Source organism: Capricornis sumatraensis, chromosome 1 (assembly GCF_032405125.1).
Source record: "Capricornis sumatraensis isolate serow.1 chromosome 1, serow.2, whole genome shotgun sequence".
Classification (NCBI taxonomy): Eukaryota; Metazoa; Chordata; class Mammalia; order Artiodactyla; family Bovidae; genus Capricornis; species Capricornis sumatraensis.
In genome coordinates, this window is record NC_091069.1 from 170,981,234 (window position 1) to 171,042,181 (window position 60,948).

Here is a 60,948-nt window from a genome sequence, read left to right on the forward strand (position 1 = left end):
GAGAATGAGAAGAGACTTCAATCAAGAGGGTGAAGTAAGAGGATGTAGAACTCACCTTCCCCCACAAACACACCAAAAATGTGGGAAAATTCTCACTGAATACTAACTGGAGATAGCAGAAAGACTCTTGTACAACCAAGGGGGAAAGAAAGATGCCAGCAGAATCAGGTAGAAAGGGAAGACAAGGGGTCAGGCCAGGATCTGTGCCCATAGGAGCAGAACCAGAGGAAAGGAAGATTATATGGGGGGGACTCTTCCCTAGGGAGTGAGCAGTCTGAGCCACTTATTGAGTTGCCCAGCCCTGGGGTCTGACAAAAGGAAGAGGAATTCTGCTGGCTGATCAGAGGGCCAGTGGGACTAACAGGAGGGTTGTGGAAAACCCAGACTCTGCCCATGAGAAGTGAGGGAATGGCTGTTTGCTTGCAAAGCGGGGCACAAATGGCAGATTGAAACCACGAGGTTGGCTGACTGGTTTTGCATGATAGCACCAGCACAATCCCAGCCTGACTGAGTGGATATTGCAGCGCTGATCTGCCTCACATTGCAGCTCACACTGGAGGGATGGCTGCGATAACCATGGATCACTATAGTGGCTCAAGCTCCAAGCAGCATCTGAGCTGAGGGAGGAAGCCAGGCAATGGCACAGGCAGTGCATCAGAAGCAGACACATCTCTGATACTGGCCTGATCACAACACCCTCTGAACTGTCAAATACCCAGTCAGCCCCTCCTGCTCCAGCACTGGTCCCCTTGGAGAGGAGGGCGCTACTGTCTTGAGCAGGAAGAGCACACACTTAAAGGGAACTGAACCTGCTTGGGCCTGAACCTCGGGGCTCGGTTTCCAAAACTTGGGTCCAGACCCTGCCCCCAACAGGTGCGTGACAGTCACTGAGCAGAGAGAAAGTCCCATCTCACATCCCGTTACTGTCTTCAGTTCAGTTCAGTTGCTCAGTTGTGTCCATCTCTTTGAGATCCCATGGACTGCAGCATGCCAGGCTTCCCTGTCCATCACCAACTCCCGGAGCTTACTCAAATTCATGTCCATTGAGTCAGTGATGCCAACCAACCATCTCATCCTCTGTCTTCCCTTTCTCCTCCCACTTTCAAATCTTTCCTAGCATAGGGTCTTTTCCAATGAAAAAAGGTTACTGTCTCAGCCCCTCCTTCTCCAGACCCACCTCCAACCAAGGTGATAACTGCCAGCACAGCCCGAAGACAGGCATGACTTGTGTTCACATCAAATCCAGCTCTCCCACCAAAGCCACTGAAAACACACAGGCAGTATAGGGATGCTCCCACATAAGGACACCCCTTCAGGACCACAATAGGTAACTGTCTCAGCAATTTCATGGAGAAAGAGAAACGATCATAAGCAAAATGAAGAAAGACGAATATATCTCAACTGAAAGAGCAAGAGAAAACCCCTGAAAAACAACGAATGAAACAGAAATAATTTACTAGATAAAGAATTCAAAGCATTAGTAGTAAGAATGCTAACTGAATTAGGGAAAAGAATAGATGAGCACAGTGAGAATTTTGATGAGGAATTAGAAGATACAGAAAAAGAACCAGTCAGAACTGAATTATACAATAACTGAAGTGAAAAACACACCAGAAGGAATGAATAGCAGACTCGGTATGACAGACCTTGTAAGTGATTTGGAAGACAGAATAATGGAAATCACTCAATCAGAATGGCAAAAAGAAAAACAAATTTTTAAAAATGAGACCAGTTTAAGAGATTTCTGGATAATATCAAGTATACCAATATTCACAGTAAAGGGGTCCAGAAAGAGAAAAGGGGGTGAAGAATGTATATAATGAAATTATGGCTAAAAAATTTCCCATGCCTGAAGAAGGAAATGGATTATGTAGGTACGTGGAGCACAGAAGTTCCCAAATAGATGATCCCAAACAGATCCACACAGGTATGTCTATACCATAACTAAAATGGCAGAAGTTAAAGAAAGAATTCTAAAAGCAGCAGAAGAAAAACAAAGAATCATATACAAGGGAATCCCCATAAAGCTATTAGCTGATTTTTTCTGGTGAACTGTTGTAGGCCCAAAAGAAGTGGCATGATATACTTAAAATGCTGAAAAAGAAAACCTGCAAAATAGGATACTCTATCCAGAAAACTCTCATTTAGAACTGAAGGAGAGATAGAGAACTTTTGAGTCCATCAATATCAGGCTAACTGTAAAAGAAATGTTAGAGGAGCTTCTCTAGGGGAAAGGAAAAGTCTATAATAAGAAGGAAATATCTACAGGAAAGGAAAAATCCCACTAGTAAAGGCAAATATAAAAGGAAGTCTGATCATCAACCACTCAAACTGGCAAGAATAGTGAAACACCAAAAAAAATTATAAAATTAAGTAATGGGATAAACATGAAGATGTGAAATATGACATCAAAAACACTAAGTATGGGGGAAGGGAACAAAAAGCTGGATTTTTAGAATGTTTGAACTTAAAGGACTACCTGTTTCAAAAAACAGATATATATAAACCCCATGGTAACCACAAATCAAAAATCTACAACAGATACACAAAAACAGAGAGGAAAGGAACACAAGCACACCATTAAAAGAATTGTCACAAACTACAAGGGAGGAAACTAAATGAAGAAGAACAGAGAACTACAAAAACAAACAGAAAACAAGAAACTGGTGCTAAGTACAAACTGACAACTACTTTAAATGTCAATGGACTAAATGCCCCCATCAAAAGACACAGGGTGGGTTGGTTAGATAGGAACACACGGCCCATCGACACTCTGTTTACAAAAGACTCACTGCACAACTAAAGACACACACACACTGAAAATGAAGGCATAGAAAAATATTTCATGCAAATTAAAATGACCAAAAAATTGGGGGTAACAATATTTTTTATTAGATAAAATACACAGTAACAGAAAACTAACCAAACTGATCACATGGGTCACAGCCTTATCTGACTCAATGAAACTACAAGCCATGCGTGTAGGGCCCCCCAAGATGGACAGGTCACGGTGAAGAGTTTTGACAAAACGTGAGCCACTGGAGAAGGGAATGGCAAATTGCTTCAGCATTCTTGCCTTGAGAACCCCATTAATAGTATGAAAAGGCAAAAAGATAGGACACTGGAAGGGGAAGGGTTAGGGTTAGGGTTAGATGGAAGATGTACCATATGGGGTACCACCTGGTGACTGACCTAGTGAGTACCCAATATGCTATGGAAGAAGAGCTGAGAAATAGCTCCAGAAGGAATGAAGAGGCTAAGCCAAAGTGGAAACAATGCCCAGTTATGGATGTGTCTGGTAGTGAAAGTAAAGTCCAATGCTATAAAGAACAATAGTGCATAGGAACCTGGAAAGCTAGGTTCACGAATCAAGGCAAATTGGACGTGGTCAAACAGGAGGTGGCAAGAGTAAACATCGACATTTTTGGAATCAGTTTACCAAAATGGATTGGGTTGGGAGAATTTAATTCAGATGACCATTGTATCTACTAAGGTGGGCAAGAATCCCTTAGAAGAAATGGAGTAGCCCTCACAGTCAACAAAAGAGTCCAAAATGCAATCTCGAAAATGACAATGATCTCAATTTATTTCCAAGGCAAATCATTCAGTACCACAGTAATCCAAGTCTATGCCCCAGCCACTAATGCCGAAGAAGCTGAAGTTGAATGGTTCTATGAAGACCTACAAGACCTCCTAGAACTAACACCAAAGAAAGATGTCCCTTTCATCATAGGGGACTGGAATGCAAAGAAGTCAAGAGATACTTGGAGTAACGGGCAAATTTGGCCTGGGAGTACAAAACAAAGCAGGGCAAAGGGTAACAGAGTTTTGCCAAGAGAATGCACTGGTCATAGCAAACACAGGAACACAAGAGACGACTGTACACATGGACATCGCCAGATGGTCAAAATCAAAATCAGACTGATGATATTCTTTACAGCTGAAGATGGAGAAGCTCTATACAGTCAGATCATGAACTTCTTATTGCAAAATTCAGACTTGAAGAAACTAGGGAAACCCACTAAACCATTCAGGTATTACCTAAATCAAATCCCTTAGAATTAAACAGTGGAAGTGACAAATAAATTCAAGGGATTAGATCTGGTAGACAGAGTGCCTGAAGAAATGTGAACAGAGGTTCATAACACTGTACAGGAGGCGATCAAAACCATCTCCAAGAAAAGAATTGCAAAAAGGCAAAATGGTTGTCTGAGGAGGACTTACAAATAGCTGAGAAAAGAAGTGAAACAAAAAACAAAGGAGAAAGGAAATATACACCCATCTGAATGCAGAGTACCAAAGCATAGCTAGGAAAGATATAAAGCATTCCTAAGTGAACAATGCAAAGAAATATGGGGAAACTAGAAAATAGAATGGGAAAGACTAGAGATCTCTTCAAGAAAATTAGGGATACTAAGGGAAACTTTCATGTGAAGATGGGAATAATAAAGGACAGAAATGGTATGGAAATATCAGAAGCAGAAGATATTAAGAAGAGGTGGCAAGCATACATGGAACTGTACAAAAACCTCTTAGTGACCTGGATAACCACTATGATGTGATCACTCACCTAGGGTCAGACATCCTGGAATGTGAAATCAAGTGGGCCTTAGGAAACATCACTATGAACAAAGCTGGTGGAGGTGACGGAATTCCAGTTGAGCTATTTCAAATCCTAAAAGATGATGCTGTGAAAGTGCTGCACTCAATATGCCAGCAAATTTGGAAAACTCAGCAGTGGCCTCAGGACTGGAAAAGGTCAGTTTCTATTCTGGTCCCGAGAAAGGCAATGCCAAAGAATGTTCAAACTACCACACAATTGCACTTATTTCACATGCTAGTAAGGTAATGCTCGAAATTCTTCAAGCTAGTATTCAACAGTATGTGAACCAAGAACTTCCGGATGTACAAGCTGGATTTAGAAAAGGTAGAGGAACCAGAGATCAAATTGCTGACATCTCTTGGGTCATAGAAAAAGCAAGAGAACTCCATTGCCTTATTGACTGTGTGGATCACAACAAACTGTGGAAAATTCTTCAAGAGATGGGAATATCAAACCACCTGACATGCCTCCTGAGAAAACTGTATGCAGGTCAAGAAGCAACAGTTAGAACCGGATATGCAGCAATGGACTGGTTCCAAACTGGGAAAATAGCACGTCAAGGCTGTATACTGTCACCCTGCCTATTTAACATATATGCAGAGTACATCATGCAAAATACTGGGCTGGAAGAAGCACAAGCTGGAATCAAGATTGCCGGGAAAAATATCAATAACCTCAGATATGCAGATGACACCATCCTTATGGCACCTAAAGACCCTCTTGATGAAGGTGAAAGAGGAAAGTGAAAAAGCTGGACTAAAATTCAACAGTCAAAAATTAACATCATGGCATCCAGTTCCATCACTTTATGGCAAATTGTTGTTGTTGTTCAGTCACTCAAGTCGTGTCCAACTCTTTGTGACCACATGGACTGCAGAATGCTAGGCCTCCGTGTCCCTCACCATCTCCCAGAGTTTGCCCAAGTTCGTGTGCATTGCATCAGTGATGCCATCCAGCTGTCTCATCCTCTGACTCCCTCTTCTCCTGCCCTCAATTTTTCCCAGCATCAGGGACTTTTCCAGTGAGTCATCTGTTTGGATCAGATGACCAAAACACTGGAGCTTCAGCTTTAGCATCAGTCCTCCCAGTGAATATTCAGGGTTGATCTCCCTTAAGATTGACTGGTTTGATCTCTTTGGGGATGCAGCAAAAGCACTTCTCAGAGTTAAGTTTATAGCAATATTTGAAACAAAAGAAAAATCTCAAATAAACAACCTAACTTTCCATCTAAAGAAATCAGAAAAAGAACACATGAAGCCCAAAGTCAGCAGAAAGAAGGAAATAACAAAGATCAGAGAAGAAATATATAACACAGAGATCAAAACTAAAGAAAAACAAGATCAATGAAACCAAGAGGTTGTTCTTTGAAAAGATAAACAAAATTGATAAACCTTTAGTCAGTCTTAGCCAATCTCATCAAGAAGGAAAGAGAGTGGGCCCAAATCAACAAAACAAGAAATGACAGAGGTATCAAAACAGGAAATAACAAATGGTATCAGAGAGATTTTTTTAAAAATTGTAAAAGAATACCATGAACAGTTTAATACCAACAAATTTTACAACCTAGAAGAAATGGACACATTTCTAAAATCATACAAACTTCCAAGACTGAAGCAAGAAGAAATTGAATCAGGAAGAAATTGACAATCTGAACATACCAATCACTTGTAGTAAATAGAATTGATAATAAAAAATATCAAAGCAAACAAAAGTCCTGAACCAGATGGCTTCACAGGGGAATCCTACCAAACATATAAAGAAGAGTTAATATCTATACTTTTCAAAATATTCCAAAATGTTGAAAAGGGACAGAACATTTCCACATTGATTCTGTAGTGCTACCATTACCCTGATATCCAACACCAGACCAAAATAAAAAAGAAAATTATAGGCCAATTTTTTAATGAATATAGATGCAAACACCCTGAACAATATATTAGCAAACTGAATCCAACAATATAAAAAAAGGATTACACACCATAATCAAGTGGGATTTATTCTAAGGATGGTTCACAAATCAACCACTGTTACACCACATTAACAAGTGAAAGGATAAAAGTCACACTGTTATCTCAACAGAGTAAAGCATTTGACAAAACTCAACATCCTTTCATGATTAAAAACTCTCAAAGTGCCAACATAATAAAGGCCATCTATGACAAACCCACAACTAACATTATATTCAATGGTAAAAAACTGAAAGCATTTCCTCTAAAATCAGAAACAAGACAAAAATGTCCACTCTTGCCACATGTATTTAGCAAATTATTGGAAATTCTAGCAAGAGCAATTAGACAAGAAAAACAGGGAAAGGGCATCCAAACTGGAAGGGAAGAAGTAAAATTGTCACTATTTGCAGATGACATAAGACTATATATAAAAAACCCTAACATCTCCACCAAAAGCTATTGAAACTAATAAATTAACTCAGTAAAGCTGCCAGACACAAGATTATTATATAGAAATCTGTTGCTTTTGTACACACAAATACTATCAGAAAGAGAAATTAAGGGAACAATCCCATTTACAATCACACCAAAAAGAATAAAATACCTAGAAATAAACTTCACCAAAGAAGCGAAACAACTATACTTTGAAACTATAATATATACTTATGAAAGAATTTGAAAATTGATAAAGAAATGGAAAGACATCCTGTGTTTTTGGGTTGGAAGAATTAATATTGTTTAAATGAAGATACTACCCAAAGCAATCTACAGATTTAATATAACCACTATCAAAATAGCCAGGATATTTTTCACATAACTAGAACAAAAAATTTATATGGAGCCACAGAAGATCCCAAATTATCAAAGCAATCCTGAAAAAAGAAAGAACAAAGCTGAGGTATAACTCATCCAGACTTCCAGACTATAGTACAAAGCTACAGTAATCAAAACTGCATGCTGCTGGCACAGAAACAGATACACAGACCAATGGAACAGAATAGAGAGCTCAGAAATAAAGCCACACATCTACGGCCAATTAATCCAGAACAAAGGAGGCAAGAATATATAATGAAGAAAAGACAGTTTCTTCAAGAAATTGGGCTGGGAAAACTGGACAGCTACATATAAAACAAAGTAATTAGAACATTCCTTCACACTATATACAAAAACAAAATGGCTCAAAGACCTAAATTTAAGACATGAAATAATAACACTTCTAGAAGAGAACATGATGGTAAACTCTTTGACGTAAATTATACTAATATTTCTTTGGATCAGTCTCCTAAGGCAAAAGATATAAAAGCAAAAATAGACAAATGGGACCAAATTAAACTTAAGAGCTTTTGCCAACAAAGGAAATGACTGACAAAATGAAAAGGCAATCTACAACCAAAGAAAACATTTGTAAATGATATGACAGATTAATGGTTAGTGTCCAAATTTATGAACATTTCATATAACTTAACATCAAAAAACCAAGAACCCAATTAGAAGATAGGCAGAAAATCTGAATTGACATTTTTACAAAGAAGATATACAGATGGCCAACAGGCACATGAATAAAAATCCTCAACATTACTTATCATCAGAGAAATGTAAATCGAAACACACAATGAGATATTACTTCACACCTGTCTATAACTGGGTACCATCAAAAGTATACAAACATTGGTGAGGGTGTAGAGAAAAGGGAACTCTAGTATACTATTGGTGAGATTTTAAATTGGTATAGCCACTATGGAAAACCGTATGTAATTTCCTTAGAAAACTAAAAGTAGCACTGCTGTATGATTCAGCAAAGCCACTGCTGGGTATATATTCAGAGAAAATGAAAATACTAATTCAAAAAGATACACACACCCAAATATTCACAGTAGCATTATTTACAACAGCCAAGATACAGAAGCAGCCTCAGTATCCATCAAGAGAGGAATGGATACGTAAGGTGTGCTACACACACACACACAGAGGAATATTACTCATCTAAGTAAAAGAACTGAATTCAACTGCTTGCAACAACATGGATTGACTTAAGAGAATATTAGGCTTAGTGTAATAAAGACAAATACATTAGTACTTATATGTGAATTCTGAAAAATGAATAACAAAACAGAAACAGACTCACAGACATAAAGATACAACTAGTGGCTACCAGTGGAAAGAGGGAAGCAGGGAGGGGCAAGATGGGGTATGGGCTTAAAAGACACAAATTAGTGTTATAAAATATGTAAGTAACAGGGATATATTGTACAACACAGGAAAAATAGAGCCATTATTTTCTAATAACTTTAAATGGGCTACAATCTATAAAAATATTGAATCACTATATTGCTTACCTGAAACTAATGCAATATTGTAAATCAACTATGTTAAAAAACAAAACAAAACAAAACAAAACCCTAAGGTTACCATCCAGAAAAGAAAAAGAGAGAGAGAGAGACTAGGGAAGGGTATCACTACAATGAAGAAAAGAATGTCACTACAGATCATATAGGCATTAAACAACTAATAAGGGAATATTTTGAGGACTTATGACAATAAGTTTGGTAGTTTAGCTGGAATGGACAATGCCCTTGAAATATAGAATTTACCAAAACAGATATGAGAATAGAAAATCTGAATAACTCCATACCCATTAAGTAAAATGAATTCATTATCAAAAAAACCTCTAGGACCAGATGGTTTAAATGGTAAATTCAAATATTTAAAGATTCCAATACCAATTTCTTCAAAAAATAAAGAGGAAACATTTAACTATTATATTTCAAGGACCAATATAAGCATGATACCCAAAAAATGACAAAGATAAGAAAATAAGTTTACAGATCTATATGGGTCATTAATACATATGCAAAAGTCATGAACAAAATGTGACCAATTCAAGTCCAGCACTACAAAAACAAAAACCTGGACAATATATCAGAGCCAAGTGGATTTATTCCAAAGATGCAAGGTTGGTTCAATGTTCAACAAATTAGTATAATTTACCATAATAATGGAGAAAAGGGGGATTATCATTATGATCTCAGTAACTGAAGAAAAAAATTCCACTCATTCAAAGTCAGAAATTCTCAAAAAAAAAACTAGGAATAGAAAAATATTTCCTCCATTTGATGAAAGCATCTAAAAAAAACCCTAAAACTGGTATCATAGACAATGGTGAAATAGTGGATGCCCTCACCTCAAACCTGAGTACAAGTCAACCCCCATCACACTTCTATCTGATTTTGTATTAATGGTTCTAAATGGTGTCATAAAGAAAGAAAAAAGCATAATGATTGGAAAGGAACAAGTGAAACTGTCATTATTTGCAAAAAAAAATTTTTTTTACATGGAAGACCCTAAGGAATACTAAGGAGCAACTACTGGAACTACTTAACAAAGTCATGGGACATAGGGCAATATACAGAAGAAGAAAAAAATATGTATATGCATGTGTATGTATTTACATACTTGTAACAATTAGATGAAAAATTTTAATTTATAATAACAGTAATGTAAAGAAATCCTGAATACTTAATAATAAATTTAACAAAAGACATGCAAGATCTCTGCGCTGAGAATTATAAAACACTGTGAAACAGTGACCTAAATAAATAGAGATGTAACACGTTCATGAATTGGAGCACTTAACATTATGATGATGTTGATTCTCCTTAAATTGATCTATAACAATAAAAATACCACAAACACTTTAGTAACTTTGGTAAGTTTATCTTAAATTTTATATGGTAATGGACATATGTCAATTTTAAGCACAGTTGAATGGTCCATGCCACCTGATTGCAAAAATTTGCTGTAAAGCTTTCGTCAAAACACTGTGATATTGGCATAAGGAAAGATAACTAGATAAATGTTACAGAATAGGGAGGCCAAATTTAGCCCCAGACATATATAGTTAAATGATTTTTGACTAATGTGCCAGAGCTGTGTAGTAGGGAAAGGATCATCTTTTCAACAAATGATGCTGGAACTATTGAATAAATGAAAGGGGGGAAATTAATCTTAACACCTATATCACACCAAACAATTAATTTGCAGTGGGCCTCAGAATTAAGTTAAGAGCTTAACTTACAAAGTTCCTAGAAGAAAACACAGAAGAATATCTTCATGATCTACTTGCACAGAAACCAAAAAATACTAATCATAAACAAACAAACTGATAGATGCCTACAGCTCCTTTTGGGGAGAGGCCATTCATCATTATGGCCAATGTGGACACAAAGCCCAACACAGAAAGTCTTTGGCTTACAGACCAAAAAAAAAAAAAATGTTGTCAGCCGTTTTAGCAAACAAAGAATGCAACCATCAAGCCATCAGTCATGGCAGCTACCACCAGTGGTAAACCCCGAGGAACATTCAAGACGGAAAAAAATAGGCTATTGGCCCTAGATACTTAAAATGCATATCAGAGGAATAATTTCAGTGAAACTAGACTCCTGCATCTTCCCATATATAGAAAGGCACGAAAATTATGAACTCGAAATGCCTGGGTTTTTTTGTGTGTGATTAAGGGCGATACAGGAGGGAAGGGGACAGGGCACAACCTTTGAAAGAATGGCAGAGCCACATGACACAGACTGGTTAGAATCAACTAGGTTCAAGGTGGTGGAAGATGCGACTTCCAGAAGACCTTGAGTCTCATTAAACACTCCCTGTGATACATTAGCATGCTGAAAGACGTATCCCCCAGCACCATGACAGTTCTGAGGCTACCCACCAAAGACCAAGAACTGGCAGTGGCCCAATTCCTGGAAACCCCCACCATTTGCCCCAAAATGATTGGAATAATCCTCCCACTCATTAGCCTATGAAATTACCCCAGCCCATAAAAACTAACCACGCCACATCTGAAAGCTCACGCTCTCTTGCCTTCTGAGATGGCCCACACTCTGCCTACAGAACATAATGCCCTCTAAATAAATACACTTCTTACCTATTACTTCATCTCCAAATTCTTGCACAACAAAGCAAGAATCTCAAATTCACTGGCAACAGCAGTAATCTCTTCATGTTCAACTACATTTTTTTCCCCCAGCAAAGTCTGCTTTATATCCTGGCTCCTCCCTTACCTCTTTGGAAACTTCCACAAAGCTATCTGAGAGGCTGTTTACATGCTATAGTCCTTAGCAAGAGCCTCAAATAAACTGTAATTCTCAACTTTTAGGCTGTGTGTTTTTTTCAGTTGACAGACTTCTGGGTTAGGCTCTTGTTTTGTTTTATCGGTCATTTCTCTCAGAAGGAAAGCCTCAGTAGTAGCTACCTATCTCATCTCCTGTACAGAAAAAAGAACTGAGACACAGAAGAAGTTGAGAAATGAGTCATCCATCAGCATCGGTGATGTCACCAAAATGGCAGAGTGGGCGGCTCCAAACTCCTATCCCTCCACATAAACACTGAAAAACAAGCAGCAACTGTGAGAATCAGTTTCTCCAGAACTTTTGAAAAGGGTCGAAAGTTTATAGCAACCAAAGAAATGCTGAATTAAGAAAAAGGCAACTTAAAAATGATAGGAAAGCTTTGTGGCATTTTTACTTGTTCTTGCTACATCCCATCCCTGGTTCAGCAGCAATCTTGACATCAGCAGCCTCTGCTCCCACTGTGGCGCCCTGTCCCTGGTTCCAGAGGGAGCAGAACAGACCTTACTCACAAATTATTGTTTGTCTGTCCTAACCTGTCTAGGGGGTGACAGAAGGACTGCTGCACAGCGCTCTCTCTGTTTTTTGGTTCATTTAGAACCCACACAGGGAAGAGGGTGTATGTAACAAGCACTGCTGAGAACCCTGTAAAACAAACAAAAAATCCACAGCTTCCTGGGGACAAAAGATTAAGGCTGAGATGTACAATAGAGTGCCAAAGGCCTGGGAGGAAAGCCAGGGAGAGATTCTTTGGGAAATTAAGACAATTCAAAGTGTCTGTGTATACTGGAAAATTCAGAAAGCAATATCCATGCCCGGTTCAGAAAAGACCTGAGAAGACCCTAAGACTTTACAGTTGGCTGCTCTCCAGGCTCAGAGGAAGCAGGAAGTGAGGGCTGACAGAGTCTAAATCACTAGGTGTAAAGAGATGGAAATACCAGGCCACCTTATCTGTCTACTGAGCAACGTGTATACAGATCAAGAAGCAACAGTTAGAACCAGACTCGGAACAACAGACTTATTCAAAATTGGGAAAACGGTCGTCAAGGCTGTATACTGTCACCTGCTTATTTAACTTATAAGCAGAATATATTATGTGAAATGCTGGGCTGGATGAACCACAAGCTGGAATCAAGACTGCTAGGAGAAATATCAACAACCTCAGATACACAGATTACCACTCTAAATGGCAGAAAGCGAAGAGGAACTAAAGAACCTCTTGATGAGGGTGAAAGAGTTAGAGTGAAATGCTGGCTTAAAACTCAACACTCAAAGACACTAAGATTGTGGCATCCAGTCACATCACTTTATGGCAAATAGAAGGGGAAATGATAGGAACAGTGACAGACTTTATTTTCGTAGCCTCCAAAATCATTGTGGACAGTGACTGCAGCCATGAAATTAGAAGATGCCTGCTCCCTGGAAAAAAACCTATGACAAAACTAGATAGTGTATTAAAAAGCAGAGGCATCACTTTGGTGGCAAAGGTCCATCTAGCCAAAGCTATGCTTTTTCCAGTAGTCATGTATGGATGTGAAAGTTGGACTATAAGACAGCTGAGTGCTGAAGAATTGATGCTTTTGAACTGTGGTGTTGGAGAAGACTCTTGAGAGTCCCTTGAACTGCAAGTAGATCAAACCAGCATCCTAAAAGAAATCAGTCCTGAATATTCACTGGAAGGACTGATGCTGAAGCTGAAACTCCAATGCTTTGGCCACTGGATGTGAATAACTGACTCCTTGGAAAAGACCCTGATGCTGGGGAATATTGAGGGCAGGAGGACAAGTGGGCAACAGAGGATAAGATGGTTGGATGGCATCATCGAATCAATGGACATGAGTTTGAACAACCTCTAGGAGATAGTGAAGGACAGGAAAGCCTGGAGTGCTGCAGCCCATGGGGTCACAAAGAGTCAGACACAACTGAGTGACTGAACAACAACACATGTTTAAAGCAGTGCTCTAAACACAAAGAGTAGGAAAGGTATAGGTTTTGTTTGCTTTATTTAGTTTCTGCATTTCAAGAAAATCTGTCAAACACTAACTGAATACAAGCTAAGTCTTCAACAACTAAACCCTGGGGGAGAGGCAAAATCTATCTTCCAGAGTTAACACATTATAATATTTGATTGTCCAATTTTGAGCAATAACAAAATTATAAAGCATACAAAGATTCAGAGAAGTATGATCCATTCAAAGGGAAAAAAAATGAATTGACAAAATTGTCCATGAGGAAACTCAGATACTGGACTTATTGGACAAAACTTTTAAGGTTATTTTAACTTTACACCTAAAGCAACTAGAAAAAGAAGAATAAAAAACTCAAAAATTAGTAGAAGGAAAGAAATCATAAAGATCCAAGCAGAAATAAATGAAAAAGAAATGAAAAAAAATAGTAAAGATTAATAAAACTAAAAGCTGGTTTTTTGAGAAGACACACAAAATTGACAAACCCTTAGCCAGATTCATCAAGAAAAAAAGAGAAAAGAATCAAATCAACAAAATTAGAAATGAAAAAGGAGAAGTTACAACAGACAATGCAGAAATACAAAGGATTATAAGAGACTATTATGAACAACAACATGGCAATAAAATAGATAACCAGGAAGAAATGGACAGATTCTTAGAAAAGTTGAATCTTCCAAGACTGAACCAGGAAGATAATAGAAATTGTGAACAACCCAATTATGAGCACTGAAATTGAAGCTGTGATAAAAAATCTCCCAAAAAACAAAAGCCCAGAACCAGATGGCTTCACAGGAGAATTCTATCAAACATTTAGAGAAGAGCTAATGCCTATCCTTCTAAAACTCTTTCAAAAAATTGCAGAGGAAGGAACACTTCCAAATTCACTCTGTGAGGCCACCATCACCCTGATACCAAAACGAGACAAAGAAAACACAAAAAAGGAAAACTACAGGGCAATATCATTGATGAACATAGATGCAAAAATCCTCAACAAAATTTTAGCAAACAGAATTCAGCAACACATCAAAAAGCTCATACACCATGATCAAGTTGGGTTGCAAGGATTCTTCAATATATGGAAATCAATCAATGTGATACACCATATTAACAAATTGAAAGATAAAAACCATATGATCACCTCAATAGATGCAGAAAAAGCCTTTGACAAAACTGAGCACCTATTTATGATTCGGTTCAGTTAAGTTCAGCTGCTCAGTTGTGTCCAACTCTGCGACCCCATGAATCGCAGCATGCCAGGCCTCCCTGTCCATCACCAACTCCTGGAATTCACTCAAACTAACATCCATCAAGTCGGTAATGCCATCCAGCCATCTCATCCTCTGTCATCCCCTTCTCCTCCTGCCCCCAATCCCTCCAAGCATCTGGGTCTTTTCCAATGAGTCAACTCTTCACATGCGGTAGCTAAAGTACTGGAGTTTCAGCTTTAGCATCATTCCTTCCAAAGAACACCCAGGGCTGATCTCCTTTAGAATGGACTGGTTGGATCTCCTTGCAGTCCAAGGGACTCTCAAGCGTCTTCTCCAACACCACAGTTCAAAGGCATCAATTCTTTGGCGCTCAGCTTTCTTCACAGTCCAACTGTCACATCCATACATGACCACTGGAAAAACCGTAGCCTTGACTTGATGGACCTTTGTTGGCAAAGTAATGTCCCAGCTTTTGAATATGCTATCTAGGTTGGTCATAACTTTCCTTCCAAGGAGTAAGCGTCTTTTAATTTCATGGCTGCAATCACCATCTGCAGTGATTTTTGAGCCCCCAAAAATAAAGTCTGACACTGTTTCCACTGTTTCCCCATCTATTTCCCATGAAGTGATGGGACCGGATGCCATGATCTTTGTTTTCTGAATGTTGAGCTTTAAGCCAACTTTTTCACTCTCCATTTTCACTTTCATCAAGAGGCTTTTTAGTTCCTCTTCACTTTCTGCCATAAGGGTGGTGTCATCTGCATATCTGAGGTTATTGATATTTCTCCTGGCAATCTTGATTCCAGTTTGTGTTTCTTCCAGCCCAGCATTTCTCATGAGGTACTCTGCATATAAGTTAAATAAGCAGGGTGACAATATTTGGCCTTGACGTCCTCCTTTTCCTATATGAAACCAGTCTGTTGTTCCATGTCCAGTTCTAACTGTTGCTTCCTGACCTGCATACAGGTTTCTCAAGAGGCAAGTCAGGTGGTCTGGTATTCCCATCTCTTGGAGAATTTTCCACAGTTTAGTGTGATCCACACAGTCAAAGGCTTTGGCAGAGTCAGTAAAGCAGAAATAGATGTTTTTCTGGAACTCTCTTCAAAAAATGGGCATAGAAGGAACCTACCTCAACATAGTAAAGGCCATATATGATAAACCTAGAGCAAACATTATTCTCAATGGTGAAAAACTGAAAGCATTCCCCCTAAGATCGGGAACAAGACAAGGGTATCCACTTTCACCACTATTATTCAACATAGTTCTGGAAGTCCTAGCTATAGCAATCAGAGAAGGAAAATAAATAAATAAATAAATAAATAAAGGAAATCCAGGTCAGAAAAGAAGAAGCTCTAACTGCAGATGATATGATACTGTACATAGAAAACCCTAAATATAGTATCATAAAATTGCTAGAGCTAATCAGTGAATTTAGCAAAGTTGCAGGATACAAAGTCAATACACAGAAATCACTTGCATTTCTATATACTAAAAATGAAAAATCAGAAAGAAGAATTAAGGAATCAATCCCATTCATCATTGCAACAAAAATAATTAAATATCTAGGAATAAACTTACCTAAGGAGATGAAATAACTGTACACAGAAAATTATAAGACACTAATGAAAGAAATCAAAGATGAAATAAACAGATGGAGGGCTATTCCATGTTCCTGGGTAGGAAGAATCACTATTGTGAAAATGGCTATACTACCAAATGCAATCTACAAATTCAGTGCAATCTCTATCAAATTACCAATGGCATTTTTCACAGAACTAGAACAAAAACTTTCACAGTTCATATGGAAACACAAAAGACCCCGAATAGCCAAAGCAGTCTTGACAGAGAAGCATGGATCTGGAGGAATCAAGCTTCCTGACTTCAGGTTATACTACAAAGCTACAGTCATCAAGACAGTATGGTACTGGCAAAAAAACAGAAATATAGACCAATGGAACAAGATAGAAAGCCCAGAAATAAACCCATGCACCTATGGGGACCTTATTTTTGACAAAGGAGGCAAGAATATATAATAGGGCAAAGACAGCCTCTTCAATAAAAGGTTCTGGGAAAACTGGAAAGGTACATGTAAAAGAATGAAATTAGAACACTTCCTAACACCATACACAAAGATAAACTCAAAATGGATTAAAGACCTAAATGTAAGACCAGAAACTAAAACTCTTAGAGGAAAACATAAGCAGAGCACTCGATGACATAAATCAAAGCAAGATTCTCTATGACCCACCTCCTAGAGTAACAGAAATAAAAACAAAAGTAAACAAGTGGGACCTGATTAAACTTAAAGGCTTTTGTGCAGCAAAGGAAACTATAAGCAAGTTGAAAAGAAAACCCTCAGAATGGGAGAAAATAATAGCAAGTGAAACAACTGACAAAGGATTAATTTCCAAAATATACAAGCAGCTCGTAAACTCAATACCAGAAAACAACCCAATCAAAAAGTAGGAAAAAGACCTAAACAAACATTTCTCCAGAGAAGATGTACAGGTGGCTAACAAACACATGAAAAGATGCTCAACATCATTCATTATTAGAGAAATGCAAATCAAAACTATAATGAGATATCACCCCACACCAGTCAGAATTCAGTTCAGTTCAGTTACTCAGTCGTGTCCAACTCTTTGAGACCCCATGAACTGCAGCATGCCAGGCCTCCCTGTCCAACACCAACTCCCAGAGTTCACCCAAACCCATGTCCATCGAGTCAGTGATGCCATCCAACCATGTCATCTGTGGTCCCCTTCTCCTCCTGCCCTCAATCTTTCCCAGCATCAGGGTCTTTTCCAATGAATCAGCTCTTCACATGAGGTGGCCAAAGTACTGGAGCTTCAGCTTCAACATCATTCCTTCCAATGAACACCCAGGACTGATCTCTTTTAGGATGGACTGGTTGGATCTCCTTGCATTTCAAGGGACTCTCAAGCATCTTCTCCAACACCACAGTTCAAAAGCATCAATTCTTCGGGACTCAGCTTTCTTCACAGTCCAACTCTCACATCCATACATGACTACTGGAAAAATCATAGCCTTGACTAGATGGACCTTTGTTGGCAAAGTAATGTCTCTGCTTTTTAATATACTATCTCTTGATCATAACTTTCCTTCCAAGGAGTAAGCGTCTTTTAATTTCATGGCTGCAGTCACCATCTGCAGTGATTTTTGAGCCCAAAAAAATAAAGTCTGACACTGCTTCCACTGTTTCCTCATCTATTTCACATGAGGTGATGGGACCAGATGCCATGATCTTCATTTTCTGAATGTTGAGCTTTAAGCCAACTTTCTCACTCTCCTCTTTCATTTTCATCAAGAGGCTCTTTAGTTCCTCTTCACTTTCTGCCATAAGGGTGGTGTCATCTACATATCTGAGTTTATTGATATTTCTCCTGGCAATCTTGATTCCAGCTTGTGCTTCCTCCAGCCCAGCATTTCTCATGAGGTACTCTGCATATAAGTTAAATAAGCAAGGTGACAATATTTGGCGTTGACATCCTCCTTTTCCTATTTGAAACCAGTCTGTTGTTCCAAGTCCGGTTCTAACTATTGCTTCCTGACCTGCATACAGGTTTCTCAAGAGGCAAGTCAGGTGGTCTGGTATTCCCATCTCTTGGAGGATTTTCCACAGTTTAGTGTGATCCACACAGTCAAAGGCTTTGGCAGAGTCAGTAAAGCAGAAATAGATGTTTTTCTGGAACTCTCTTGCTTTTTCCATGATCCAGCAGATGTTGGCAATTTGATCTGTGGTTCCTCTCCCTTTTCTAAAACCAGCTTGAACATCTGGAAGTTCACAGTTCATGTCTTGCTGAAGCCTGGCTTGGAGAATTTTAAGCATCACTTTACTAGTGTGTGAGATGAGTGCAATTGTGTGGTAGTTTGAGCATTCTTTGGCATTGCCTTTCTTTGGGATTCGAAGGAAAACTGACCTTTTCCAGTCCTGTGGCCACTGCTGAGTTTTCCAAATTTGCTGGCATATTGAGTGCAGCACTTTAACAGCATCATCTTTCAGGATTTGAAATAGCTCAACTGGTATTCCATCACCCCTACTAGCTTTGTTCATAGTGATGCTTCCTAAGGCCCACTTGACTTCACATTCCAGGATGTCTGGCTCTAGGTGAGTGATCACACCACCGTGATTATCTGGGTCATGAAGATCTGTTTTGTACAGTTCTTCTGTGTATTCTTGCCACCTCTTCTTAATATCTTCTGCTTCTGTTAGGTCCATACCATTTCTGTCCTTTATTGAGCCCATCTTTGCATGAAATGTTCCCTTGGTATCTCTGATTTTCTTGAAGAGATCTCTAGTGTTTCCCATTCTGTTGTTTTCCTCTATTTCTTTGCACTGATCACTGAGGAAGGCTTTCTTATCTCTCCTTGCTATTCTTTGGAACTCCGCATTCAAATGGATATAGCTTTCCTTTTCTCCTTTGCTTTTCACCTCTCTTCTTTTCACAGCTATTTGTAAGGCCTCCTCAGACAGCTATTTTGCTTTTTTGCATTTCTTTTTCTTGGGGATGGTCTTGATTCCTGTCTCCTGTACAATGTCACAAACCTCCATCCACAGTTCATCAGGCACTCTGTCTATCAGATCTAGTCCCTTAAATCTATTTCTCACTTCCACTGAATAGTCATAAGGGATTTGATTTAGGTCATACCTGAAAGGTCTAGTGGTTTTCTCCACTCTCTTCAATTTCAGTCTGAATTTGGCAATAAGGAGTTCATGATCCAAGCCACAGTCAGGTCCCAGTCTTGTTTTTGCTGTCTTTATAGAGCTTCTTCATCTTTGGCTGCAAAGAATATAATCAGTCTGATTTCGGTATCAACCTTCTGGTGATGTCCATGTAGAGTCTTCTCTTGTGTTGTTGGAAGAGGGTGTTTGCTATGACCAGTGTGTTCTCTTGGTAGAACTCTATTAACATTTGCCCTGCTTCATTCTGTACTCCAAGGCCAAATTTGCCTGTTACTCCAGGTGTTTCTTGACTTCCTACTTTTGCATTCTAGTCCCCTATAATGAAAAGGACATCTTTTTTGGGTATTAGTTCTAGAAGGTCTTGGAGGTCTTCATAGAACTTCTTCAGAGTTACTGGTCCGGGCATAGACTTGGATTACTGTGATGTTGAATGGTTTGCCTTGGAAATGAGCAGAGATCATTCTGTCGTTTTTGAGATTGCATCCAAGTACTGCATTTTGGACTCTTTTGTGGATGATGATGGCTACTCCATTTCTTCTAAGGGATTCCTGCCTGTAGTAGCAGATATAATGGTCATCTGAGTTAAATTCACCCATTCCAGTCCATCTTAGTTCACTGATTTTCAGAATGTCGATGTTCACTCTTGTCATCACCTGTTTGACCACTTCAATTTGCCTTGATTCATGGACCTAACATTCCAGGTTCCTATGCAATATTGCTCTTTATAGCATCAAACCCTGCTTCCATCACCAGTCCCAGTCACAACTGGGTGCTATCTTTGCTTTGGCTCCATCCATTCATTCTTTCTGGAGTTATTTCTCCACTGATCTCCAGTAGCATATTGGGCACCTACCAACCTGAGGAGTTCATCTTTCAGTGTCCTATCTTTTTGCCTTTTCATACTGTTCATGAGGTTCTCAAGGCAAAAATACTGAAGTGGTTTGCCATTCCCTTCTCCAGCGGACCACATTCTGTCAGACCTCTCCACCATAACCGAGAGGAGCTACCCCGCATCAGAGGTAAGGAGCAGCAGCTGTGCTTTGCTGGAACAGCTGTGAAGAGAGACCCCATGTCCAAGGTAAGAGAAACCCAAGAAAGACAGTAGGCACTGAGAGAGGGGATCAGAGGGCAGACTGAAACTACAATCACAGACAACCAGCCAATGTGATCACACGGACCACCAATCAGAATGGCCCTCATCAAAAAGTCTACAAACAATAAATGCTGGAGAGGGTGTGGAGAAAAGGGAACATTCTTGCACTGTTAATGGAAATGTAAATTGATACAACTATGGAAGACAGTATGGAGATTCCTTAAAAAACTAGGACTAAAACCACCATAGTGAAGTTGAAGTTGCTCAGTTGTGTCCAACTCTTTGCGACTCCATGGACTGTAGCCTACCAGGCTCCTCTGTTCATGGGATTTTCCAGGCAATAGTACTGGAGTGGATTGCCATTTCCTTCTCCAGCAGATCTTCCCAATCCAGGGATCAAACCCAGGTCTCCTGCATTGTAGACAGACACTTTACCATCTGAGCCACCAGGGAAGTCCTAAAACCACCATATGACCCAGCAATTCCGCTCCTAGGCATATACCCTGAGGAAAACAAAATTGAAAGAGAAACATGTATCCCATGGTTCATTGCAGCACTATTTGCAATAGCTAGAACATGGAAGCAACCTAGATTTCCATCAACAGATGAATGGATAAAGAAGTTGTGGTATATATACACAATAGAATATTACTCAGCCATAAAAAGGAATGCATTTGAGTCTGTTCTGATGAGGTGGATGAACCTAGAACCTATTTACAGAATGAAGTGAGTCAGAAAGAGAAAGATAAATACCATATTCTAACACATATATACGGAATCTAGAAAAATGGTACTGAAGAGCAACAATGGAGAAACAGACAGAGAATAGACTTACAACATGGGGAGAGGGGAGGAGAGGGTGAGATGTATGGAAAGAGTAACATGGAAATTTACATTACCATATGTAAAACAGATAGCCAACAGGAATTTGCTGTATGACTCAGAAACTCAAACAGGGCTCTGTATCAGCCTAGAGGGGTGGGATGGGGAGGGAGATGGGAGGGAGTTTCAAAAGGGAGAGGATATATGTATACCTATGGTGGAGTCTTATTGAGGTTTGACAGAAAACAGCAAAATTCTGTAAAGCAATTATCCTTCAATAAAAAATAAATTAATTAAAAAAAAACTTTTAAGGTTATTTTAAATATATGCAAAGAATAAAGGACTTCCAAGGTGGCACTAGAGGTAAAGAACCCATCTGCTAATGCAGAAGACATGAGAGACACAGGCTTGATCCCTGGGTTGGGAAGAGCTCCTGGAGGAGGAAATGGCAACCCACTCCAGTATTCTTGCCTGGAGAATCCCGTGGACAGAGAGCCTGGTGGGCTATGGTCCATGGGGTCACAAAGAGTTGGACATGACTGAAGTGACTTAGCACACATGCAAAGAATAAAAGAAAACTAAGGACTAAAGGAAACAAGCTACAGCTGTTGAGAGAAGGTCACTGTCATTAATATTGCCAGAAAGAGGCACTGTTGTGTTACCAGATTCCAGATTTTCACCTTTTCCCCTCAATTCCTTTATCCCTCTTAAACATTATAGTGGTTTATTTTAGTTTTTAGATAATTCTGTTAGAGGAAACACTAACTGAAACTGCCCACACTGGACAGGCAATACAGTAGCCACTTGCACGAATTACCAGGAGATCCTGGTAAGGAACATGGAACTAAAAAGCTACCACCAACTGGAAGAATTCAGGAAAGGTACATATGTCCTACCAGCCTCCCAGAATCCTTCTCACTGGAATCCATCTTGGCTAAGCAATACGCTCACCACCAGGAAGGACTCTGAGTCAGAATGATTGGCTGAAGACAATCTGGAAACTAATCCCATCACCATAAAACCTGACACTCTGAGCCACATGGCAGAGCAGTCCCCCTGGGTTCCCTTACCCTTTTGCTCTCCACCAAGTGCCCCTTCCCAATAATCTCTTGCTTTGTCAGTCCTTGTGTCTCCTCCAACAATTCATTTCCAAGTGTTAGACAAAAGCCCTCTTTCGGGCCCTGGAATGGGTCCCCCTTCCTGCAACAATTCCATATATATATATTTAATATTCAATTATTTCATTATTGTCAAAATATAATTTATCTCTATTATGACATCTACCATCACTGTGTAAGTTTTAAAAATTGAAATTTAAGAGGTTCTACTCATTTGAGTATTAATTAATTTAGTAATAAATCAAAAGTAGGTTTTAATGATGTTGATTATGAGGACTACGCCATTTCTTCTATGAGACTCTTGCCCACAGTAGTAGATGCAAAGGTCATCTGAATTAAACCCATTCCCATCCATTTTATTTCATGGATTCTTAAGATGTAGATGTTTATTCTTACCATCTCCTGCTTGACCATGTATAATTTTCCTTGATTCATGGATCAGACATTCCAGGTTCCTATGCAATACTGTTCTTTGCAGCATCAGATTTTACTTTCATCACCATCAAAGGTTTTGCATTTATTGTCAGCAAATCTGGAAGACACAGCAGTGGCCACAGGACTGGAAAAAGTCAATCTTCATCCCAATCCCCAAATAATGTGCTAACCATCCAACAACTGCACTCATCTTCCATGCTAGTAAGGTCATGCTTAAAATCTTGCATCCTAGGCTTCAGCATTATGTGAACCAAGAACTTCCAAGCTGGGTTTAGAAAAGGAAGAGGAACTAGAGATCAAACTGCCAACATTTGCTGGGTTATAGAGGAAAGCAAGGGAATTTCAGAAAAACATCTACCTCTGCTTCATTGACTACAATAAAGCTTCTTTCTGTCTGGATCATGATAAACTGTGGAAAGCTCTTAGAGAGATGGGAATACCAGACCATCTGACCTGTCTCCTGAGAAACCTGTATGCAGGTCAAGAAGCAACAGTTAGAACCCTGTATGGAACAACTGATTGGTTCAAGATGGAGAAAGGAGTACTACAGGGCTGTCAGCTGTCACCTGTTTGTTTAACCTATACACTGAGCACATCATGAGAAATGCCAGGTTGGATGAGTTACAAGCTGGAATCAAGAGAGGCAGGAGAAACATCAATGGCCTCAGATATGCAGATGATACCACTCTAATGGCAGAAAGTGAAGAGGAACTAAAGAGCCTCTTGATGAGGGTGAAGGAAGAGAGTGAAAGAGATGGCTTAAGACTAATTATTAAAAAAACTAAGAGCATAGCATCTGGTCCCATTACTGCATGGCAATTAGGAGGGGAAAAGGTGGAAGTAGTGACAGATTTCCTCTTCTTGGTCTCCAAAATCACTGCGGATGGTGACTGCAGCCATGAAATCAGAAGACGATTTCTTCTTGGCAGGAAGGCAATGACAAACCTAGACAATGTGTTGAAAAGCAGAGACATTACCCTGCCAACAAAGATCCATATAGTCAAGGCGATAGTTTTCACAGTGATCATATGTGGTAGTGAGAGCTGGAGCTAAAGAAGGCAGAACACCAAAGCACTGATGCCTTCAAACTGTGGTGTTGGAGAAGACTCCTGAAAGTCCCTTGGACAGGAAGATCAAACCAGTCAATCTTAAGGGAGATCAACCCTGACTATTCACTGAAAGGACTTATGCTGAAGTGGAAACTCCAGTGTTTTGTTCATCTGATGCAAAAAGATGACTCACTGGAAAAGTCCCTGATGCTGGGAAAAATTGAGGGCAGAAGAAGAGGGAGTCAGAGGATGGGATGGCTGGATGGCATCACAGATGCAATGAACATGAACTTGGGAAAACTCTGGGAGATGGTGAAGGACAGGGAGGCCTGGTGCACTGCATTCCATGGGGTTGCAAGAGTCGGACATGACTGGGCAACTGAACAACTCATTTGAGTGTTAATTCATTTAATAATAAATTAGAAGCATGAGTTTCATTTAATGATATCATGAGCTGCAAAGAAAAGTCTTTCAAGATGGTTATGAGCTGATTTTTTTTTCTCCTTTTCATTCAAAACAGAGCTCATTGTCAGGAAAGACTATCTTTAAAAGAATTACTGAACCAAACAGAGCACCCACCAAATGAATGTGGTACAGGTCAGGGGCTCTGCCCTCAGGGGGATTACCATCAGGGACAGGTATCATATTCTGCAGTATAGTTCACAAATGAGTTCCAAGACTCTGAGAAGATAGATACTGGGGCTCCAACTGATACTGTGAGCAGGACCTGTGGGGCTCACGGGCACAAAAGCCTTTCTGTGTCCTCCACTTACTGATTACAGGAAACAGGCTTCATTCAGCCTCCATGACCTTCCCTGAGTTCCAAGGGCAGCTTCAAACAGATGCTAAGTAGGGAAGAGAGGGATTATAGAAACAGGGGAGAACAGTCAAGAAATAGTAGTGCAATCTCAGGACAAGATTCTGGTTCCCCCTCAAGAGATATACATAACAATATCTTTCAGCTGTTTTGCAGATACAGAAACTTCACCAGGTGGGAGAAGTTAATGGCATGCTGCCCACAAATACATAGACCTCAGAAGACATAGAAGCTTGATGGTGCTGACTCCCATTACCTACCACGAACCAATCAGAAGAACAGCCGCAAACTGATCACACCCTCTTTGAACCATTGTAATAAAACTCTTCACTACCCCCTCTGCATAAGGACACACGGCATTTGAGGGGCCCACTGTGGCCCCCTTTGCCTGGCAGAGCAATAAAGCTGTTCTTTTCTACTTCACCCAAAATCTGTCTGCAAGATTTAAATTGGTGTCGGGGTACAGAGGCCAGACTCAGCTTCACAAGTATGATTGATGATGCTGCCTTGGAGCAATTATAGGGTCTGAAACAGCTGAAGCTCAAGTTTAGTGACTCCCCTAAGTCATTTCTAGGAAGGGAATATTCTTGGCACTGCTTCCACTTATGAAAAATGGAACCACGTTCAAAGAGAAGGTTCCTATTCTTAGTTTTCTTGGGGCCTCCTCTACTATCTCCACCCAAGGACAAAAAGGGAGAAGGTTCCCCTAAGACCGCCCCATGAGGACAAGAGCTGCACCTCCATAAGCCCTGCCTGGCTGTCCCCTTTTCCAGGGGCCTCCTTGAGCACACCCCAGGGGAATCCCAAGAGATTTTGAGACGGATACCTGTCTGGCTGATTAATATCTATTTCCCTCAGGCTCAACCTGAATTTATACCATTGGTGAAAATTTTTACTGAGGATTATAGCCTCCTGAAAGACAGCTTCTCAAATAGCACTGGGAAGCTACTCTGAAGAGGTAAAGGATGAGCCAGGATATAATGGAGTTCAAGGTTGGAAAACAAACACATGGTCAAACATCAAAAGATTACTGTGAATCACAAAGAACAGACATCTTAAGTGAATGATGTTAGTGCTTTTCTGTACAGGAAGATGCAAGAGTCTGGACTTACTGAAATTACTCCTTAGATATGCATCTTAAGTATCGAGGGCCAGTGTCCGAAGCACAGGAGGCTCCCTGTTTTTCTCCTCCCTGAACTCCCCTCAGGAGCACTGCTGCAGTGGCCAATGGCTTGATCCTTGTAGACCTGGGAGGGGCGGCCAACATTCCCTGTCCACACATGACTCCTTTAGTTGACTCTCTCTGTTCTGTTTTTAAATACAAATACTCCACCTTACATTGGTCACCCTATATCTGGAAGAGGATGACTTAACCTGCTGCTCTAGAAAGCACCACTGACTGCTATGAAAAGTGTAAAATACTGCCAAGGATTCACAGTGAAAGACATTGTAAACTGGGAGAGGAAAGGTGAGACTGATCTGATTCAGAAAGAAATGGACTATGTGAGCCATAAATAAGGTGAAATGACTATGCTTTATGATCTCTTCTTTACCTTCCTACAAATAGGAAACTACAGAGGCCAAGAAGATGACTGAGGTGGTGCAGTGGTAAAGAATCTGCCCGCCAGTGCATGGACTCAAGAGACGCAGGTTTAATCCAGGGTTGGGGAGAACCCCTGGAGAAGGAAATGGCAACCTACCCCAGTATTCTTGCCTGGAGAATCCCACGGACAGGGGGTCATGTGTCCATGGGGTCACAAAGAGTCGGGCATAACCGACCAAGCATAAGCACAATTCCTCAGAGGGAGGTAAAACATGAAGTGGATTCACACTAAGGAAACTCCCTATGCTTATTAGATCTGCTTTTCCCTTGCCAGTGGCTTAAGGGTTTCACTCTTTTTCAGATCAGCTCAGTTCAGTTCAGTCGCTCAGTCGTGTCCGACTCTTTGCAACCCCATGAACCACAACATGCCAGGCCTCCTTGTCCATCACCAACTCCTGGAGTTCACCCAAACTCATGTCGATTGAATCGGTGTTCTGGCTGCTGCAAAAGAATGGAGGCCGAGGACTCGCATTTCTCCTATTTCTCAGCTGTGCTTGAGGCTGCTATCTGGGAGCATCAGTGTGGTCTTCTTAATAACTAGAGTGCACTCTCTGGTTGTTTCTTAGTTTAGAGCTGAGTTAAAATTGCCCTTACAGACTGCAGAAGCCAGGCGGTCCTGACACCTTTCTTCTGTCTTTTGCTCACACAAGAGATCCAGAGGAAAAGGAATCCAGAAGATCCTGCGGAAACCTGAGAGCAGTTTCTCTACCTCATGGTTTTATGACCACTGAGTGGTTCTCAGTTTCTGCTCCTCCTGTAAATAATCCGCTGTTTTTATAAGAGAGATAAGGCCAGGACCGTGTGAGCCAGGAAGAATTGAGAGAGGAAAGCTATGTTTTTCACCTGTGACTCAAGCTTCTGGCAAGCTGCCTTACCTAAGCTGTGTGCATGCCAAGTCGCTTCAGTCGTGTCCAACTCTGTGACTCTATGGATTGTCGCCCACCAGGCTCCTCTGTCCATGGGATTTTCCAGGCATGAATCCTGGAGTGGGTTGCCATGCCTTCCTCCAGAGGATCTTCCCAACCCAGGGACTGAACCCATTTCTCCCATGTTCCTGCATTGCAGGCAGATTCTTTGCTGTTGAGCCACCAGGGAAGCCTCTAACTAAGCTGGGATCTGCCTTTTTTTTTTTCCCTGACTCTGGAAATGCTTGTCTTTACAAAAAGGCCTAGTTTTTTCTTCTAAGACTTTGGGTATTTTTAGAGAAGCTTTAGTTTCACAGCAAAATTCAGAGGAAGGTACAGAGATTTCCCATATACTCTCTGCTCTCAACATTCACAGGGTCCCCATTATCAACACCTCTCACCAAAATGGGACATTTGTTACAATCAATGAACTTACATTGACATATTATAATTACCCAAAATCCAGAGTTTACTGTAGAGCTCACTCTTGGTGTTGTACATTCTTTGGGTTTGGACAAATGTATAATGACATGTATCTAACATTACAGTATCTTATAAGAATATTTTCACTACCCTTAAAGATCTTCTGTGCTCCCAGAAAGACCTACTTAGAATCTTGCAAATTAAGTTTCCTGGGATGAGTTCTTAACCATCTTCAGCTTTCCAACCCCTAAGGCTGTGTTCAGGATCTTTAGATTACAGCTTCTCAGGGCATCAGAGGCACCACCAGGCCCAGCCTGCACTCCCCAGGGCACACCAGAGAGGCTGCATCACCTGGGACCCAAATACAGTATTTCACTAGGTCCTTCCTACCCAAGTCCACCTCCCAACCATGTAATTCCACATTTCCCAGTCTTAACAGAATCCCCTGTGGACAATCAGAAACTTGACTGAAAGAAAAGAGCCCCCTGCTCAGTGGTGCAGGTCACCACCCCCGCTGCAGACCTCTCACAGCGGGCTGTGCGAGCTGCTCTATTTTCTGCACTTGGCTGGGAAGAGCAAAGCAAGCAAGCACTTGAAAAATGCTCACCCCTGACTCGCTGGAAAAGACTCTGATGTTGGGAGGGATTGGGGGCAGGAGGAGAAGGGGATGACCGAGGATGAGATGGCTGGATGGCATCACGGACTCAATGGACGTCAGTCTGAGTGAACTCTGGGAGATGGTGATGGACAGGGAGGCCTGGCGTGCTGCGATTCATGGGGTCGCAAAGAGTCCGACACGACTGAGCAACTGAACTGAACTGAGGAAACCCTGGACTCAAATCCTCCTTATCCCTTGGGAGGGGCAAAATGAGTGGAAGAGAAGAAGCCAACTTAACTAAAGACCAAACAAAAACTGTACTTAGCTATTCTTGCTTTTCTCATCAGGAGGACTGGATTAAGACATGAGTTCAAAATAAAAACAATTTAAATCAGGAAATAGTGTAAGGAAGCCCCAATCTTCACACAGGTCTCTCCCCGACCTGTCTAACCAGCAGATCTTCTCCCCTTTCTCTCCGCTTCCCCCGTTCCTTTCTCTTCGTGGCCAGCACCCTGCTTACTGTTGTCTGAAGCATGTACCTAGCTCACTCCGCACATCTCCATAAAGCATCCTTAAAAACAAAGCAGGTGAAAAACATATCCTGTGACACTCAGTACTTCGGGCTCTCGTCTCCTCTTTTCCCTTGAGAGCTAGAACAGCCATCAGCAGCTGGTTCTGGGAACCTGAGGCTCAGGCTGAGGAGTGAGGGGCTGCTGGGAGGGCCTGGTGGAAGGAAGAACCCTGAGAACTTCTCCCAGTGGTCCATGCTGCCTGCTCCTGGTCAGCTGGCTGTCCTTAGGCCAGAACCACAGGTTACACTCCTGTGAGCTGTGCTCAGACCCCTCATTTCACAGTCTTTCCCTCTCCCTGTATGCTTGCCGCTCTCTTACACAAACATGCAGTATCAAGTCAAGTAACACTGTCAGGCAAAGTAGCTTCAGACAAAGGAAGAAGTGTTTGAGACCTAAGTTCACATTAACTTTACCTCAGGGTCTAAAATGCAGAGCCCTTCAGATACATGAAATTTGCTCAGAACTGATTAGACAAAGCAGAAGCTAGCAACATTCCTCCCCTTCTCCTGTTTTACAGTGAAGACATCTGAGGAAAAGTAGGGGGCACATAACGAGAGTAAATACGGTAATCTGGTCATTTGCAAGTTCAAGTGCTGGACTTGGGACTTAGGAGTGCCAGATGGAGGCCATTACAGCCTACCTCTGGCCTGGACTGAAATGTGGGTGAGAGACAATATTGGCTCAGATCCTGGGAAATAATAACCTATGACTATAGTACAGGGAAGAGGAACCACTGTCCTGACTGCAGCAGGAGCTGTAGCCGTAGCCTCTTACCCGACTGAAGTGTTCACTCCTGAGGAAAGCTAATGCTCCAGTCTTTAACAAGGCAGCTACTTCAGGGGTATTGATGTTCTGATTGCTCCTTTATTCCTGATTGTTCGAAGTGGACCTCAAAGGGGAAGAAAGTAGACCTCAAAGGAGAAGTCGGAGCAAAGAAGTCACTACCTAACAGGTATGGTTTTTCCTCTCTCTTTTGCTGATGGCGAATCACCCCCAGTTCCATGTGAAAGAAGCGTGGGAACACAAGTGTATCTCAAGTTTGAGGTCAGCAGTCACAACGGGGTGTGTATGTATTGGCCTTGCTGTTCTCCACATTTCCAGAATGAAAAAAAGCCACAAAGGCAATCACTTAATATTGTCTCATGAACGATGCTTCCTTATCCCTCACTTGCCGCCTAGAGAAATAATCACAGTGGAAGCCTCAACCGCGCATGCACCACCATAAGTCATACATAAAATCAGCTCTGTTATACAGTTGGAGTCTCCTGACTGTGAGCGCTGGAGCTACAGGAGCTGGGAGCACCCCAGCCCTGGTTCCTCGCAGCCTGCTGAGTTAGCGCTGGCAGACCTTGGAACCAAGGCTGAGGCAAAGCAGCTTGACCGTCACAGGGCCTCACACCCTCAGAGAGGGGTCCCTCCAAGGCCAGGCGCACTCTGTGTAGCCCTGGGGAAGACCTGGCTTTGGACTGGTGAGTTTGCTGTCTCTCGTGCCAGGAGAGGCACCTTGCCACACAGAATGGAGCCTCTCCTCCATCAAGCCCTCTTAACCCCACCTCACAGCCCAGCCTGGCTGAGCCTATGGCCAGAGACTCTGCTTTAAGGCAACTCCACATCTGGGGAGGTTCAGGAGTCACCTCTGAGGCCACCAAAGCTTGACTCTGTTGGTAAGCACTGTCCTCCCCATTGCCATCCCATGGATAGTTGTGCAGCTCTGATGCTGGGAAGGGTGCTGGTCACCACCAAGATGGTCATCGTCAATGGATTATCTCCACTGGGATGAGTGTTTGGTCTCTAATGGCAGCCCACCAGGCTCCCCCGTCCCTGGGATTCTCCGGGCAAGAACACTGGAGTGGGTTGCCATTTCCTTCTCCAATGCAGGAAAGTGAAGTCGCTCAGTCAGGCTGACTCTTAGCGACCCCACGGACTACAGCCTACCAGGCTCCCCCATCCATGGGATTTTCCAGGCAAGAGTACTAGAATGGGTTGCCATTGCCTTCTCCAATTAGTTGGTTAATAAGAAAGATTATTTTTATATAAATATTCAAATGCATTTTAAAATATTTAAATGCATTTAAATATTTATTTAAAATACATTTTAGTTATGTAATAAACAGTCTAAACAAGGAATTGGCAGACTATGGCTCACAGGTGAAATGTGAGCCATGTTTTCATAAAGTTTAATGAGAACGCAGCCGTGCCCATTTATTATGTGGCATTAGCTATAGCTGATTTTGCCTTATAACAGTGGAACTGAGTAGTTACAAAAGAGCTGATGTAGCCACCAAAGCCTGAAGTATTAACTGCTGGGCCTTTTACAGAAAAAGTCTGCCAATTCCTAGTCTCAAAGTATTTACTTGTCTCTCAGTTATTATGGAATAAACCTAATAGACAACCACAAAACTGACTAAACCATGGTTAGTAATAGCTTGTAAAAATTACAAATGCAAGAAGTGATACACACTTCTTGTGAAGTGAAAAAGTCTTACAGATGAAGCGAAATTCTCTGTTAGCCATCCTGCTGGTGCAGCTCCCCTGTTCCTCCAAAAGTAACTGATCAGTTTGGTGTGCTTACTGCTGGATGGTCTCCTTTGCATTCACACACACATACATGTCCTAACATACTACATGCATTGTCTTATTATTCTCCTTGATATTCCACTCAAATTTTCCCTTCCCATATTCCATATGTAGACTTTCTGTATTTACAGAAATTTTAACTGCTACACACTATTGCAGAGTACAATTCTTTCATTTAGCCATTTCCTTTTTGATAAATATTTTAGCTGTTTCCAAGTTTTTACTCTTACCAACAACACTACAGTGACTTTTCCTGTTTACGTCTTCTCATGCCCACCTTCAAGTGTTTCCCTTTAGGAGCTACTGAGAAGCTGGATTACTCCATCATAGAATACATGCATTTTAATTTTTAAGACTGTCAGATGGCCTGCCACAGTGCCTGTACCATTTTATATTCCCTCCAGCTGAGAACAACAGTTACTATTCCTCCACACCCTGATGCTTGCTACTTATTAAACATTTGATTACTTTCCCAATTGGATGTATCAGGACAGTAGCCCATTTAAGAAAATATTCAAATTTCCCTGATTACTAATATATTAGTTTGCCAGACTGGAAGTACCACAGACTAGATGGCTTACACTAAAGAAATTTATTTTCTCACATAAAGGGCAGAAAGTGCAAGATTAAGGTGTCGGCAGGTTTGGTTTCTCCTGAGCCTTCTTTCCTTGGCTCACTGATAGCGCCTTCCTCTGTGAGTCCATCCCGGTGTCTCTCTGTGTCCACATTCCTCTTCTTACAGGGAGACTCATCATATTGTGTTAGGGCTCAGCCTAACAACCAGACTTGAGCTTAATCCACTGTCTAAAGAGTCTGTCTCCAAATACAGTCTGAGGTCCTCGGAGACACAATCCATAACAACCAGTGAAGCTGGACATTTAAAAAAAAATAATTCATCACCATTCTATTTCCCTCTTAATTGTCCGTTCTTTAACTCATTTTATACTGGTCTATCTTTTCCCACTCATTTGTAGGAGTCTGATATTTATTCTTGATGATAACCCTTTGATATATACACAGTACTCTAAAATTGTCACTTGTGTTTTTAACTTTGCATCATGTTTTTAGTCAACAGAAGTATTTACTAATTTTGCTATTATTATTTTGATGTAGGTCTTTTTATTGATTTTCTCCTTTATGGACTATGCTCTTTACTTCTTATATGAGAAAGCCTTTTCAACAGCCAAGATTATATCAATATTTTGCCACATTTTTATCATTTAAAAAATAGGGTCCGTCTACCTGGAACTTATTTCTATTAATTATTTCAATTGCATTTATTGAAAAATCTGTCTTTATTCATTTGAAATGTAAACCTCTATCACATACTAAATTCTCTATTTTACATGTCTATCCTTGGATTCTATATTATTTTGTATTTATTTCCCATTCTTGAGCCAATTTCCATTATAGCTTTATTGTTTCTAATTGATTTTTTCCCACTAAAATCTGTTTTGTTTAGATATTCCATAATATTTCATCTTGTTACCTCACTGAATTCTCTTAACTGTTGTAAAAGTTGATCTGCTGATTCCTTTGGAATTTCTTGGTGGACTTCTTAAACATATGTAACAAGCATTTTGCTCTTTTTAACTTTTACGCAGTGTTTTTTTTTCTCCTGGTCTTGCTGCCTTCATGGCCTTCTGGCACAGTGCCAAATTGGAGCCATGCCAGAGGACAGTCACAGGGCTGATGCACCCAGTTGTATATGTTGTACACTGCACAATTCTAGGAATACCGTTTGCACTTAGATGTCTTAATTGTTTTTGTCATGTTCCTGATTTTAATTCATTGTTATTTCACACTGTGAACTCATATTTCTTGGAGACGTCTCTGCAGGATTCTTTGGGGCTGGGGTTGTGCCCTGGTCACAACCTGGGAATAACACAGGAGTGTGTGTGGGACTCCTTCTTGCACACTGGGGCCTTTTGATCTGAAGAGGGTTGGGAAGAATTGTCTGCCACCTGATACCCGCTCATCTACCTGCCATACCTCCTGAGCGTCTGTGAAACATCAAAATAACAAACTGAATACCCAACTGATAGTTAAGATGAGGAGACACAGCTAAACCTTTCATATAATATATGAAACAATTCTCCCAGGTCTCTATGAATTCCAAACAAAGAGCCAAACTATAAAACTACTGGCGATAAGAGCACTTCACATGCATGTTTAAGAGACAGGCAGTTAAATCAGAGGTCAATGTACCTTGTTAAATATTGGAAGAGGGTAGAGGTGTACTTTTGACTTGGGCTGATCCAAGTCGAGGAATGAACCTTCTGACCTCTTTGATAACTGTGTCCCAGGAAGCACAAAGGCCAAATTTCATTTATGGCCAAAGATAGCAGCCAGCCTCTCATAGTTAAATTCATACAAGGTGATTTTTGCTGTTTCCTCTGGGTGTCTGTCCCCTGCCAGGGCCAAGGAGTGGGAGTCTTTTGTTCAGAGTATTTGATTTATTTGAATAAAAGTTGTAAATATATGATCTCATTTTATCCGCATGAGTTTTGTGACAAAAATTTAACTTACATATTGTATCTATTTGCACTATAGAAATAATCAGAAAACAGAGGAAAGAAAAGGCCTACCACTTACTACCTTTGTGACCTTGGACACACTTCGAAGCCCCAATTTCCTCATTTGTTAAAAACATAATGCAACCTGCCCTGCCCTGCTTAACTGGGGATAAGCCCTGCTCTGCCCACCTCAGTATCTCCACATGAGATGATTTTGAAATCATTTGGTAAACAAAAAAACCTGTGTAATGTGAGTTGGTAAGTTTACCAAACATCTCCCTTCATTGAACAAAACAAAGTTTTTTAAGCTTCACTGTTGACTTCTTAAAAATTCAATTCTTATGTAATTTCCTTTAACCTGCTTTTTTTCCCTCTTTACCCTCTGGGCACACACACACACACACGTGTGGGCGTGGATGCACAGATATATACATATTATAAAATATACATGTTACATATGCAGAAATAAGAAGTATTTACACAAAATATAAAAAAATAATCCTGCTGTTTCTGAGACTTTCTATACCTAAGGACACGATTTTTCTACCATTTTCCCTTTCATTTAGACTCTCTATGGCTTCAGCTCCAAAATGCTCAGTCTTTCTTCCCCATAATCTCAGTAACGAGATTTCAAAGCTTTTCAACTCAACTCATTTCAAGATTAACTGTATATGTAACTCCGCCCCACACCCTTTTCCTGGGAAGGGTCTGTCTTACCCCAAAATGGATGTTGACTTTAAACAACAATTTATGACGCCCGTCATTCTGTGTGTATTTGCCCATCTCCTCTACTTTCCAGAACGCCAAAGATGTTTTTATTATCTTACCGTCTACCCACTACTCCATCATGTCCTCCATCACATCCTTTTTGTCTCCTGCTGATTTTCTGTCTGGCTGGTTGACTCCGTAGGTCTTTGCTGCTCAGTGGGGATGCAAACCAGCAGCCCCAGGGAGTGGTCACAAAGGCAGGAAGGGCTCAAGCCCACCCTGATCCTGGGATTGGAATTTGCATTTTAACAAGCTCCTCAGGTGATCTGTATTCTTGGAAAGCTGGAGAACCCGCATCCTAGATGAGAAGCAGGTGCAGGGTTAGCTTAAGCAGTGGGGCTTCTGAAGCAGCCCTGGAGAGAAGGGGCACAACTCTCATGCCTCACGGAGGCTAAAATGTGGTTTAAAAACTAAGGCCATCCAGGGTCAAATGCAGCTTAACTCACCTGGCTACCTTTTGATCCCTCCCTGTAGAGCCTTTAGCCACGGTTGGTACTTTTCCTTTTTTCTGCTTCTCCGCCTCATGGCTCTGGCCTCCTCACAGCCCTTCCTGGCTGTCCACCTTCTCTGTGTGCCTGGGATCTGTGGCACCCACTCTGGCCCAGTATCTTGGCTTTTCTCTCTTCTTTGAAATAGAGTATAATCACTTTTAAAAACACATGTTTATTTGGCTGTGTCAGGTCTTATTTGCAGCCTGTGGGCTCTGTAGTTGCAGGAAGCAAACTTAGTTGCAGCATGTGGGATCTAGTTCCCTGACCAGGGATCAAACCAGGGCCCCTGCATTGGGAGAGCGAAGTCTTAGCCCCTGACCAGAGGAGATACTTGGCTTCTCTTTCCACATTCTCTAAATATTTGATCAACAGCTGCTTGGTGACATGTGATTTTTTAAAACTGTGTACAATATACTGAGTATTCACCTACCACCTTAACATTCAAGTCTGTGGTTTGGTAATGTTAGGTGTATGTATATTATGCAATCATTCTCCAGAATGTTTTCATCCTATAAAACTGAAAGTCTATACTCACGAAACAACAACTTGCCTTTCCCTTCTTCCCACAGCCCCTGGCAACCACCATCCTACTTATTTTAACTTTATTGAAAAAACAATTGCACTCTAGTTGTGTGAGTTTAAAGTGTTCAATGTGATGATTTGATATACGTTTACACTGTAGAGCAATTATCAAGGTCAAGATAATTAACACATCTGACCCCTCACAAAGTGAACAAAGTTAACTCCTGTGTGTGGTAAGAATGCTTAAGACATGCTCTCAGTGACTTTCAAATAATAGTGTTACTAACTGCAGTCACCACGCTGTACACTGCCACCATTCCACTTCCTGTTTCTGTGAGTTTGATTACCCTAGGTACATCATGTAAGTCAAATCATACAGTATTTGTCCTTTTGACTGGCTTATTTCACTTAGCATAATGTTCTTAAGTTTCATTCATGTTGTAATATATGTCAGAATTACCTTCCTTTTCAAGACTGAAACTACTTCATTATGTATATATCATATTTTATTTATCCATTTATCTGTTGATGGATATTTTGGTTGCTTCTTCCTGCTGACTGTTGTGAATAATGCTGTTGTGAACAAGGGTGTGCAAATATCTCAAGACCCTGCTTTCAATCCAGAAGTAGAATTGCTCAATCTTTGGCAATCCTATTTTTAATTTTCTGAGGAATCTCCTTACTGCTTTCTGTAGTGCCTGCACCATTTTGTATTCCCACTAGCAATACACAAGAGTTCTAACTTCTCCACATCCTTGCCATCACTTGTTATTCTGTTTTTGTGATAGCAGCCCTCCTGTCTGTAAGATAGGATGTAAGATGAGTTCTCATTGTGATTCTGAGTTGCCTTTCCCTAGTGATTAGTAATATGAGCATCTTTTCACATGTCTGTGGACATGCACTTCACAGTCAAAATATGTCATTTATTCTGCACAGTTTTCCACCCAGATGACTTCTTGAAAAGTAAAATGTTTAGATAATAAAGTAGTCCACTCATTCCATGCCAACAGCCCTCCAGCACACACGACTCGACTCCGTTTCTGATCCCGTATGCCTCCAGGTGGTCGGGTGAGTGGCCCTGTGTATAAGCACAGGAGTGCTCCTGGACAGAGAGTAGTCGGCACTGTTAAGGAGGCTTTAAAAAAAATTTTTTTTCTTTTTTTTTTTTTTTTGTGGTAGAAGTCACATAATATAAACCACACGATTTGAACCATATTTAGCTGTGCAGTTCAGGGTCACTAAGTACATTCACATTCTTGCGCTCTCTCGCTGTCACCCACCTCTTGACTTTTCACCTTCCTAAACTGAAACTCTCTCCTAATTAAACATTAACTCCCCATTCCCACTCCCCGCCTCCCAGCCCCTGGCATCTACCAGTATCCTTTCTGATGCTATAAATTTGACTATTCTAGGTACTTTGTGTAAGTAGAATCAATATTTATCTGCACCTAATGTCTGTTGGAATTCATCTTTAAGGTTAACTTAATATATGTTTTAAATCTGCACCTCAGGGTGAGAACTACCTTGGTAGGGAAGAAAACAATTTAGGCTTGCCTCATTACTGATCTGTTCCAACAACATGATAGTATTCTTGGAATCTGGTGGCCCCCTAGGCAACAGCCCAGACATCAGGCCCTTTAACTTGGCCTTGTCTGTGTTTCTGACATTCAGATTCACCAGGAAAGGATCTGAACAGGTCAATAGATCCCATGCCACTGGAGAGAGCAATTACCCCATGCCCCACAGGCCCAAGAAGCTGATGGACCGCTGGCAGGCACCTGGACCTGGTCCAACCAGCAGCCCCTGAGAGGGCAGTGTGGGTGGGACAGGCCTACCTAGCCTCATGCTCCGCCAGCAGGCTCAGACTGGCGACTTTATGAGTCTCTTTCACAAGGACAGAGACGGGAGGCTTTGAACATGCGAACGTAACACCATTTAACCCCTCATATAACTGTGTCACAAACACTGGCATTTTATCTGATGCATCCTGTCTTTTTCTAACACGAGGAGAGGGCAAAGTAGCACTTTTTTCTAACAAAAGCTTTCTTTGATCTCATGCATTTCAAAATCTCAGATCTCACTGTAACTCCCACTTGCTGCCAATCCATTCTTCTCCAGTGGAAGCCCACTCCTCCCACCTCAGAATTGCTAGAAGGAAGTGTGCATGCTAAGTCACTTTAGTCATGTCCAACTCTTTGCGACCCCATGGACTGTAGCCCACCAGGCTCCTCTCTCCATGGGATCCTCCAGGCAAGAATACTGGAATGGGTCGGCATGCCCTCCTCCAGGGAATTCCCTCCAGGGAATCTTCCTGACTCAGGGATTGAACCTGCGTCTCTTATGCCTCCTGCATTGGCAGGCAGGTTCTCTATCACTAGCGCCACCTATGAAGCCTGCCAGAAGGGAGTGCCACTCAAGCAAGAAGAAGGGTTAATGGGCAGCAGGGAAGCAGGCGGTGTTGACCACAGCCCAGGAAGTCCCTCCCTCTCTGATGCCTGATCCATAGAAGGGGCCTCTCTGAAACGCCTTGTTTTGACACTTTTGTCAATGTGTTCAGACCTGACAACAGCATCAAAGTGGAACACAGAGAGACTGGGCAGTCAAGGCTTCATTGGTCTGAGGTGTAAGCTCCCCTGGAGACGGCAGCAGGCTATGTGGCTTAGTTTTATAGGGTGTATATGTGTGTGTGTGTGTTTTATACATATATATGTGTAGTTTTACAGGTTTTATATTATATATATATATATAAAATACATATAAACATGTAGTTTTATAGGTGCAACAGAACCAGAGCAGAGGTGGATTTTAGATAATGAGGCTTAGGTTTCTGGGCCCTCATTCACATGTACTCTTCCTCACATCATATGCTTTTGTAACATTTTCAAAAGTCAGACATTAATCACAGTTGTTTCGGAGATTTCTACTCACCGTCACATTTTCCTTGAAGTTGAGTGGGGCTGGAATGGCCCTGGGCATGTCCGGGGCCAGGCTAAGGGCAATGATCTGGGGACACACGCAGCATGGGTGTGTGGCTGCAGTTCCGGACGCAGAGCGGGGCTGCTAGCCAGCCAGTGTGGCTGCAGTTCCAGGAAGGCCCCCTCCGTCTGCTCGCCCACCGTCCTGACGGGGAAGCACAGGGCCTGCCTGTTGCCACATCACCACGCCCCGTGGCGTCCAGCACAGGCTAGAGGAGGGGACAGAGGTCTGAAATGGGTGAAGGCAGAGTTTAACTGACAGAGAATTCCTCCAAATATAAAACTTCCATGAAAAATATCTTGACAGAGGTTTTCTTAAGTTGACAACAATCCTTGACTTAGTTGTAAAGATGAAACTTTTCTCTATTATCATAGTAAAAAGCAAATTTTGATCACAAGTGCTAGAGGAATGATCTTTCTACTCTTTATATTTAAAATGACATTACAAAATCATTGTTCTACAAGGAATATAATTCACTCACTATTGCTGTTGTAGTAGTACCAGAAACTGGTGGCTTAAATAATGCAAAATGAACTGTCTTACAGTTCTGGATGTTCTAAGGCCAAAATCAGTGCCACTGAGCTAAAATCAAGATGTCGCCAGGCTGGTCTCTTCAGGCAGGGACCCCCTTGGCTCTTCTAGATGCCACCCACACTCCTGGTCTCTTCTCTCATCTTCAAAGCTGGCAGCACTGACCTCTTTTCCGTCATCACATCTCTTTCTTTGAATAAAAGTGAAAGTGAAGTCGCTCAGTCGTGTCCAACTCTTTGCGACCCCACGGACTGTAGCCCACCAAGTTCCTCTGTCCGTGGGATTCTCCAGGCAAGAGTACTGGAGTGGGTTGCCATTTCCTTCTCCAGAGGATCTTCCCGACCCAGGGATCAAGCCCAGGTCTCCCGCATTGCAGGCAGATGCTTTAACCTCTGAGCCACCAGGGAAGCCCTTTCTTTGAATAAACCCAAGAAAGTCTTTTGAGGATTCAGGTGATTAGACAGAGCCCACCCCATCTCAAGGCCTGCACCCTCAATCACAGCCGCAGAGACCCTTGTGCCACGTAAGGAAACATATTCACGTGCTCCAGGGATCAGGACACAGACGTCTTTGGGTCGTTATTCTGTCTCCCACAAGGAGACAATCAAAGATACCATAGAGGAGTGTCAGACAGTTAATCAAAATGTTACGCTATCTTTCTGGATTTCATGACGTTTGCTACTATCCTTTTTAATATTTGTAATTTATTGTGATTTCTCTTATTCTTTCTCACAAACACATATTTTCTTGATACCTAACTACACATCTGCAACTCTGCATTCGGTTTTATAAAGAAAACTCCCACAATTGTTTAAGCCTCAGACCCCACATAAGCTGACTCATGGCACCTCTACTCACCCACTGACTTAAATGAAAACTTGATGAAGTCTCTCCCATGGCCAGCTGGAGAGAGTCTGCAGCTGGCCAGAGTGGGTGACTTGTGGGCTCATGGGCCAGAAGGAAGGCCAGGGAGTGCCAAGTGGGGCTGACCGGTGTCTCAGAGTGACCCTCCTCCCATCTGTGCCCTGGAGAGTCACCTCCTGAAGCAGATGCAACGTGTGGACACTCCCCAAGACAGGGGTCCCCAGCCTCCAGGATCTAATACCTGATGCTCTGAGGTGGAGCAGATACAGTAATAATAGAAACCGAGTGCGCAATGAATGTGATGTGCTTGAATCCCCCTGAAACCATCCCTTCCACCTCACCCCCCACCCCTGGTCCTTGGAAAAACTGTCTTCCATGAAAATGAAGCCTGGAAAGGTTGGGAACCGCTGCCCTAAGCGTTGCCCAGAATGACAGATAGGGCCTGGGGGTGAGGAGAGAGTGGGCCAGGCACAGAGGGACTCGGGCCTCTGAACTGCTACCCTGGGAACAGCGTAAATGTTAGTTGGCAAATGTTAGGATTCTCCTGGGTTCAGAGTTAGCTATTTCTGCCTTGTTATGGCTAAAACTCTGCACTTGGTCTGATTTTCTCTCTGGAGTTCTTTTTGGGGCTCAGCATGAACCAGCAGCCCCCATGCCTTTCTCGAGCTCTCTTATGAAAAGCACTTGTCACTGGCGGTTTCTCTTCCACTGCCGTTCATCTGCCCTTTTCATCTCCTAACCTGCCTGCACTCCTCCACTGGAGCAATGCTCACAGCTGGGACCCTCATTCTGGCTTCAGTTTCTTTCACTCCGCTCTCGACTCTTTCCAAACTACAGTTTCCCATTCTCACTTCTTTGGTGATTATTCTTTGTGTCTCTCAAGCACATTCCAACACCCTGACGAGGGCTCCTCTCCCGCCCTAGTGAGAATTCCTCCTTCTTGTTCAGTTCAGTCGCTCAGTCGTGTCCGACTCTTTGTGACCCCATGAATCGCAGCACCCCAGGCCTCCCTGTCCATCACCAACTCCCGGAGTTCACTCAGACTCACGTCCATCGAGTCCGTGATGCCATCCAGCCATCTCATCCTCTGTCGTCCCCTTTTCCTCCTGCCCCCAATCCCTCCCAGCATCACAGTCTTTTCCAATGAGTCAGCTCTTTGCATGAGGTGGCCAGAGTACTGGAGTTTCAGCTTTAGCATCATTCCTTCCAAAGAACACCCAGGGCTGATCTCCTTCAGAATGGACTGGTTGGATCTCCTTGCAGTCCAAGGGACTCTCAAGAGTCTTCTCCAACACCACAGTTCAAAAGCATCAATTCTTCGGCGCTCAGCCTTCTTCACAGTCCAACTCTCACATCCATACATGACCACAGGAAAAACCATAGCCTTGACTAGACGGACCTTAGTTGGCAAAGTAATGTCTCTGCTTTTGGATATGCTATCTAGGTTGGTCATAACTTTTCTTCCAAGGAGTAAGCGTCCTTTAATTTCATGGCTGCAATCACCATCTGCAGTGATTTTGGAGCCCCAAAAGAGAAAGTCTGACACTGTTTCTACTGTTTCCCCATCTATTTCCCATGAAGTGATGGAACTGGATGCCATGATCTTAGTTTTCTGAATGTTGAGCTTTAAGCCAACTTTTTCACTCTCCTCTTTCACTTTCATCAAGAGGCTCTTAGTTCCTCTTCACTTTCTGCCACAAGGGTGGTGTCATCTACATATCTGAGGTTATTGATGTTTCTCCCAGCAATCTTGATTCCAGCTTGTGTTTCTTCTAGTCCAGCATTTCTCATATAAGTTAAATAAGCAGGGTGACAATATACAGCTTTGACATCCTCCTTTTCCTATTTGGAACCAGTCTGTTGTTCCATGTCAAGTTCTAACTGTTGCTTCCTGACCTGCATACAGATTTCTCAAGAGACAGGTCAGGTCATCTGGTATTCCCATCTCTCTCAGAATTTTCTACAGTTGAATGTGATCCACACAGTCAAAGGCTTTGGCATAGTCAATAAAGCAGAAATAGATGTTTTTCTGGAACTCTCTTGCTTTTTCCATGATCCAGCGATGTTGCCAATTTGATCTCTGGTTCCTCGCCTTTTCTAAAACCAGCTTGAACATCAGGAAGTTCACAGTTCATGTATTGCTGAAGCCCGGCTTGGAGAATTTTGAGCATTACTTAACTAGCATGTGAGATGAGTGCAGTTGTGCGGTAGTTTGAGCATTCTTTGGCATTGCCTTTCTTTGGGATTGGAATGAAAACTGACCTTACTTATAAAATTTTCCCTTCCTGTAAAGCTCTTTGATTTGGGAACACTTTTTGCATCTGTGGAGCAGTTAGAGTGTTCACAGCAGACCCTGGAGTTCTGCCAAAAGAGTGACTTTCAGCTCCTGGAGAATCTGAAAAAAGACCAGCATAACAGAGTATCTGGTGTGTGCAAGGTACCCAACACATGTTTGCTGTTGTGATAATTGTTATGATGAATAAATGAGTTATCTTTTGCAAAGGACCTAGAACACTGAGCTTCAATAATTCTTAGTAATGATTTTAGTATCTTTCTGCCTCATCCCTTTAAAAATTATGTATGTTTATTGTGTTTATCGTGGAGAAGGCAATGGCACCCCTCTCCAGTACTTTTGCCTGGAAAATCCCATGGATGAAGGAGCCTGGAAGGCTGCAGTCCATGGGGTCGCTGAGGGTCAGACACGACTGAGCGACTTCACTTTCACTTTTCACTTTCATGCATTGGAGAAGGAAATGGCAACCCACTCTGGTGTTCTTGCCTGGAGAATCCCAGGGATGGGGGAGCCTGGTGGGCTGCCATCTATGGGGTCGCACAGAGTCAGACACGACTGAAGTGACTTAGTAGTAGTAGTATGTGTTTATCGAGGTATAACTGACATAAGTTTACACTAGTTTCAGATGTAGAATGTAATAATTTTGTACTTTACATATTGTGAAATGATCACCACAGTCAGTGCAGTTAATATCCATCACCATCTGTTATTCTCTAGCACTAATCCTGAACCTTAGGTAGCCCCAGGTATCTGTTGAAACCATTTGTCTCCTTTAAAGAGAATGTTTAATATACATTAAACTGCCTGAACAACACAGGGGTTAGGGGCACTGATCTGCACAGTCAAAAATCCATTTATAAGTTTTGACTCCCCCACAACTGCATTACTGAGTCTGCTCTTGACCAAAAGACTTACCAATAACAACCATTGATTAACACATGTTTTGTATGTTATATATATCAGTCTTCCAATAAAGTATCTCACAATAATGTAGACTAAAGAAAAAAAATGTTATTAATAAAATCATAAGAGAGAATAAATTTATAGCACTGTACTGTATGGATACTGTAGGTTTCCATCATCTGCTTACAAGATGAATTATTGATCAGTACCTACATCATTATGATATAGATGTTATACATATTACTAACAGTAGATGTAAAAATGAAAAGATAATATGAAAAAGAAATTCATATTTATTTATAGGTATGATGATTCATGCGTTGATAAGTAAGAAACAGCAATACAACTGTTTTATGATTGTCTAATGCAAGTGAAAGGGTTGTTTCACAGAGCCTGGACTATACTCTAAATGAATCATCATTTGGTTTTTATGGCAAACATATTATTGAAAACACTGTGACATTAAAAAAAAGTACCTATGATGACAGGATACACAATGTTTTCAATTACAAGAGCGGCATACTGTATGGGAATGTAAACAAAGTTATGAAACAGTGAGAAAACTAACACATTACCAATTTTTATATTAACTACCTCTCATCTTATGCCTATGTAAGGAAGACTAATATCTACACATGTTTTATGCATTCAGGAGATACCTTTAATTTTTTCAATATTTCTAAGCTATGTGGTTCATCTTAAGAGTTTTTCAAATTGCCACCCATCTCCAAAAATTTTTCCAATACATTTACTGAAAAAAATCTCCATATAAGTGGACCACCCAATTCAAACTTGTGCTGTTCAAGGATCAACTGCATTTACATTTAATTATCAATATATTTGCTCTTTCCATCATGCTATTTCAGTTTCTCTTCTCTCTATGGTTGGACTTTTCTTTATTCTTCCATTTTTTCCCTTTCTACGAGATTTTAAGCTACGCATTGTATTTCCAGACTTTTAGGGGTTGCCTAGAAATCTTATGCAGGTTCAGTCCCTGAGTTGGGAAGATCCCTTGGAGACAGGAATGGCTACCTACTCCAGTATTCTTGCTTGGAGAATTCCACGGACAGAGGAGCCTGGTGGACTACAGTCTACAGAGTCAAAAAGAGTTTGATATGATCGAGCAACTAAAAAATTTCAGGAATCGTAACAGGCACACTCTACTAATTAAAATCTGATTTATTATCTTTCTCCTCCCTCAACAATATTGAACCTTAGAAAACTTTCATTGTGATCATCCATCTTCTGACTTACATGTTCTTCATATTTTAGCTGTGTGTTGCTTTTCTTTTCAACTCCCAAGCATTGTTATCATTGGTTTATATAGCTGTTTGTTCAGATTTTATGGTCAGTTTTTATTCATTTTACAAATCTGATTGGCCAGTTGTTTCACAGGCTTTTTCTCTTTCTTCGATTGTCAGCCACTTCTACTATTTATTTAAACATTCTTTGCTTGATAATTCAGGCGTCTTTGCAGATCTAATCCTGCTGTAAGTTGTTTTCACTGTCTCCTGCTCATGGTGCCATGTTAGCTTTTTATTCATGACTATGAGGTTTTGCTCATATTCCTTGAAAATTACTTGTGTGATTCTTTGTGTCTAGGTGGAAGGTGAGTTCCTCTACGGGGTGAGGTGGGGGGTGGGGAGGGTTAATTCTGCTTCTGTGGATGTCTAGGAGCACTAACAACCTACAATCAAATTCTCTGTGGCTTTTCTGGACACACAAAGTATATACATTTTTTTTCCTGCAAGCCTGTATGAGGTCAGAATTATAATTTAAAAATATCAGAAAAATTTTCCACATACCTGGTCAGTTCAAGTTTCCAGTCAGTCTATTTTATTTGCAGTTTTCTGAAGGGTCAGGGTCATGGAACAGATTCATTTCTAACTCACTCTTATATGTGAAATGGTCAGCTCTCATCTGTTATGCTGTTAAAAAACAGAAATTTGTGTGTTGAAATGTTGTGTGGTGGCCTAGAGAGTCTTTGGGGAAGAGCAGTGAATAGGGCAGTTTCCAGTGTCTGCCCACCATCCTCTATGCCTACTCCCAAGTAGAACTAAAGTCACACCCTCCAGCTGAAAGTTGCCTGGAGAGGACATCTAGAGTACAGCTCTGTGAGTGGGTGTGAGTTCTTGACTCATTTACCCCTCAGTTTGACGGGGACCTGGGTATTCTCTCTCTGCGCCGTGAGCCTGGCTCCTCTCTCTCTCTCCTCATCTGCTTATTTATTCAATTGAAAACAGGTTTTCTGCTCAGCCTTTCCAGTTCTCTCTGGGAGTCTGGGCCACAACACACCTGAGGGGCCAGCTCTTTGGGTCTCCTCAATTCCAGAACAAGTGTCCTGTCCCACGGACTGCCCCGCGTTCAGGCCTGTGACCAGCTCATGGCCTCCTAATCTGAGTCATCCAAGTGTTCATTCTTTGGTCCAACCCAGAGACTCCTTTCTTTTTCCTTCTCATTTCTTCCTCTACCTTTTCTCTCTCCCATGTTCTTCGTCCGTGTGTTTTACTCCAGGGCCCTCTTACTGAACACAAATATCACGCTAACATCTTTCTCTCTAGCTCTAGTCCTCTACCCCCATTTCTTCTATGGAAAGTCAGCTCTTGTGTCCACAAAACCAAACAGGAGAGATGCACACTGCGGCTGCCTCAGCACACCCCCGTCCAGGGTTCTCATGCTCTGTGGTGTTCTCACTTCTAGTCCAAGAGGCTCAGAAGCAAAGCTGGAGGTGGGCCGTGAAGAACAGTGGAACCATGCTGACCTCGTGCACCGTGGAGAAGCTGACTCTGCATCTACAAATCCCATCCTTGGCGCAGACAAGGAAGAAGAGGGTCCCCAGATTTGCCGTGTATGTGGGGACAAGGCCACTGGTTATCACTTCAATGTCATGACATGTGAAGGATGCAAGGGCTTTTTCAGGTAGAGTTACCTATCAACTTTCACCCACCTGCTACCTCTGACAAAATGGGTCACATCTAACTGGGGCTCTGCCACTAGTTTCCTGGGTACCATCTCAGGGCCTCAGCTTCAGAGGCCCAGGTTCAGAGCGTGGGCTGGTGGCCCATCCAAAGGCCTCCTAATTAGTCTCAGGAGAACCATTAACATGTGAGAGGAAATCTTCATCTTCTATTTTCCCACTCTACTCAGGAAAGGTCCCTTTCCATTAAGATCTCCCTTTGTTTCTCCATGCGCTCTTGAATAAAATAGCAAATACAGCAAGTGAGTCAGTAAAAGAGGAGAAAGAATTTGAAAATCCACAAAATTCAAGAGTTCAAATCACTCTTAAGGAGCGGTGTTAAATAAAGAATGGCATAAAATAAGCAAAGAATATGACACACCAGCTCACCTAGAAACAGAGATCCAAAATATTAAGGACTAAAAGTCCCAGCTCATAGCAAGACAGGCTCGAACAGAAAGGTCACGTGGTTCAGCTGACGAAAGAACAATGACACTGCTCAGTGCAGGCTCAGACGAAGAGGAAGAGAAGCCAGCCAGGAAAGAAGGGAGGGCCAGGTGTGTGGAGGGCAGCTCCCGCTGCAGGGGCACACTTGGGCCCCTCGTGCATCCTGAGGACAGCCAGCTGACTTGACCTCTGCAGAGCTCCTCCTGATGGCTGGACATTTAAATGGAAATGGACCCCAGCACCAAGGTCCAGCTTGCAGTCCCATCAAAGCTGGGCTGCCAGACAGTTGGGTGTAGGAGAAAACCCACAGTGGGGTGTCCAGGCCAGGAGGAGCCCAGTAATGCACTGCAGCAGCCCAGGACCCACCCACCCCCGCCCCGACTCCTGACCAGAGTGAAGAAACCCTGGTTTAGGAGCCGATGGGGTCAAGTTTGAGGTCCCAGGCATGAGGTCAGCTCAGGAAGCCCTCATGCTCCAGGGAGAAATGAACATCCATGTGGGGTGCTGTTAGCCTGTGCGAAGCTACGAGCAACAACTCTCCACTCACGGTGCTGAACAACAAGGAGAACATGTCACCTCTCACATCTAGAAGTCCAAGGCCTTCAAGGCGTTGGTGAGCCCAGCAGTCAGTCCTTTTTCCTCTTCTGCCATCAGAGAGTGGCTACCCTGCCTGCTCCACTGAGGGCAGCAAAGTGCCAGGGGTTCAGGCTGGGAACCACAGGGCTCAGCTGAGGAATAGAAAGGCCCCTCTTGTCTTCTAACAGCAAAGAAATCTTTCCCAGAAGACCCTTCAATTCACGTCACCTAGACCAAAGCCCCAGACAGCTCTAGAATTGGTCACTAGCAAAGAGCCCCAGACAGATCCCTGAGCTGGGCATCCACCAATGAGGCCGCACGGAGGAGGAAGGGCGCCTGAGCCAGACCTGGATTCTCCCTGTGGCTCACTGTAGGGGTCAGAGCTTGGATCCTGGTATCAGGCAGACCTGAATTCAAACTTCAGCCTGTCCTTTACCTGAGGACAGCGAGCGGTGTCTTCTTACAGACTCTGTTTCCTCATCTGTGCCAGGCAGATGACTAAATGAATTTCGTAGGGTTCTAAGAACTAAGTTTGCAAAGCTCTGCACAATCTGTAGCCCTGCATCCAATCCACAGTATGGCTGATAAACGTGGGCTCCTTCCCTCAGTTACCAGGGGTCTCTTACCCAGCAGGGGAGGGGATGGGGCCTGAGAAATACGCCCCCTGGCTGTCTGGCTCCTGGCCTTAGGTCTCCCGGATCAGCCCCAAGGGTCCACTCAGTAGCCACAACTGTCCATTTTTCATTTTCCACACTGCTGGATCAGAGCCAGAGGCTAGATCCAAAGAAGAATTTGTTTCCATCTATTCAGCTGTGAACGGAGAAGGCAATGGCACCCCACTCCAGTACTCTTGCCTGGAAAATCCCATAGATGGAGGAGCCTGGTGGGCTGCAGTCCATGGGGTCGCTAAGAGTCAGACAGGACTGAGCAAATTCACTTGCACTTTTCACTTTCATGCATTGGAGAAGGAAATGGCAACCCACCCCAGTGTTCTTTCCTGGAGAATCCCGGGGATGGGGGAGCCTGGTAGGCTGCCGTCTATGGGGTTGCACAGAGTTGGACACGACTGAAGTGACTTAGCAGCAGCAGCATTCAGCTGTGAAAACTCGGGGCAGGGGGATAAAGTTAGGGGCCCACTGGCTGGGTCTTCTGGTGAAGTGCAGGATGGCTGGGCTGTGGGGGAGGATGTGTGTGTGCTGGGGTCTCTAGCAGGAATTTACCACCTTGTCTCCCATCTGGCACAGTTGTCTGGGGACACGAGGATACAGCGCCCAGACACTCCACCATTATGGGGCTCTGAGCCTCCCTGTTCCCCTGCAGCAGTCAGCAAGGCGAAGCCTTTTTCCAGTGAGGTAGAAAGTTTCCCGTAGCGTACGCATCCTCTGACCTCCCAATCTAGAATGGGGACTGGGGAAGGCAGGAGGCTTATGTTTCTTACACACCCGGGGCCAGATTTCCTCCAGTCCCCTCTTCCAAGGAGAAATCCAGGAAGAAGCCACCTCCACAGAGACTTGGTCCAGTTCTCCTAGGATTCTCGGGCATTAGGAAAAAGAAGGGGAGAGGGTATGGGCCTCAGGGTGCCGAAGCATCCCACGAAGCAGCTCCGGTGCAGGCCCTGAGCAGCATCCACCTCCCATGTGGAGGCTGAGGACAGTCTAGTACCCAGCTCCCCTTCTCCAGCAGGCTCGGAGGCCTCTGGGCGCCCACAGAAGCCTGAAGAGCCCTGGTCTGTACCTTTCCTATGAACCCCACCCAACTCAGAGGGAAAGGCAGAGCCCACAGAGGGTGTGACCAGTGTCCGTGTCAGGGGCGGACAAGAAGCCAGGGTACACAACACGTCCTATCTTCTGCTCTCTGTCTTCTTGCAGAAGGGCCATGAAACGCAATGCCCGGCCCCGGTGCCCCTTCCGGAAGGGCACCTGTGAGATCACCCGGAAGACCCGGCGTCAATGCCAGGCCTGCCGCCTTCGCAAGTGCCTGGAGAGCGGCATGAGGAAAGAGAGTGAGCAAAGGCCGCGGGAGCGGGAATGGGCATGTGAGCCGCGTGCGTGCGAGAGCATCCATGTGTGCGTGCACACAGGGGCAGACAGCAACCTGAGGTCCCCTGCCTGTCCTGAGGGACTGGAGAAGTGGAGTGTTATCGCCATTCTCTGTTCTTGGAGGCCTGATTCTCTCTGGCCAGGGTCGTACCCCACTCTGCCCTCAGTTGCACTCGCATGATTCGTGTTGTGCCCTTCATGACTGTTTTAGCCAAATCAGGGGAGCTGAATTGGGAACGAGAAGCTGGAGACTCATGGTGTGCTTGACCTGCACCTTCTACCAGTGGCCCAGACCTAGCATCCTCAAGGAATTGTGTGCAGCCAGTGACAGAAGGGTTCTCAATCCCCCTGTCCATCTTTGGTATAATTGTGTTCCCAGGGACTCTGGGATTAAAGAGCATGGGAAAAGGCTGGAAGTTTCCAAGGTGTATTTCTCTCCAACAGTCACAGAGGGCTGCGAGACCTTGGGCAACCTTTAAGGGGCCAGGTTCCCTGGGCATTGGCAGAGAGCCTTTCCTGCAGACGAGCTGTGCCTGTTGTCCCCTCCCTACCAGGACCCCCTCCCCCAGAGCTCTGCTCTGCACACACAAGTGGGCTCCAGAAATCCATGGATGACCTTAAAGCCCCAGGCTACATAGGAAGTGGCTGGAGAAGATACCTCTTGCTAAACAGTAGCCCTGCTCTCCAAGACCCAGAGATCTTGGGGGACTCTCGGGAGTCTTAACGGTATCTGGTACACCAGAAACAAATAATCAGGTGCATTTATGAAACAATTATGACATAGAAGCAGTTATATTAGGCACTTCCCATGCAGTGTCTCATGCTAAGAGCAGTGTGAGGTGAGCACTGTCACTCCAGCTTACCAGGAAGGAAAGAGAGGTGAAGAAGCCCATCAAGGTCACCACTACAAAGTGGCAAAGCCGTCAGTGAAGCCTGGTGCCTTAAGATCCAGAAGCCGGAGCAATAACCACTGTTCCATAGAGTTGTCTTGAACCCCACGGTCATAGGCAGCACACCCGTCCTTCCCCGCAAGGGTTTCTCCAGAGGAGCCTAGAGTCTCTGACTGTCTGGAAAAGGGCAGGATTTTTGTCACCAGGCTGTCCCCATCCCCTGCTGCTGCCTGAGTCTGCTCCTGGCTGTCTTTGCAGTGATCATGTCCGACGCAGCTGTGGAGCAGAGAAGGGCCTTGATCAGGAGGAAGAAGAGAGAACGGACGGAAACTCAGCCCCCTGGAGCCAAGGGTCTGACTGAAGAGCAGCTAATGATGATCCGGGAGCTGACGACTGCCCAGATGAACACCTTTGACAGCACCTTCATTCATTTCAAGAATTTCCGGGTATGAGGCTTTCGAGATGGCTCCGCTCCTGTGCTTGCTCCTCAGAACCCCAATCTCTTTCCCAGGGATTCTCGAAGAGTGGCCCCTGGACTCTCAGGAGAAGCGGCGGCACCTGGAAACTTATTAGAAAAGCAGATCCTCAGTTCCACCCTGAATCAGAACCTTTGAGGGCAGGGCCCAGCAGTCTGTGCTATGACAAGACCCCTCAGGTGATTCTAACTCATGCTGAGGTCTGAGACACTCTGCTCTCTCCTTCTACAGCCTGTAGAAATGGAGTCTGAGTCAGCAGTGGAGTTACGGACAGCTGAGTTGCACCAGGGTTGCTGGCATTCAGACGCAGAGGGGACATGGCATTTGTGCACTGGTTTCACTGACCCAGGAAACTTCAGTGACCTCAGCAATGGCAGCTTGTCTGACCCCAGTGCTCCTTGTCACCTGTGCTCACAGGCATCTCATGACCCACCCAGCTCACAGACCTGGTAGCCAGCAGCCCCCAAAGTCTGTTCTTTCCATCTCCAGCTCTCAGATCCTTTTCTGAGTTTCCTGAGTGCAAGTTCAGGGACACTCGGGACACACCCCTTGATGGAGGCCCCCTCACCTTCCACCAAACCAGGAAGCGAACCCATCTCTGACCAGGCAGGAATGTGAGGGACCGTGAAGTCAGAGACCCACTAAAGAGAAGAGAAGAAACCAGCGCTCTGTGTGGGGGTGGGGTGGTGGGCGGGGTGGGGGCTGGACACGCCTGCCACTGTGCGTCCTCTCAGGGAGCAGCTGTGGTTGTGTGCGCCTGTCTGGGCAGAGGGAAAATTCCTGTTTGGGAGAATATATATTCTGTCTCTCCTCTCTTCTCTCCCACTTCCGGCTCATGCCCCAGCTGCCAGATGTGCTCAGTAGTGGTCGCCAGAATCCAGAGCCTCTGCAGATTCAGTCCAAGGAAGAAGCCGCCAAGTGGAGGAAGATCAGGGAAGAGCTGTGTTCAGTAAAGCTCTCCTTGCAGCTGCGGGGGGAGGACGGCAGCGTCTGGAACTACAAGCCCCCAGCCGACAATGGCGGGAAAGAGATCTTCTCCCTGTTGCCCCACATCGCTGATGTGTCCACCTACATGTTCAAAGGCATTATCAATTTTGCCAAGGTCATCTCCTGTTTCAGGTAGGACACGGGCTGGGTGGACGGTGTGGAAAGGAGCAGGGCGTGGCCAGCAGGTTCAGAGGGTCTGAGATGGACTGCTCTGAATTTGGAGACACTGGTGCCAAAAGACACTCCTTTACCTCTGCCCCCAGGGCACCTGGTCGTGTGGGGGAGTGGCGCCCTCTCTGTCTGTGTGGCTCATTAGCTTTCTGACTGTGGCCTGCTATTTAACCTGTGGCTCAGCTGCCTTATCTGCTGCTGCTAAGTCACTTCAGTCGTGTCTGACTCTGTGCGACCCCATAGACGGCAGTCCACCAGGCTCCCCCGTCCTGGGGATTCTCCAGGCAAGAACACTGGAGTGGGTTGCCATTTCCTTCTCCAATGCATGAAAGTGAAAAGTGAAAGTGAAGTTGCTTAGTCGTGTCCAACTCTTAGTGACCCCATGGACTGCAGCCCACCAGGCTCCTCCGCCGTAGGATTTTCCAGGCAAGAATACTGGAGTGGGGTGCCATTGCCTTCTCTGGCCTCATCTGCTAGACTGGGGCTAATGATGCCTGCCTTGCAGGGCTGTTAAGTGGAATAAGAAAACCTCTGGAAGAGCATCCAGCACATACATGTGGATGTTCAGAGAGTGATGCCCCTTCCCCATTTTCCTGCCAAGGGGTGGGAGTCACAAGTTGATAGTTCAAGAGCAATGGAAGAGTTGGAAGGAAAAGGAAGGAGGCCCACAGAGAGAAGAAGAGGGCTAGGAAGAGATGCTGTGTCGCCAGCAGTCTGCTGCTAGAGAAGGCTGAGAAGGAGGACAGTGGGCCGGGACTCCTCAACTAGGCATGTAGGCAACAACCACCGGGCAACTGGGGTGACTGAAAAGTTCTGGGCCCTACTGGTGTGGTGGCAACCACAGCCCCACAATAGGGAGCCTGTCACAGTGTGAGGCAGCACTGGGCGTGTCTTCCCTGGGGTCAGGCCCACCAGGCTGGGCCTGGGCAGGTGGAACTGAATCACACAAGGAGCCCTGACTCCATCCGCTGGCAGAGGGCAGGTTCTTTTCCAGGAGCCCATGGGTTCCCCTGTGGGTGACATGCAGGACTTATTTACTGGAGTGAGGGTTGTCACAGGCTGGAGTGGGGTTCAGATTGTGGCAAAGTAGGTCAAGGGAGCAGGGAGAGGGACTCACTTTCACCCATGGACCCAGCAGATCCCCCTTGACCATCCGATGACCCAGGACTTACCACCAGGGTGGGAAGGCACTCATTTCTTGTGACGGTCAGCTTTGAGCACAACCACTCCAGGAGGCAGGTGTTACTCTCACCTTCATTCCACAGATAGAAAACTGAGGTTCGCCGAGGTTAAGGCAGGTGCACAGGATCTCAGTTAATCAGAGAGGCCAGCTTTGGAAGCATACAGCCTTCAGAGCTGGCCCCCTGCCAGGTCCTGGGCAGGGGGCTGGGGGGGACACAGAAGGAAAAGATCAACTTTGCGGCATTTGTGGCTCAACATTGCAGATCTAAAAGAAGAGGCTAAACGCCTGAGGAGACCAAAGCCAGGCACAGGTCCTCCTCAAGGACTCCCTCCTGGGCTTTTAGGTAGAATGCCTCCATTCGTGGGGCGTGGTGGTGGGGCGCTTTCAGGTAGCAAAGGCTTCCCTGGTGGCTCAGATGGTAAAGAATCTACCTGCAATGCGGGTTTGATCCCTGGATTGGGAAGATCCCCTGGAGGAAGGCATGGCAACCCACTCAAGTGTTCTTGCCTGGAGAATCCCCATGGACAGAGGGGCCGGGTGGGCTGCAATCCATGGGGTCGCAGAGCATCAGACATGACTGAGTGACTAAGCGCAGCACAGCACTCAGGTGGGGAAGTCACTGTGTCAGTCTAACACAGAGACTGGAAGCAGCCACTGTGGCCGGGCCTGTGCTCAGTGCTGGGGGTGGGGTTCAGGGCACTCAGCCTGCCTGGAAACAGCAGACACGGCTAATTCAAAACAGACAGCAGGAAGCAGACTGCCCTGCTGCATGGCACTCACGCTGGAGGCACCTGCAGGACTGCACTCCGGAAAGACCTCTAGGAGGCACAGGGACTGCTTGGCCTGAAGGACTAGCAGGATTTACTTACGTGAAGCTAAAGGGCTTCCCTGATGCTCAGCAGTAAAGAATCTGCATACAGTGCAGGAGACCTGTGTTCGATCTCTGGATCGGGAGGATCCCCTGGAGAAGGGAATGACTACCCACTCCAGTATTCTTACCTGGAGAATTCCATCCACAGAGGAGCCTTGTGGGCTACAGTCTATGGGGGTGCAAAAGAGACATGACTGAGTGACTAACAACACTTCACTTCAAAGGCGTAATCATTCCAAATGGGGAAACCTAGGCAGAAAGTATGAAGCCGGGACCAGGAGCCCAGGCTGTGCAGGGAGCTGGAGGAGATGGGGCTGGGCTGTAAGGGGCCCAGACACCCAGCCACATCAGCAGTGGAGAGTCCCTGAAGGTGGCAGGGGCCCTGAAGGTGGCAGTGAGGAGGAATCTGCTTGCTGGATTTTGAGCGGGAGAGAGTGGAGGCAATTCGAAGGCTACTGCAATCGTGCTCAGGGGCAGGACCCATCCCACCTCTTCTCTTCGCCACCCCTACCCTGACTCAGGATTACAGGAGTGGGTGCGGGCCTGTGGCAGCTTCCTTGGAAGCCAGCATCCCCTCCTTATCCTTGCTGCCAGGGACCTGCCCATAGAGGACCAGATCTCCCTGCTGAAGGGGGCCGCCTTTGAGTTGTGCCAGCTGAGATTCAACACGGTGTTCAACGCAGAGACCAGGACCTGGGAGTGCGGTCGGCTGTCCTACTGCGTGGAAGACCCTGCAGGTGCCTGAGAGATGCCTGTCTGTCCTGCCAGAGGGTGGGAAAACAACCTGGAGGGAGGAGAGGAGCCATACCAGGATCCGTGGGTCCTGGGATCGCAGTGCAGGAGATCGGGCCATGGGAAAGGGGGCCTTGGTGAGGGAAATCTGAGTCCTGGGGCAGCTTCCTGAGAAGTGGACCCCTCCAGCCTGTACCCACCCACAGGTGGCTTCCAGCAGCTTCTCCTGGAGCCTGTGTTGAAATTCCACTATATGCTGAAGAAGCTGCAGCTGCATAAGGAGGAGTACGTGCTTATGCAGGCCATCTCCCTTTTCTCTCCAGGTGAGAGCCACATCTGCCTTGCCTGGCTTCCCCTTGCCCCTCCCTTATTCTCCCAGGCTTGCTGACACCCCATCAGCTTCAGCCAAGGGCGGGGGCAGCATTCCTTCCTTTGCTTTCCCCAGGGAAGGTTCCTGACTGATGGCCTTGCCCTCCACTCACTGCTCAGCCAGGATGGGGACTGCAGCTCTTTGCTCCCAGGGTCAGAGGGGTAATGCAAAGCCCTCTTAGCAACCCCCTCACTTCCTTGCCTGGGAATCCTTGGCTCTGGAAGGTGGTTGGCTAGCCATTTGTCCCCTCTGGGATGGACCAAGCCTATCTTGGCCCCCGTGGCCTTCCCCTCCCCACCAGACCGCCCAGGTGTGGTGCAGCGCCTCGTGGTAGACCAGCTGCAGGAACAGTTCGCCATGACCCTGAAGGCCTACATCGAGTTCAACCGGCCCCAGCCCGCCCACAGGTGAGCAGCAAGCAGGGAGGGTGAGGGTGTGAGCCCTGCCCCCAGGGCCCTGCTTGTCCTGAGGCAGCCTCTGATTACCAGGGCTTTGGGGCCCTGTTTTGTGTCCTTCATTGAAGTCTCCTGCCAGTCAACTAGAACTACTTATTTGTTGAGAAGAGCCAGCCCTGGTGCCAAGCAGTTTCCATGCACATCATATTTAATCCTGAAAACAGCCCCATGCAGCAAGTGCTACCATATCCTGCCAGGGACTGGAGGCTCAGGGTGGCTGACCCCGGGGCCCACAGCCAGACATGTGGGGTCGGAGGAAGGTCCTTGCTGGCCAAGTCTACGGCCCACACCCTGGAGCACTAACTGCCTAACCACCTCCCAGGACAAACTCCAGGTAACAGGGGAGGAAACTCCTTGGACCTGGTCACCCAAGGGAGGAGGGCTGCTTGTTCAGGGCTTGGCCAGGCAGGGGCTCCCACCCTATTCACTGGGCCCCAGCAGCCCTTGTGACCCAGTACCGAGCCTGGGCCGTGACCAGGGAAGGCCAGCGCTGGGTGTGCTTGCACGAACGTAAAACCTCGAGTCCTTACTTGGCCTGCTGCGGCTGGCTTTTGAGCTTGGCTTCATGGGTTGCTGGGTGTCTTGCTTTGCTCAGTCCTCCCCTGTATGGAGCCACGAGACGTCGTGGGGAACCTGAGGCATGAGGTGTGTCTCAGACACTGGATCCCAGGCTAGATCCAGGGAGGGATTGCTGCCTGCAGCCCCCGCCTCCACGGCTTCTCCCCTTGGTCCTGATGCCCATTCATTAGCTATGGCAGTGAGGATCCCCCCAAACTGACCTGTTCATGCAGTGTCTGGAATGCCTGTTTCCCCATGATGTCCCTGTGTGCAGAGACTGAAGCCCGGAGGAGGAGATGTGGGTGGGGAGAGTGGTCCACACCTCAAGGGTGCCAGGCTGCTCGGCCCCCTTGTCCACAGACTGCCGTGGAAGCTTAAGGAATTCAGCCGAGCCTTGTCTCTTGGCTTAGCTGAGAGGTCCTGAGATGAAAACCCTCAAACGTGTGCAGTTTCAGAGGGGCTCCAGCTTTGGTGGGTGGGGGCAGGGCAGGCTGTACTGCCAACTGTTCCCGATTGGCCGGCAGGTTCTTGTTCCTGAAGATCATGGCCATACTCACCGAGCTCCGCAGCATCAGCGCCGAGCACACCCAGCAGCTACTGCGCATCCATGATGTTCACCCCTTCGCCACCCCACTCATGCAGGAGCTCTTCAGCACCACAAATGGCTGACTGGCCACCCCAGGGCAGGCAGAGCTGGGGCCCTCGGAGCCGGAGCCACCATTCCTGGGGCTAGACAGACGGACGCTGACAGTGACAGACAGGTCCTGCCTCCCCAGGGGTCTCACAGAGACAGCTGTGATGATGGCGGGCTAGCGTTCCTCAGCCCCTAGCTCGGTCTGGGGAGAGCCAAGCCCAAGTGCCTTACATGGAGACTGTGCTGGCCCCTAGGTCAGGCCCTTAGAGAGGCAAGGCACTCTTCTCCCCTTAGAAGAGGCCCTGGGTCTGGGCATCTAGTGTCATGGTGGGAGAGGGGATAGGACGCCTGGGGCTGGGGCATTTGAGGGTCTGTGCCCACACCCAAGTTCATTAGCTTCTTGGGTTTTTTCACTGCTTCATCTGCTACCCCTCCTCTCCCACTTGCCAGCCATTCCCAACCCACAACCTCTAGTCCCAAGTTGCTCTGTGAGTTCCAGGCCTGTGTGCGCTAATGCAGGTGCATTAGAGTTGAGGGAGTCCTTTAGAGAGAGGCCAGAAGGCCTGCACTGAGTGTCACAAGCTTGTCCTAACCTCTTCTGTTTATTCTTCCCTCATTCTGTCTCCATTCATGAAAACACATCATTACACACAGACAATATGCTACCTGCTGTGGGGAGTACACGCTGACTCAGACATGGATCCTGACCTTGATGGGGCTATGTGACTTGATGCAGGTCAGCTTCACAACCGAACTGGGACTGGTTCCTCCTGAGACTGGAACACTGAGGACTCCATGGTGAGGCTATACGGACGGCAGTTAACAAATGTGTTCCTGTTTACACGTTTTCAAAGCTAAAGAGTATGACAGCCTTTCCTTTATAACCATTTTGAGTAAAAATGTTTCTGTATTTTTCACAAATTATGGGCATCCCATACCTAAGAACCAGGCTTATCATATATGATCCTATGTTTAATGTCAAATCAGGGCAAGAGGGCTTAAATAATTAACTTTTGGTTAGAGATTTAAACTTTTTTGGCCTTCCTTTCTGGGGGAAAAAGAAATATGGGGATGGTGAAAGAGAAATATATTTGTATATACTTCTATTTTTATAATACATATTTTACTATTGCCCTTTACATATCTGAAGACTTTTGGTGTGAGAACATAAAAAATGCATTATTTAACTTGGCTTGTTCATAAAAATAATTATTCCATATACAAACTTTACATATCATTCAAAATGTAGTACTTTTAAATGACTAATGTTTTTATGCAAATGAAGCTACAAGTTAACTGAATTTTAAGGAACAGATATTCACTTTTACCATTTTTCAAGATCACACTTGGAGAACTTGTCATTAAGACTATACATCAAAGCAAACAAACATATGCTCTGTCACCCCTCCGGATTCCCCAGCCTCTTCTGCATCAAGGGGATGTAGAACACACTAATTTTTAGAAAAGAATCTGAGGGGAAAGGAGTTCTTCTTTCCAAACACATTGCAGATTTTGCCCCCAGTAATTGTGTCTAATTATACTCATTTAGAAATATAAATATATTCCTGTACCATATACATCTCTTCTTTCCCACTGAAATAATTTTGAGTGTGCCATTCACTCAAGAGTCTGAAATGGTTGTTAAGTGTAGACTATGGTAAGGTAAGAGCAAGGTGATTAAGGTGGGATGTAGAAACACCCATCTCCCAGTATTGATTTTAAAAATACCCAGGCAGTTTCACAAACATTGAATTGATATGTACGTATGGATGACACATATTATAAAAACTAAGTGTAGTCCAAGTGCAGTTAAGGTTCAAGGTTAGGTGCACCAAAGAGCTCAGTCTTCCTTTCAGCAGCTTTGTGGATGTCCAGTTTATAGGGCTAGGAGCCAAAGTCAACTTTCCTGCTCTTGAATGTTTGGATTTCCCTGTTACTCCCTTCACCGAGCTCTTGAGCAGTAGAACTTAGCATCAGTTTCTAGGCATCCCTGAGACCCCCATTCTTTTTCTAGGTCTTGCCTCAGTCAGGTGAGGATGGAGTCAGTCTCCAAAGCTCAGGAGAGAAGCCCAAGTTAAGTTACTGCTTACCTTCTGGCTCCATTAAGTCAGAGCCACTCTGCCACCAATCTCTACCTGGTCTGGACTTTAAGGATCCAGTTAAAGCTTGGATATCAACAACTCGTGAGAATGCCCATTGTGTCCTCTCTTTTCTGAGAAGAGAAACAAACTTAATGGACCATTCCTTCACAGCCTGTGACAACTCGTGGGCTTCATCATACCGTTTTCCATGACAGATTCAGTCTTCCCCTTAACATAACCGCAACCCTCCTAAACCTGAAGGTGCTAGTGAGTGGGTGAAATAGTCCTGCACCCGAGAGAGGGGTGAACACCCCATTGCTTTTGTTCACTTCAGACCTCTCCACAAGGGGGAGTTGCAACCTGAGTGCTCCCTTTCATAACTACCCTTCTCAGTGGGCACCCAGGGTCACTGCTCACCTGAGAGATGATCTCAAAGGATGGGTTCATCACTACTTCTTTTAAAGTCCTTAACCCACTACACAAGTGACATCTCGCGTATTTGTGCTGACCCCCACCCTTCCCCCCAAACCCCTGCAACTGGTAAAAGTGTTTATTTTATAAATATTAGCCAGGCCGACCACCACAACAATAAATACAGGACCAGACTTTATCCAATATAAATTTGTTTTTATTGAAGCAGCAGTCACATGACTTTATATCTAGCCTTTAGATTAGGCCTGATGGAGTGAGCCAGCCCCCCAAAAAAGATGCTTCTTTTTGCACTAAAAGACATAACATGTTTACATACATCATCCAGTATTGGAAATGAGCAGACTCAAACACAACATGTGTTGGTTTACCTGGGAGGTACAGCCCCACTATTTGTGGTGTTCATATAATTCACAGATACTCCCAAAGACCATTACTAATGGGATGAAAGTTAAAAGAAAATAACAGCTACACCAGACCATGAACACAGGAATCAAAGACAGCAGCTTATACACATTTTAAAAAACTTGTCCCTTTCAGGCTTGTATTCTTTCTTTTCAAAGCAATGTTTGCATAGCTTCCTCGACATCAACTCCAAAGGTTTCCAAGATGGAAGCTGCACCTCTTGGGGCTATACAATGGAATAAGATCATTTAAGAGAATGAGAATTAGTGTTCATATCTTGACTTTTGTTAACAGCTTTGTGTTTCTCTAATTCGAGGAATGAAGTGGTGATGTGACTACATAATGCATTGGCAAAATAGATAGGGTGAAGGAAATAAGGTTGGGTACTGAAATAAAGACCACACACTTGTGAATTTTAATTTCATTTCCAGGCTAACCTACTTTTTATTTAATGCAAATTACAGTACCAGTTAACTATTTCCAAACCAAGTCACATAGAACGAAATGTATTTACAAGGGAATGGGGAAAGGGAAAAAAAACATTGAGCATACTTTTCACAAAAAAGTTTATATTTAAAATGAAAAAAAAAATCAGTCACAGAGGCATTCAAGTAGTAATAATGTTATACAGATTTTGCTTTTCCTTTATATCAAGACAGATTTGCACAAGTGTTTGCAATAGTTTGTATACAACCCACAGTCCTTTATATATATATATATATAATAATAAATTTTGTTTTTTAGATTTGATTTTAAGATGGAAGTGGTCACGCTAATTGGTATGTGTACAGGCCCAAGTGATCCATCGGCAACACATTTATGAATGCAAATTTTACAGGCAAGCACATTTTCATACATCTATCTGTATCTGCCTGTAGACAGATATAATTAAGAAAAAAAAACTTAAAAATTAACACAAGGAAGTCTACTTTGTCAAGTTAACCCCTTATGTACTGGTTGTCATTTTGCTTTTATTGCAGAGGTGCAAATGGAGCAACAAACTTGAATAAAACGTCATAACCCTTGTGAAAATAATCCAGACCCCAGAGATTACTTTCAAAGCCTCTCAAACACAGACCTTAGTCTGGGGCTCTATTCTGCTTCTAGTTGTCTTATTTTCAGTGGCTCAGGTTTCTACCAGAAAAGACAGATTTTACTGTAAAGCATACTTATTTTTCCATATAAGGGATATAAGGGAGAAAGTGTTCGACTCTGTGATTAGATGATCAACTAACATGAACA

The 60,948-nt window shown here is 43.9% G+C and overlaps 1 protein-coding gene across 2 annotated transcripts; it reads left to right on the forward strand.

Annotated features, from left to right (window-relative positions):
- The first annotated feature begins 29,842 nt into the window (after positions 1-29,842).
- On the forward strand, positions 29,843-60,550 carry NR1I2 (nuclear receptor subfamily 1 group I member 2). 2 transcript variants are annotated; one of them, XM_068987561.1, is made up of 10 exons: positions 29,843-29,957; positions 46,147-46,365; positions 49,294-49,427; positions 50,613-50,800; positions 51,675-51,949; positions 54,637-54,779; positions 54,981-55,097; positions 55,446-55,551; positions 56,682-57,589; positions 60,451-60,550. In XM_068987561.1, exons 2-9 carry the CDS (start codon positions 46,334-46,336, stop codon positions 56,824-56,826), a joined length of 1,140 nt encoding a protein of 379 aa, XP_068843662.1. In that variant the 5' UTR covers positions 29,843-29,957; positions 46,147-46,333; the 3' UTR covers positions 56,827-57,589; positions 60,451-60,550. The 2 variants fall into 2 exon arrangements, with proteins under 2 accessions (XP_068843662.1, XP_068843668.1); XM_068987567.1 differs by having other exon boundaries at positions 51,798-51,949.
- Positions 60,551-60,948: the final 398 nt, after the last annotated feature.

Coding starts and splice junctions, on each gene's coding strand:
- NR1I2 (XM_068987561.1), top strand. CDS start 46,334: ATGACATGTGAAGGATGCAAGGGCTTTTTCAG. Junction 54,780..54,980: donor CTGCGTGGAAGACCCTGCAG/GTGCCTGAGAGA, acceptor ACCCACCCACAG/GTGGCTTCCAGCAGCTTCTC. Junction 55,552..56,681: donor CGGCCCCAGCCCGCCCACAG/GTGAGCAGCAAG, acceptor ATTGGCCGGCAG/GTTCTTGTTCCTGAAGATCA.